General features: G+C 49.4%; 2 protein-coding genes and 1 long non-coding RNA gene across 6 annotated transcripts in view; all 3 read left to right on the top strand.

The window, feature by feature from the left end:
* Positions 1 to 7,675, top strand: part of SUMO3 (small ubiquitin like modifier 3) — a 13,673-nt gene extending 5,998 nt beyond the window's left edge. Inside the window, exons 3-5 of one of the 3 annotated variants that reach the window (XR_010154392.1) lie at positions 2,493 to 2,808; positions 4,182 to 4,253; positions 6,260 to 7,675. Coding sequence is in view for 2 of the 3 variants with exons in the window: in XM_024352427.3 (XP_024208195.1) it covers positions 4,182 to 4,253; positions 6,260 to 6,349 (162 nt within the window). In the remaining variant the exon portion in view is untranslated. The remainder of the gene's footprint in view (positions 1 to 2,492; positions 2,809 to 4,181; positions 4,254 to 6,259) is intronic. The other 2 variants (XM_024352427.3, XM_054675158.2) reach the window with 2 other exon arrangements.
* A 3,115-nt stretch (positions 7,676 to 10,790) lies between these two features.
* UBE2G2 (ubiquitin conjugating enzyme E2 G2) lies at positions 10,791 to 43,987 on the top strand. Of its 2 annotated transcripts, XM_003319116.6 has the most exons (7): positions 11,454 to 11,593; positions 11,901 to 12,015; positions 24,915 to 24,950; positions 25,045 to 25,090; positions 35,605 to 35,723; positions 39,340 to 39,480; positions 41,540 to 43,987. In XM_003319116.6, the coding sequence occupies exons 4-7, from the start codon at positions 25,050 to 25,052 to the stop codon at positions 41,650 to 41,652; spliced, it is 414 nt and encodes a 137-aa protein (XP_003319164.1). In that variant the 5' UTR covers positions 11,454 to 11,593; positions 11,901 to 12,015; positions 24,915 to 24,950; positions 25,045 to 25,049; the 3' UTR covers positions 41,653 to 43,987. The 2 variants fall into 2 exon arrangements, with proteins under 2 accessions (XP_531493.1, XP_003319164.1); XM_531493.8 differs by lacking the exon at positions 11,901 to 12,015 and having other exon boundaries at positions 10,791 to 11,593.
* A 7-nt stretch (positions 43,988 to 43,994) lies between these two features.
* Positions 43,995 to 44,453, top strand: LOC134809221 (uncharacterized). The gene is made up of 2 exons (XR_010154393.1): positions 43,995 to 44,106; positions 44,238 to 44,453. It is a non-coding gene; the product is annotated as an uncharacterized LOC134809221 (long non-coding RNA).
* The last annotated feature ends 25,373 nt before the right edge of the window (positions 44,454 to 69,826 follow it).

The following is a 69,826-nucleotide window of genomic DNA, read 5'->3' as shown; positions in this document are numbered from 1 at the left end:
AAAAGTTCACCAGGCATGGTGGCTTATGCCTGTAATCCCAGCACTTTGGGAGGCTGATGTGGGAGGATCACTTGAGGTCAGGAATTCAAGACTTGAGGTCAGGAGTTCAGTGCCAAGCCTGGGCAACACAGGGAGACCCTGTCTCTACGAAACATTAAAAAAATTAGCCAGGTGTGGTGATGCAAGCCTATAGTCCCAGCTACTCAGGAGGCTGAGGTGGGAGGATTGTTTGAGCCCAGGAGGTGGAGGCTGCAGGGAGCTGAGGTCATATCACTGCTCCAGCCTGGGTGACAGAGCAAGACCCTGACTCAAAAAAAAAAAAAAAAAAAAAAAAAAGGTGAGAAGTTCAGTGGATTCTGATTCTCTGTGCTTTGTTTGTAACTTGGTTTTTCCCTGGAAGTATCTGGGACCATATTCTGGCATTCCAGTGTTTCCTTATGTGCCTCAGAGGTGGGTGATTTTCTCACTCATGCTGCTGGGCACTTTATGGGTCTGGACGTTTATTTTTATTCAGGAAATATGCCTTATGTTAGTTTTCTGATAATTTGTATCCTTCTGCAGACTCTGTTCCCTCTTTTTGGAGTTCCTGTTCCTCCTGCTGCTCATTGTCCTGGATATTTTAAATTTGATAATTTTTCTCCCATTTTGCTTTGGGCTTTATTGTTGCATTTGGGCTTCTTTCCGGGAGGTCATTTCAACTTTATCTTTCCACTTCCTGTGGACATTCTCATCTCTGTCATGATTTTTAATTTCCAAAAGTTCTTTTTTCTTTCTGTTCTTTGAGTGTTCTTTTTTTCTCAGTAGCAACTTATTTTTTTTTGAGACAGGGTCTCACTCTGTCCCCCAAGCTGGAGCGCAGTGGTGTGATCATGGTTCACTGCAGCCTTGAGCCCTGGGGCTCAAGTGATCCTCCCACCTCAGCCTCCCGAGTAGGTGGGACTCCAGGTACACGCCACCACGCCTGGCTCATTTTTTTATTTTGTGGAGATGGGGTCTCCTTATGTGGTCCAGGCTGGTCTTGAATTCCTGGGCTCAAGCGATCCTTCTGCCTCGGTCTCCCAAAGTGCTGGGATTACAGGTGTGAGCCACCGCACCCATCCTCAGTAGCAATTGATTGTTTTCTGAAGGTAGTATTTTTTACTTCCCATAGAATTTGAATCGTGAGTGTAGGTGTGTGTGGTGTGTATGTCCGTGTCTTTGTGCATGTGTGTGTATGTGTGGGTGTGTGCATGTGTATGTGTGGGTGTGTGCCTGTGTGTATGTGTGGGTGTGTGCATGTGTGTGTATGTGTGGGTGTGTGCATGTGTGCATTCGTGTGTGTGCATGTGTGTGTGCGTGTGTATGTGTGGGTGTGTGCGTGTGTGGGTGTGTGCATATGTGGGTGTGTGCATGTGTGTATGTGTGGGTGTGTGCATGTGTGCATTCCTGTGTGTGCATGTGTGCGTGTGGGTGTGTGCGTGTGTGTATGTGTGGGTGTGTGCGTGTGTGTGGGTGTGTGCATATGTGGGTGTGTGCATGTGTATGTGTGGGTGTGTGCATGGGTGTGCATGTGTGGGTGTGTGTATGTGTGGGTGTGTGTATGTGTGGGTGTGTGCATATGTGGGTGTGTGCATGTGTGTGCATGTGTGGGTGTGTGCATGTGTGTGGGTGTGTGTATGTGTGGGTGTGTGCATGTGTGTGCCTGTGTTGGGAGTGTTCTCCTGCCTCCTTCCTGTCCGTTCTCCTCTGCGCTCCTCCCCTCCTCTCTGGGCTGCTGCACAGTGAGCCTTTCCCTGACTGCTCTCACGCAGGCTGACTTCTGTGCAAGCATGGAGCACCGAGAAGCTGCTGAAAAGCTGTGTACATGGATGGCTGTGCTGCCAGGGCTGTGCATCCACATGGGGTGATCTGTCTGGATTGCAGGTTCTGGAGGCGCCCAGATGCTACAGTTTGAGAGTTGAGTCCTCCAGGCTCCGGCCAGCCTCCTGGAGGCGCATCTGGAGGGGAGAGGGGGCTTGGCGCACAGTGTTGAGGGCACGTGCTTTCATGGGCCCGTTTCCGCCCTGCGCCTGGAGCTCCGCACCCACCTTCTCAGAAAGCACATCTCATGTGTGCTGCCGTGGGAGGCACAGGGTTGTGGGGGTCCTGCCTGAGGGGTCTGCATGTGAACTTCCAGGCAGCTGTTCAGAATCAGCTGCCTGCCACAGCTCTGCCTCACAGGTCGGGGCGTGCCCCGTCTCTCCGCCCTAGGATCCTGGTCCAGTGTCCATCAGACCACCAGTGTCCACGCCTCAGTAGCCTCTGGCTCAGCCCAGCATTGACATATCTGCCCATCCCCACTCCCATTTTCTTTGTCCTTCCTGTTTGTGCCTTTTTCATTTACTTCATTTCAGTGGGGTTTCAGGAGGGAGCAGAGATGCACGTTTTAACCCCGTCTGTCCTGTTTCAGTTAAATCAAAACTGCTCGTTGAGGAAATGTTTCTGCCCCTGACCACATTTCTCCATTCCCTCAGGACGCAGAAAGGCTGCGTGCTCTCCTTCCTGCTGCCCTCCTCAAGGCCAAAGTCATGGTGGTAACTGCTCCCCGGCCTCATGCAGCCTTCTTATCTGTCCCTCATTGGCACACAACCTGTTCCTTGCTGAGAACTTCGTAAAGGGGGGAAGTAGTGGTGCCAGCATTGTAGAAGTTCTACTCGGCTTCTGGAAAGATGGGAGGGATGACCCAGGACAGGTCAGGGCACCAGGACAGAGAAGATTCAGTGTTTGAATTGACCATTCCACACGGCCACTGCACTGAGAAACTTTGATTGAAAAGCTAGCCGCTGGAAGGTTAGTATTCACCTGGCGGCTCATTTCCCCTCCCCTGGCACATCACCAATGCTAGTCCAGCTTTTCTCCTGCTCCTCAGAGACCTCCTGGCTGACAGCTGTCTGAGCTAGCGTCACTGTGACGTGTTACGCTTCCTCACCTGGGTTTCGTATGTAAAGAAAGGGTGGATTTTAGAGGCACATGAGTTTGGATGTTAGTCTAGGACATCTCTTATGTTCTGGTGTTTGAATGTAAGTCGGCTTTCCTTCTGCCATGGACCACTTACCTATCTGCTTTGAAACTGAACTGCCACTGGTTTGGCTTTAAGAAGTTCCCAGTATGCAATGGTGTAACAAAACCCGGGTTGAAAATGAGCCGTTTTAGCTCATCAGAGAGAAGATGGTAGAAGAGTGGGTTCTGAAAGCAGTGGTGTCAGGCATCGCGTGAAAGAGATTGTAGGCCCACTGGTGAGTTTTTAATACTGAGCTGGATCATAAATCTGCATATCAGAATGCTGATACTTGGATTAAAATATTTGGTTTTTGAATTAAGCCGTATCTGGAAATGTTTAATGGCCACTGCTTTTCCTTTCCAGGGCTTGTCAATAAGACTAATGGCCACTGCTTTTCCTCTCCAGGGCTTGTCAGTGAGACTAATGGCCACTGCTTTTCCTCTCCAGGGCTTGTCAGTGAGACTAATGGCCACTGCTTTTCCTCTCCAGGGCTTGTCAGTGAGACTAATGGCCACTGCTTTTCCTCTCCAGGGCTTGTCAGTGAGACTAATGGCCACTGCTTTTCCTCTCCAGGGCTTGTCAGTGAGACTAATGGCCACTGCTTTTCCTTTCCAGGGCTTGTCAGTGAGACTAATGGCCACTGCTTTTCCTTTCCGGGGCTTGTCAGTGAGACTAATGGCCACTGCTTTTCCTGTCCAGGGCTTGTCAGTGAGACTAATGGCCCCTGCTTTTCCTCTCCAGGGCTTGTCAGTGAGACTAATGGCCACTGCTTTTCCTTTCCAGGGCTTGTCAATGAGACTAATGGCCACTGCTTTTCCTTTCCAGGGCTTGTCAGTGAGACTAATGGCCACTGCTTTTCCTTTCCAGGGCTTGTCAATGAGACTAATGGCCACTGCTTTTCCTGTCCAGGGCTTGTCAGTGAGACTAATGGCCCCTGCTTTTCCTCTCCAGGGCTTGTCAGTGAGACTAATGGCCACTGCTTTTTCCTCTCCAGGGCTTGTCAGTGAGACTAATGGCCACTGCTTTTCCTCTCCAGGGCTTGTCAGTGAGACTAATGGCCACTGCTTTTCCTCTCCAGGGCTTGTCAGTGAGACTAATGGCCACTGCTTTTCCTTTCCAGGGCTTGTCAATGATACTAATGGCCACTGCTTTTCCTTTCCAGGGCTTGTCAATGAGGCAGATCAGATTCAGGTTCGACGGGCAGCCAATCAATGAAACTGACACTCCAGCACAGGTATGGAGCTGGCTTCACGTGGTTCCAGGGCGACTTCCGATTTGTGCGGGGTAACTGCCATTTGGGATACGCTTATTTGAGAATCGTAGGTGGGAGCTCATACAGAATGCCTTAATGATATTGATTATTAGATTATTTATTTTTCAAATTTTAAATTTAAATTTTCAAATGAGAAAACTGCTTTGCAGACATCATTCTTGCTGTTTGGAGATGGAGCCAAGTGCTGGGCCCGTCCTCACTGTAAGGGAAGCGGGGGTGCAAGACCACTCAGCGGCCCCTTCCCACTCATTGTCTGGACGCTTGCTGTTGTAGCCCGTGTGCAGCTTAGGGGCCAGCTGGATTCTTGTGCCCTTTAAGCATCTTGCACAAGTGACATGGGTGGGCAGAATGTGCCATAACCCCTGATTATCAGTCTGCACAGCTCGTTTCTCTCAGGCACATGCAGACATGAATGAGATTTCATCTATCACGTTGCAGGGCATCATACTGTCATGGAAAGAGCTTTGGACTTGGAAACAGACTTTTTTTTTTTGAGACGGAGTCTCGCTTTGTTGCCCAGGCTAGAATGCAGTGGCGCAGTCTCAGCTCACTGTGCAAGCTCTGCCTCCTGAGTTCACGCCATTCTCCTGCCTCAGCCTCCCAAGTAGCTGGGACTATAGGTGCCCACCACCACTCCCGGCTAAATTTTTTGTATTTTTAGTAGAGACGGGGTTTCACCGTGTTAGCCAGGATGGTCTCGATCTCCTGACCTTGTGATCTGCCCACCTCAGCCTCCCAAAGTGCTGGGATTAAAGGCATGAGCCAACGCGCCCGGCCGAAACAGACTTTTTTTTAAAACTTGGTTCAAGTTGCAGCTCTTGTCATTTGTCAGCTGATGGCCCCGTGACCAAGCATCACTTCATCTTGTGGAGTCTCAGTTTTGTCTGTCCATAAATGGAACCAATACCTGCGTTTTCTCCCTTTCAATGTTGTGAGAATCCACTGGAATGTTTTATGTGGAAATATTTTTGCAAAACATTTAAGATTTTAAATATTTAATATTCAGTATTTAATAAATATTGAAAACATTTTTGCAACAAGTATCCATTTCTACCTACTTTAGGAAATCTACACACCGCTGAGACAGTGGCAGCTCTGGGAGTGTTCACCAGGGAGAAGCTGCTGAGAGCAGCTGAGCAGGGAGGGCCTCGTGGAGTCTCTGGGGCTTGACTGGGGGTCAGGGGGCAGGCTGTGGACAGGTGGACCGAGAGGCAGAGGGAGCCCTGCCTGGGGGCTCTCCCTCCAGCCCATAGTGTCGGTGGCAGGGTGAGGGTGGCCGACAGCCCTGATGGGACTCCTTTCCATCTGGGAGCATGACTGCTTCCAGCCTTGCTGAGTCTGTGTAGGAACTGGCAGAAGCTTCCTCTTGCTTAGAGGATGGAAGAAGATCAGGGTGGGTGTTTTGCGCCCACTGTGTCAGGAGGAGAGAAGTGAGCGGGGGTGTTTCACTACCTTGCCTGGGCTTTAAATGGGGAGGGGCAGGGAGAAGCTGGCAATGGACCCTCACTTGACAGGCCCTTCTGTGAGCTGGGGGCTTTGGCTTTCATGGCATGGTCCCCCACACTTGGTATAAAGCGCAAGGCTCCTGTGGGTCCTAGGACTCAGTGCTGCTAATCAGATGTTCTTAATTAGAATCTGATTTTGTGTAATTTTCAGTAAGAATTTTAGACATTTCAGTTTATCTTCTAGACTCAGTTTTTCTCTCAGTTAACATTTTAGCTTTGAATCTGCTTTTGTGAGTTTTGTTAGGGGAAGCTTGCTGAACCGTAAGGGCTGTAGTGAGCATACAGCAATGCCTCTTCCATGCGTGCTGAGCTGCAGTGAGGGGACGGACAAGAGCCAAGGTGTGACAAGGTGATGTCGCTAGTGTCAGGGAACACTCATGCCAGTGAGGATCTTCCCACTCTCTGATGAAAACTAACAGGCTCCCCTCTCTCTCGCTGTGCCTGTTGTGACAACCATGACAGCTGGAGATGGAGGACGAGGACACCATCGACGTGTTCCAGCAGCAGACGGGAGGTGTGCCGGAGAGCAGCCTGGCAGGGCACAGTTTCTAGAGGGCCCGTCCCCAGCCCGGGCCGTCCATCCTTGCATTGCTGTTGAATGGTGAGCACGTGACCATGCCGACCACAAAGGCGTCTGCGGAAACTCGAGGACATTCACCACGATGATTTTCCTCTCTTTGATGTACTTCAAGTGCAACTCAAAACTATATCTGCAGGGATGAATCTGTAACTTAAATTGGGCCAATCAGAATTGTTATCTTTGTTCAGGTAAAATGAGTTGCAAGATATTTTGGGTACTTTTGTGTGCTCATTTGTGTTTTTCCCCCCCTCCTACAACATTTTTTTAACCCCAAAATTATAGCCTGAATGTTCGCTTTTAGTCTGGCCAGGGATCTGACTCCTGAGTTGGTTGCCTCTCCCCTGCTCACTCCAGTCACATAGAGAATTGGTGTTTCCCGCAGTGGGGATGTAGCTGTTGGACAGGTATTGGGGGCAAGGTTGGTAGGGAGGACAGAGTCACTTGCTGTTACAGGCACAGATGATTAAAATGCTAAATATTGCAAATTTAAGCTTTGTCAGTATATGGAAAAGTTGAAGGGAAAATACTGGAATGCTTCTTCAGAGGTTAAAAAATAACCGAGTCTTTTGGTAATTTGACCCCACATGCTCTCTGGCCCTCAAGCATGTAACCTCGGGGTCTGAGGCCCAGGACCCACCCCCCTGCCACCCCTCCCACCCCACTCCCTGCTCAGTACCTGGCATTGGTACACAGGCAAGGATTGGCACAACCAAAATTGGCCTTTTTCTCCCTCTTAATATTGAAGAAATTCCCACATTTCTCATTTGGTAATGGTGTTGTGGCCTCAGATTTCTTCTAGTATTTGCTTCTGGTGAATGATTATGGTCTATACATAAAAAAGTAAGACTAAGTATTGCTGAATTTGCAGTTACGTTGTCGTGTATAAGAGCTACTTCCAAGTGTGGTTACAAATGAACCCATGGAATGATGACTTCATGTTCTTCTCGTGGGTTTGTGCCGTGCTGCTTTCCAAATAGGTATTGAATTTATGCATTAGTCTGGTGATTTCAGTTCTGTGAAATATTTTGGGATCTATACCAATTAAACATTTTCATAGTTCTGCCTATTGTCCTTCCCTGAGGCTCCATTGCTGCTTGGTGGCCATTCTCCGCCTTTTTATAGTCACCTGAACGATGACCCATCGTCTCTTGCTTGCTTGAAATCTTGCTGAAATGTTCTCATTTCCTGTTTGCTGTATGGGCTCGGGTGGGATGTTTGTTGGCTCTGTTGTGTTTATTCACCAATTTGTACATTATTTGTTGTCCTTTACTACTGTAAACAGTAAATATAGTTTGGTATTCTGTCTCTTGGCTTCTACTAAACACTGCGTTTGAAGGTTGGGGCATACTGGTACAATTCAGTGTTTGAATTGACCATTCCAGGCGGCCACTGCACTGAGAAACTTTGATTGAAAAGCTAGCCGCTGGAAGGTTAGTATTCGCCTGGCAGCTCATTTCCCCTCCCCTGGCACATCACCAATGCTAGTCCAGCCTTCTTCCTGCTGAGGGATGCATCCTCTCCTCAGAGACCCCCTGGCTGACAGCTGTCTGAGCTGGCATCACTGTGACATGTTACCCTCCCTCTCCTGGGTTTCGTATGTAAAGAAAGGGTGGATTTTAGAGGCAGGTGAGCTTGGGTGTTAGTCTAGGACATCTCTCGTTTTCTGGTGTTTGAATGTAAGTCGGCTTTCCTTCTGCCATGGACAACTTACCTATCTGCTTTGAAACTGAACTGACGTTGATTTGGCTTTAAGAATTTCCCAGTATGCAATGGTGTAACAAAACCCAGGTTGAAAATGAGCTGTTTTAGCCCATCAGTTGAATGAACCCAAGGTGAAGAAAGATGGGCAGCTGTGGAGATGGAACACGTGATTCACTTGCACCAGGAAGAGTGCACGGATTAAGGCACAATACAGGATGGGGACATCTGCCAGATTCCCTAGGCAGCCTGGGGCGAAGCGGCTGCCAAAATCAATGAGGAAAGGGATGTGTCCCAGGCACCGTAGGTTAGATAAGAATAATGGCCAGGAGCATATGTGGATGTATTAGGGCAGCGCTGCTTGAACTTCCACCCACAACACCTCACAGCAGAACCAGCAGGATGTCCTGTCTTTCTAAAAAAGATTTGTAGAGATGGAGGTCTCACTATATTGCTGTATTAGTGCATCCTCACATTACTATAAAGAACTACCTGAGACTGGGTAATTTATAAAGAAAAGAGGTTTAATTGACTCATAGTTCTGTAGGCTGTACAGGAAGCACGGCTAGGGAGGCCTCAGGAAACTTATAATCATGGCAGAAGAGGAAGGGCATGGACACAAATCCAAACCATAAATCAGTTGCCCAAGCTGATCTCAGACTCCTGGCCTCAAGTGATCCTCGTGCCTCAGCCTCCCAAGTAGTTGGGATTACAGGCATGAGCCACGGTGCCCAGCAAAGGTATGTTCTTGAAGTTGTCTTTTTTCTGAGATTTATGCAAATGGTGCATTTGGAAAAATAGATCTGTTGGGATTACTATTTTCAACAAGATTACTTATGTGAAACTGACTCCAAGAATCTTTGGGTTAAATTGATGCTCCTGGAGGAGAGAGGCCCTATTTATCCTAGTATCTATGCCTGGGGTCCCAACTGGAACTTCTCCAGTTTTTGCACCGAAAGGTTCACATCCCAGGAACCCCCACTCCCAGGAAACTTGAGTTGTCATCTTAGCCATGCTGCAGGAGTGCCCAGCTGGAAACGCGTGATGTTCATGGGAAAACCCCACCGTATAACATGGGTTAAGCTGTGAGGTCCTTTTTATATTTCAGAACTTTAGTTGCTAAAGATAGAAAGCATTAATTTTATTCTGTACAGTTGGCCTCCCCAGGGTGTGCTGCCATGCAGTATTACACACTGGCTGCTCAGAATCCCTGGGACTCCACTGCCACTTGATCCAAGTTGAGAGTTCCACGAGTTAGCCAATTAAAATATAGGATGCCCAGCTAAACTGGAATTTCACATAAGGTACTGAACGATGTCCCTGAAATGTTGCAGAGAGCCTGGTTCTCTGAAGATAAGGTGTTGTAACAGTCCTGTTGAGGGGAGAGACTGCCATCTTGTTTCAGCAACTCATATTTCAAGTGACTTTTGTCACTTGAAGCTGAAGCTAATCCTGATAGAAGCTGTAAACCACATTTCTGAAAAATAATAATTGGAAAACATACAGTGTTCTGCAGTAAGATGTCTGAAAAAGATTGATAAAATTATGAAAACATCAAGCATATGTTACAGTGAACATCACAGCATTGACAGTAATGCTTTATTGCCCACATCTCCCATAACTGGAAAAGGGGAGCTGCTCTCCTTTAGGAGCACTGGACAGACTGCCTTGGGGTGTGGGGTGCTGTCTGATTAGAGAGAGAGCAGCTCTTGAATGGGGGAGGAAGCACCTCCACTGTGACTTTTTGCACATTGCATTTGCACAAATTACTCTCTGAAACAGTCTCAAAGGACCATGTCATTTTTATAAAGCACTGTGGTCATTTGAAAAGATGGAGGTAGACTGAAATTTTGAATTTTGGGGAATTTTCCTACACTATGCATACTTGTGAAGTTTGTATTGTTAAATTTCATTTGATTTGACAAATCCGTGTTAAGAGTATACGGTGTCCAGGTACAGAGGCTGCCCCAGAAACAAGACAGAAGTAGGCAGGGACCCATGGCTCTCATGGAACACGCTTTTGGTTAGAGGCAACAGATAAGGGTAATACATTTATAGCATGCTAGTAAGTTCTATAGTACGGTGTGTTGAGTAGGTGTTGCAGAGAAAAAGGTATGCGGTGAAGGCCGGGTGGTGATGGCCTAGGCCACACTGAAGAGGCAACATTTGAGCAAAGACTGAAAGAGGGTGGGAAGAGTCGGGGACAAGAGCCGCCAGAAAGTGTTTCCGGGGAGGGAAGAGTCAGGGACTCTGAACCAGGCCAGGGCAGCTGGAGTGGAGTGAGAGGGAGGGAGGGTCAGGGAGTATGGCGGGGTGACCGGAGGCAGAGCAAAGCACTGCAGGACTTCAGCTTTACTGAGTGAAATGGGCGGAGCAGCGTGTGAATGTGATCAGACTTCTTTTAAAGGGATCATCTGCAATGCTGGGAAGGAAAAGACAAATGATAGATTATTGCAACAAACAGCCAGGCAAGAGATGCAAACTTTTTTTTGCAAAGGTGTGTGTGTATATACATCCTTGCACCGGACAGCCACGAAGCACTTACTGTGCTGTGAAGTCAGTAAGCATGTGGGTTAAAATCGCTCACCTCACAGCGGGTCAATCGGGAAAGCACACCCACTCACTACAGCCATTATGGGAAAAAGGGCTCGCTCCTTACAGGATCCTCAACTGTGGAGAGGCCGGGAGCCCACGCGGGGCGCTGGGGAGTCTCTCAGCACCCCAGGGGTTCGGGCAGGGACCTGAGCCGCGCCCTCCCTCCCGGGGGTGCCCTGGGGTCGAGGCTGCTCGGCAGAGCCGGCGGTCAGTTCGAGCCGCGGGCCCGAACAGGGCTCTCCCCGCGGCTCTCTCCCTCGGAGTAGAAGGTGCTGGACCCGAACTCCAGCGGAGCCGCACAACACGTGGAGGAAAAGCGCCAGGACAGCTAACCTTCCCACCTTTTCAAACCTGAAACCCGGCCGGCTGGGGACGGTTGGAATGTTCAGTGCGTACCCGCACCTCAGGCCCCTTGTCTCCAGCCCCAGACCGCCCCGCGACCATCCTCCCCACCCCCCGACCTCTTATCTCGTCCCCGCCCTGTCTCCCCAACCTCCATCCTCCCCTCCACAACCCCCGTCCTCCCGCCCTTCGGCCACGCGCGGCTGGCACAGAACAGGCAGTTAGCGCACACACACTAGAACAGGCGCCACCGTTCAGGAAGTCTCTACAAGACCAGGACCCTGAGGCCTCTGGAAGTGCCGGGACCGAACCAACCCCGCAGAGCGACTAAGGCGAGGGCAGGAGCCAAGAGAACCGTAGCCGCGGTCGCGGGTTGAGCTCCCACCACCCGGACAGCGCGCCTCGGCGATCGCGCACGCGCCACGCCCCGGAAGAGTTCCTGGGCCCGCGACGGTGGCCCGGAAGCAGTCCCCGGTGTCGGGGCAGGAGGAACGCGCGCGGCTGAGGCGAGGTCGCTCGGCGCAGCTGTTGCGGGGCCATGGCGGGGACGGCGCTCAAGAGGCTGATGGCCGAGTACAAACGTGAGTCTGGGGACCCGGGCCGTCAGCAGCGTCCCGCGTTCCTGCTCCCGGGCCCGCGTCGTCCGGCGGGGCTGGGGCAGGGAGCCTGGCGGGGGAGCCGGGCCCGGGGCCTCCACCGCGAGCCCCGCTGTGGGTCCCGCGGAGTGCCGCGCTCTGCGCCCGCTGCCCACTCTCACGCGTGAAGTCGTGAAGAGAAGCCTTCCCAGCATCGGTAAAGGCAGCGCCGGCGCCGTGTTAGTTGAGAGCACACACAGTTGAGTCTTTGCGGGCTTGTTTTTTTCTCTTCTATTTTTTCTTTTCTTGGCAGCCTTGAGAACGTGCAGTGAGAGCTTGAGGAAGAAGGCCTGACTTGCTGCTGCGGAATTAGGAGGGAAAAGTGTATGCGTTAAAAGGGGAAAGGCTCGTTGGTGGAGCTTTGAAAGGTCAGATTTTGGCTTTCCCTCTAATGAAGGAAAAGGGTTTTTGAACAGTGCCACCTGTCACTCCTCCTGGGTAGTGTTGAGAAAACCTCTTGAGTGCTTTCCTACCCGGTAAATTAGATATTTCTAATGTCTGAGGAGAGCGAAGGGAGGAATGAGAACCTAGGAACACTCGGCATTCCATCGTTTTACACCGAATGCCCGCTTGGAAGAACTGCTGCGAGAAGTCTTGGAATGCCATTGTGTTGAAAGCGCCAGGAACCTGAGTCGCCGATGGAGACAAGATAGTAGCCGGCTAAGAGCAGGGCCTGAGTTCAGACCCGGCCTCTCTGCTTGTTAGCTCCTTGACCTTGTTCCTCTCTCTGTCTCTGCAGTTTCCTTGTCTTAAAAGGTTAAACTTGATACTGCAGGTGAAGTGCTTAGCAAAATACCTGATGTGTAACTCTTAATAAAGTTAGCCGCTGCTTTTGTAATTAGATTGAGGATAATTTTGGAAGAAAGTTAAGCTAAAAGAATGAATGTGAGAAAAAAATAAGTGGTGAATATACATGTAGCTTGATTTCGTAAAACTATTGGTGACACCGCCCAGTGAGAGTTGATATTTGGCTTAAGCAGACCAAAACGTTGCAAATACAGGCTCACTCACGTATGGTCATTCTTCCCTTGGTATCTGGAGGGGATTGGTTCCAGGCCCCGCTGCAGATACCAGAATCCTCGGATGCTCAAGTCCCTACTATAAGGTGGCGTGGTATTTGCATTTAATGTATGCATAGCCTCTCATAACTTTTAAATCATCTCAAGGTTACTTATAGTACCTAATGCAATGTAAATGCTGCGCAAATAGTTACACTGATTTTTTTTTACTTGTATTTTTAAATCGTCATTTTTTATTGTTATTTTTTTCAAATATTTTGTATTCCTGGTTGGTCGAATCCATGGATATGCAGCCGCAGATACACAGGGCCTCCTGTAAACGTTCAAATAACGCTCGCCACCTAGTGTCTGCTAAAGCAGAACATAAAGGCACACCTCACTTTCCCGCGCGCTTTGCTTTATTGAGCTTCACTTCGCAGATCTTGCATTTTTTACAAGTTTACAAGTTTTTTACAAGCAACCCTGCATGGAAGCAAGTCTGTTGGCACCATTTTTGCTCGCTTCGTGTCTCTCTGTTACATTTTAATCTATTACTGTGATCTATGATCAGTAATCTTTGATGTTACTATTGTAATTATTTTGGGGCATCACAAACTATGCCCATAAAAGATGGTAGTCCTAATAAATGTTGTGTGTGCTTCACTGACTGGCTGTTTCCCCATCTCTCTCCCGGCCTCTCTCTTCCCTGAGACAAAACAACATTGAAATTAGGCCAATAGTAACTGTACAGTGGGCTCAAGTGTTGAAGTGAAGAGTTGCACTCTACCCACTTCAAATCAAAAGCTAGAAATGATTAAGTTTAGTGAGGAAGGAATGTTGAAAGTCAAGATGGGCTGAAAGCTGGGTCTCTTGTTAGCCAAGTTGTGAATGCAAAGGAAAAGTTCTTAGAGGAAATTAGAAGTGCTGCTCCGTTGAACACAATGAATGATAAAGTGAAAAAGCCTTATTTCTGATATGGAGAAAGTTTTAGTGGTTTGGATAGAAGATCAAACCAGCCATAACATTCCTTTAAGCCAAAGCCTAATCCAGAGCAAGGTCCTAACTCTTCAGTTTTATGAAGGCTGAGAGCAGTGAGGAAGCTGCAGAAGAAAAATTGGGAGCTAACAGAGGTTGGTTCATGAGATTGAAGTAAATAACCTGTCTCCATAACATAAAAGCATAAGGTGGAGCAGCAAGGTCTCCAGAAGATCTAGCTAAGATCAAGATGAAAGTGGCTCCTAAATTAAGCAATAGATTTACAAGGTACGTAAAATAGCCTTCTACAGTATTGGGAGGAGATGCCATATACAACGTAAACAGCTAGAGAGAAGTCAATGACTGGCTTCAAAGGACAGGGCGACTCTTGTTAGGGGCTAATGTCGGTCACTTTAAGTTGACTGAGTTGAAGCCAGTGCTCATTTATCATTCAGAAAATCTTAGGGCCCTTAAAAATTATGCTAAATCTACTCTGAGCTCTAGAGATGGAAAAACAACCTGGATGACAGCACATCTGTGTACAGCATGGTTTACTGAATATAAGCCCACTGTTGAGACCTACTGCTCAGAAAAAAAGATTATTTTCAAAATATTATTCCTGACAGTGCACCTGGTCACTCAAGAGCTCTGATGGAGAGGTGTAAGGAGATAAATGTTTTTGTGCCTGCTAACACAACACCAATTCTGCAGCCCATGGATGCTCCCGGATGGGAGCACTTTTGACTTATTTAAGAAATACATTTCATAAGGCCATAGCTGCCATGAAAAGTGATTTCTTTGATGGATCTGGGCAAAGAAAATCAAAAGTCTTCTGGAAAGGATTTATCATTCTAGATGGCATTAAGAACATCTGTGATTCGTGGGAGGTCACCATATCAACAACAGGCGTTTGAAAAAGTTGATTTCAACGCTCATGGATGACTTTAAGGGGAGGAAGCAACTGCAGGTGTGGTAGAAATGGCAAGGGAACTGGAATTAGAGGTGGAGCCTGAAGATGTCACTCAGTTGCTACAATCTCATGATCAAACTTGAACAGATGGGGAGTTGAGTCTTACAGATGAGCAAAGAAGTGATTCTTGAGATGGAATCTACTCCTGGTGAAAATGCTGTGAACATTGTTGAAATGACAAAAGATTGAGACTATTCCATAAATTTAGTTGATAAAGCAGCCGCAGGGTTTGAGGGTATTGACTCCAGTTTTGACTGAAGTTCCACTGTGGGTAAAATGCTGTCAAACAACATCACAGACTACAGAGCAATCTTTTGTGAAAGTAAGAGTCAGTCCCTGTGGCAAACTTAATTGTTGTCTTATTTTCAGAAACTACCACAGCCACTCCTGCCTTCAGCAACTACCACCCTGATCAGTCAGCAGTCATCAATATCCGGGCAAGACTGCACCGGCAAAAAGATTATGACCTGCTGAAGGCTCATATGATTGTTAGCATGTTTTAGCAATAAAAATTAAGCATATTTTGGCAAATAATATTTATTTATTTATTTATTTATTTTTTGAGACAGGGTCTTGCTCTGTCACCCAGGTTGGAGTGCAGTGGCACAACCACAGCTCATTGCAAGCCTTGACCTGGGCTCAAGCTATCCTTTCACTTAATCCTCCTGAGTAGCTGAGACTACAGGCATGTGCCCCTACACCTGGCTGATTTTTCTGTCTTCATCTTGACCACCCTCTGTGTTGTCAGGGTTTGGCAAAAGTGACTCCATTTTGATTCTGACAACGTTCATACTCGAACAGAGGGTTGGATGTGGGGGACTATTACTTCTGTGTCCTCATGGGAAACCTGGCTGGTGGGTCAGATGTGTGAACACCTACCATTTCTTGGTATCCTGGTTTGTGTTTGTGTCTCTGTTTTAGTTTTATTTTAGCCCTATTTCTAGGGTTAGGCTAGACTGTGAGCAGGTATTTTCTCATTTTTATTGAGAAGAAAATCATTAAACCCCTGCATAGGAAATTAAGTTCAGGCCGCTGCTTCAGGCCAGTCTTTGCATTGTTGAACTTGCATTTTCTAAGGATATTTGCATTAGCAAAGATATGTTCTCCCTTTTACTGTCCTGACAGAAGCTTCATCTGTTATTTCAATTATATTGTCAATTAGTTTGCAGTAATAAGACCTAAATAATGGTTGATTTCCGAAGGTTTGTCACGGAAGTGTGTTGTGTGTTTTTACATGTTAACATGAAATTTTGGACTACGTGTAGAAGGTAGAACTCTAAACATACCTCACTAAGATTCCCATGCCCTTGTTATTCAAGCGCTTTCTAGTACTTCGGTGGAGGGACTTTGGAGATGCAAGTCAGGTTAGTAATCAGCAGACCTAAAGAGTGGGAGATTATTCTGGATTACCGTGAAGGATCCAATAATAACATAAGGCTCAAAAGCAGTCAGTGAAGGCAGGATGGGGGCGGTCAGAGAGATTCAACATATGACAAGATCTCTACCTTCTGTGGCTGGCTGTGAAGATGGAAGAAGGAGCCATGACCTAAGGAAGGCGGGCAGCCTCAAGAAGCTGAGAATGATCCCAGACCAACAGCCCCGTGGAAGTGAATTCTGTCAGCAACCTCAATGAACTTGGAGTGGCAGCCCTGGTGAGACTCTGAGCAGCGAACTAGCTGGCCCATGCTGTGTCCAGACTTCTGACACTTGGAAACTCTGAGATCATCAATGAGTATTGTTTTAAATCACTAAATGTGTGGTAATTTGTTACAGCAGTGACAGAAGATGAATACAGTGTGTTATTGAGGGGACTTTGTTTTTCCTGTATCTTAATAATGTGATAAAATTTAGTGGGTTTTTTTTTGTGTGTATCATTTACTGGTTTTTTTTGTGTGTGTATCTTAACATCTAGTTTGTCCTCATAACGTATTTTAAGGTAGCACATTCCAGTGTAAAGGTGGACTTGACAGAATCAATCTCTACATAGAAGGGGTTTAGATAAATTTGGATAGATGTTCATGCACACTTTATTGTATTTGGGAGTAGTCATATAACTGCAGAAATTCAGAGGTGGTGGGACCTTGGCTATGATTCTGTTCAAGTCCCCTAATTTTACAGATTCTATGGAATTGAGCAACAGACAAGATGATTTTGCCTAGGTTCATAAACAGGAAAAAAGGAGAGCCAGGAAAGAACTCAATTGTTGTAAACTGCTGTCTTGTCTTGATGTTCTGTCTTCATTCATCATCCAGCCTTTCCTAGGAGTGTCAGAGATAGACCCAGGTAGAAGTGGGCTGCCCATGGGGGGCTTAGCACAACAGAAATTTATTCTTTTACTGTTCTGGAGGCCAGACATCTAAAATAAAGGTGTTGATGGGGTCATTCTTCCTCTTGAGGTCTCGAGGGGAGAACCCTTACTTGCCTCTTCCAGCTAATGGTGATTGTTGGTCATCCTTGGCGTTTATTGTCATTCTCGTGCTTGAGGTAGTGTAATTCTAATCTCTGCCTCCATCTTCACATGGCCATCTTCCCCCTGTGTGCATGTCCTAAATGTACATGTCTTTCTGTGGATATATGCTTTTATTTCTCCTGTGTAAATAACCAGGGTTATAATGGGAAGTGTATGTTTAATTTTTAAAGAAACGGCCAAACAGTTTTCCTCTAGTTCACATTTCCCTAGCAGTGTATTAAGTGTTCCCGTTGCCCCACCTCCTTGCTGACACTTGGCGTGGCCAGTTGTTTTTTGTTTTCTTTTTTCTTTCTTTCTTTTTTTTTTTTTTTGAGACAGGTTCTCACTCTGTCACTCGGGCTAGAGTGCAGTGGTGTAGTCATGGCTCACGGCAGCCTCTGCCTCCTAGGCTCAAGCAATCCTGCCGGCTCAAGCAATCCTGCCACCTCAGCCTCCCAAGAAGCTGGGATTACAGTCGCATGCCACCTCGCTTAGCTAATTTTTGTATTTTTGGTAGAGATAGGGTTTCGCCATGTTGCCCAGGCTTGTCTCGAACTCGTGGGCCCAAGCAATCTGCCCATCTTGGCCTTCCAAAGTGTTGGAATTACAACTGTGAGCCACTGCGCCCTTCCAGTTTTAAAAATTTTAGCCATTCTATTGGGTGTATAGCAGTCTTACTGAGGTTTTGTTTTATTTATTTATTTATTTTTTATTTTTTATTTTTGAGGTGCTCTCTGTCATCCAGGCTGGAGTGCAGTGGCATGATCTCAGCTCACTGCAACATCTGCCTCCTGGCTTCAAGTAGTTCTCCTGCCTCAGCTTCCCAAGTAGCTGGGGCTATAGGCGCGTGCCACCACACCTGGCTAATTTTTGTATTTTTAGTAGAAACGGGGTTTCACTATGTTGGCTAGGCTGGTCTCTAACTCCTGACCTCAGGAGTTTGCCTTGCCTCCCAAAGTGCTGGGATTTACGGGCATGAGCCACAGCCCCCGGCCCTTACTGAGGTTTTCATTTGCATTTCCATGACTCGTGATGTTGAGCATCATTTCACGTGTTTATTTGCCATCCATATGTCTTTTTTGATGAAGTGACTTGAGTCTTTGCTTCTTTCAAAATTGTGTTGATTTTCTTAAGTTTTAGTTCTTTGGCTGGGCGCAGTGGCTCACGCCTGTAATCCCAGCACTTTGTGGGCTTAGGTGGGCGGATCACGAGGTCAGGAGATCGAGACCATCCTGGCTAACACGGTGAAACCCCCTCTCTACTAAAAATACAAAAAATTAGCTGGGCATGGTGGCGGACGCCTGTAGTCCCAGCTACTCAGGAGGCTGAGGCAGGAGAGTGGTGTGAACCCAGGAAGTGGAGCTTGCAGTGAGCCGAGATCACACCACTGCACTCCAGCCTGGGTGACAGAGCGAGACTCCGTCTCAAAAAAAAAAACAAAAAAAGAAGGGTTTTTATTATTTTGATGAAATTCAATTATTGACTTTTAAAATATTTCTTGCTATTGTGTTATATTTAAGAAATAACTGTCAAACATCAGGTGGCAGTAGGATTTTCTCCTATGATTTCTTCTAGATGTTTTATACTTTCAGCTCTTGTATTTAGGTTTGGGATCCATATCAAAGTTTTCCATATGGTGTGAGATAAAGGCCAAGGTTTATTTGTAAATTATTTGTAAATGGCAGTGCAGTTGTTTCAGCACTGTGTTTGCTAGGGCTGCTCTACCACACAGGCTGGGCACGGCTTAAACAACAGAAATCTATTTCCTCATAGTCCTGGAGGCTGGAAGTCCAAGATCAAGGATAGGGCAGGGCTGGTTTCTTCTGAGGCCCTGTCCTCTGTGCCTGTGTCCTCATCTCTTCTTAAAAGGATATTAGTCAGATTGGATTAAGGTCCACCCTAATGACCACATTAATTTTAATTACCTTATTAAAGGCCCTAGTCACACACTTTTCTCCACCTTGTTTTTTTTCATGTAATATGTCCTGAAGTTTGTTCTGTACTAGCATGTAGAGGTATTTATAGCTGCAAAGTACCCCACTGATATATGTATCATAATTTGACTGGTCCTCTATTGATAGACACTCGAGTCCTTTTTAATTTCTTTTTGTTTTTACAAATAGTCCTGAAATGAATAGCCTGTGTATACATCTTTTATCTTCACCAATGTTATCTGTGGGATGGATTCCTAGAAATGGAATTGCTGGGTCAAAGGTTATATTTCACTTTGTGTGGTAGCTATTTGTTAAGCCACTATTTTAAGTGGCAAGGAGTAGCCTCTGAAAATTTCCCTGATACCAAGATTCGTCTCTTTTTTTGAACTTGTTTCTTATCAGTAAACACGAAACTGTATATTATTTTGTGTACGCGCGTATATGCTTTGGAAGCAAAAAACAAAATGGAAAAAATCAAGTGTCCTGAACCATTCCCTCCAGCCTCTGAACTCATTTGCTGCAATTCTTTATTGACCAGTAGAGGCCACTGTTGAATAACAAAGCTGGCGGGAAGGCCAGCGCACACCCGGGCAGGTCTCTGTGCAGAGCCTGCATTGCCAGGAGCAGGTCTGGAGCTGCAGTTTTTAGACCACCCTTTCCCCTCCCTAAGGGAGGGTGTCACACAGGGGAGTGCCAAAGGGGAACTCCAGATGAAGAATAAAGCCAGCTCTCTTTGGTACAAGCTCTTCTTCATGGTCCCACGAAGGTGATTTGTAAAACTTTTGTGTGTTCTGCTGCCAGGCCTCTACTTAGTTGCCCACTGACATTGTGTTTCTCCCGCACCCCACCTGCTTAGCAGTTTACAGTCTATCTGCCTTAATCTGTTATTTTTTTCTTATAATTAGGCGGTTTGGCTTGAGACACAAGAATGGGACTAGATTTTAGATGACTGGGTGTAGGAAGCCTAGCAAATTAGGTTCTGTGGTTATTTCTCCTGATCTACTCCACATGAAGAGACACAAAGGGAGAACATCAGGGTGTGTCTTGTGAAATACAAGGTCTTAGTCGGCTTGGTACTTGACCTCATTCACATTCAGTTCCCACCCACCTCTGAAATGTTTAATGCACTTGGCCCTTGGGGCCAGCACTTGCCTTTGGCCTGCCTTGCTGGCCCCTCCTTGCCACTCTGCCTCCTCTCACTGCTGGGTGTCAGCACACCCTCGTGACAGCACTTAGGTCTCTTCAGGACCTCTGTTTCCTCGATCAGGGCTTCTCAGCAGGTGTTAGTGGTATTTTGAGTGAAATAATTTTTCCTTGGGTAGGCCTTGTTCTACTCAAGGTTGTGGGTTCATTAAACGGTTAATCGATACATTAGTCCGTTCTTATACTGCCATAAAGATACTACCTGAGACTCGGTAATTATAAAGGAAAGAGGTTTAGTTGACTCACAGTTCTGCATAACTGGTGAGGCCTCAGGAAACTTATAGTCATGGCAGAAGGGGAAACAGACCTCTTCTCAAGGCGGTAGGAGAGAGAAGAGCAAGCCAAGGAAGAACTTGCCACACACTTATAGAACCATCAGATCTCCTGAGAACTCGCTATCACAAGAACAGCATGAGGGAAACTGCCCCCATGATCCAATCACCTCCTACCAGGTTCCTCGCTCAACACTTTGGGGATTACAAGTCAAGGTGAGATTCGGGTAGGGACACAAAGCCAAACCATGTCATTTCTCCCCCTACCCCTCCCAAATCTCATGTTCCTTTCAAAACCATTCCATTTCAAAACAAATCATGCCTTCCCAGCAAGGCCCCCAAAGTCTTAACTCATTTCGTCATTAACTCAAAAGTCCAAGTCCAAAGTCTCATCTGTGACAAGGTAAGTCCCCTCTGCCTAGCAGCCTGTAAAATCAAAAGCAAGTTAGTTACTTTCAAGATACAATGGAAATACAGGCATTGGATAAATACTCCCATTACCAATGGAAGAAATTGGCCAAAACAAAGGGCTACAGGCCCCCATGCAAGTCCGAAATCCGGCTGGGCAGTCATTAAATCTTAAAGCTCAAAATGGTCTCCTTTGTGACCCCGTGTCTCACATCCAGGGCACACTGATACAGGGAGTGGCTTTCATGGTCTTGGGCAGCTCTGCCCCTGTGGCTTTGTAGGGTACAGCCCTCCCACACCCACCCCCTTCAGCTACTTTCATGGTGGGCATTGAGTGTCTTCGGCTTTTCTAGGTGCACAGTGCAAAGCTCTTGGTGGATCTACCGTTCTGGGGTCTGGAGGATGGTTGTCCTCTTCTCACAGCTCCACTAGGCAGTGTCCCAGTGGGGACTCTGGGAGCTCCAACCCCACATTTCCCTTCTGCAATGCCCTAGCAGATGTTCTCCATGAGGGCCCTGCCCTTGCAGCAGATTTCTGTCTGGACATCCAGGCGTTTCCATACATCCTCTGAAATGTAGGTGAAGGTTCCCAAACGTCAGTTATTGAATTCTTTGCACCCACAGGCCCAACACCACGTGGAAGCTGCCAAGGCTTGGGGTTTGTACTCTCTGAAGCAACAGCCTGAGCTGTACCTTGGCCCTTTTTAGCCATGGCTGGAGCTGGAACAGCTGGGACACAGGGCACCAAGTACCAAGGCTGCACAGAGTAGCAGCGGGGCTGGGCCTGGCCCACAAAACCATTTTTCCCTCCTAGGCCTCCCTGCTTGTGATGGGAGGGGCTGCTGCCAAGATCTCTGACATGCTCTGGAGACATTTACCCCATTGTCTTGGCGATTAATATTTGGCTCCTTGTTACTTATTTGAATTTCTCTCCAGAAAATGGATTTTTCTTTTTTATTGCACCGTCATGCTGCGAAGTTTTCAAACTTTTATTCCCTGCTTTCCTTTTAAACACAAGTTCCAATTTCAGATCATCTTTCTCAAGTTCAAAGTTCCACAGATCTCTAGGGCAGGGGCAAAATCTCACCATTCTCTTTGTTGAAACATAGCAAGAGTGACCTTTGCTCCAGTTCCCAAGAAGTTCCTCATCTCTTTTTCAGACCACCTCAGCCTGGGCTTCATTGTCCATGTCACTATCAGCATTTTGGTCAAAAGCATTCAGCAAGTCTCTAGGAAGTTCCAGACTTTCCCACATCTTCCTTCTTCTAAGCCCTCCAAACTGTTCCAACCTCTGCCTGCTACCCAGTTCCGAAGTTGCTTCCACATTTTCAGGTTATCTTTATAGCAGTACCCCTGGTACCAATTTACTGTATTCATCTGTTTTCACACTCCTATAAGAACTTCCCTGAGACTGGATAATTTATAAAGGAAAGAGGTTTAATTGACTCACAGTTCCACATGGCTAGGGAGGCCTCAGGAAACTTATCATGACAGAAGCCGAAGGGGAAGCAAGCACCTTCTTCACAAGGTGGCAAGAAAGACAGAAGAGTGAAGGAGGAACTTTTGAACACTTATAAAACCACCAGATCTCATGAGAACTCACTGTCATGAGAACAGCAGGGAGGAAATTGCCCCCATGATCCAGTCACCTCCCACTAGGTTCCTCCCTCAACACCTGGAGATTACAATTCAAGATGAAATTTGGGTGGGGACACAAAGCCAAACCATATCAATGGACATTTGGGTTGTTTCCAGTTTGGGGCTATTACGAATTTAGCTACTATGAACATTCACACAAAAGTCTATGGCAACATAAGACCCAGTAGAATTGCTGGGTCTTAGAGTCAATATATATTTAATTTTAGTAGAAATGGTCAAACTTCTTTCCCAAAGGGTAACCAAACCATTTTGCATTCCCATCAGTGGTGCATGAGAGATCTACTTGCTAAACTTGCCAGCAGTTTAAGTCTTTAATTTTGGCCATTCTTTTGTGACTAAAGATATTGATAATGCTGAAGCTATTGAGCTGTATCTTATTGTGGTTTTAATTTGCATTACCCTTATGATTCACAATGTTGAGCATTTTCTCATGTGCTTATTTGCCATCTGTTTTAGTCAGTTCAGGCTGCTGTAAAAAAATACCAAAGACCAGGGAGCTTAAACAACAAACATTTATTGCTCCCAATTCTGGAGGCTGGGAAGTCCGGTGAGGGCTGTCTTCCTGGTTTGCAGATGACTGTCTTCTCCTTGTGCCCTTACATGGCCAGAGGCAAATCTCTCGTTTTTTCTTATAAAGGCACTAACTCCATTCATGAGAGTTCTGCCCTCCTGACCTAATCTCCTCCCAAAGGTCCCACCTCCCAATACCACATACATTAGGATTCAACATAGGAATTTTGGGGGGACGCAAGCGTTTGGACCACAGCATCATCCGTGTTGACTCTGACAGTGGCTCTTTTCAACTCTGCCTCCATTTTTCTTCTTACCTATTTTGATTTTTATATGTGGTGTGAGGTGGAGAAAGTTTGATTTTTTTTTTGTCTTAGAGATGAGCATCATTCATGGAAAAGACTGCCCTTTGCCTCTGGGCCATAGCTCTGTGTTCCCTCGAGTCAGGGTCTGTGTTGGCACAGGTATGCTTCTGGGCTCTCTCTTCTGCCCCATTGCTCAATTTAACTTTGAGCCAGTGCTACGTTGCCTTAATTTCCATAGCTCTGTAAGGAAGGCTTGGTAACTCATAGATGAAGCTTTCTGTTTATTCTTTTTTTTTTATTTTTTGAGACAGAGTCTTGCTCTGTCACCCAGGCTGGAGTGCAGTGGCATGATCTCGGCTCACTGCAACCTCCACCTCCCGGGTTCAAGTGATTCTCCTGCCTCAGCCTCCCAAGTAGCTGGGACTACAGGTGCATGCCACCATGCCCGGCTAATTTTTCTGTTTTTAGTAGAGATGGGATTTCGCCATGTTGGCCAGGCTGGTCTCGAACTCCTGACCTGAGGTGATCCACCCGCCTCGGCCTCCCAAAGCGCTGGGATTACAGGCGTGAGCCACCGCGCCTGGCCCTCTGTTTATTCTTTTTAAAGATAGTGTCTTGGCTATTCTTGATTGTTTGCATTTTTATATATCTTTTAGAAAGATATATATATGCCTGATATTCGGCAACTGTGCCAAACTCACTTTTACTAATTATCTTTAGATTCTTTTGGGCTTTCCTGTGTATATGGACATAGCATCTGTGAATAATGAGTTTCATTTCTTTTTCAGTCCTTATACCTTATATTTATTTGGCAAGGATTAATTTTCTGTCTCTTCAAAGAACCACCTTTTGGTTTCATTGATTTTTTTTTTTTTCTGTATGTTTGCTTACTGTTGTATTAATTTCCCCAGTCTCACTCTGGTTGCCCACTGGACTCCAGCCTGGGCAACCAGAGTGAGACCCTGTCTCAAAACTAAGCAACAAAGTAACCAGCAGGAACAGTTTGGAAAGACAGTTTACCCCTTATGTTTGCTTTTGCATTTGTAAAAAGAAAAAGAAAAAGAAAAGTCTATGTTTTGTTGGTATAAAGAACTATTTGGGCCGGCGCGGTGGCTCATGCCTGTAATCCCAGCACTTTGGGAGGCTGAGGCTGGCGGATCACGAAGTCAGGAGATCTAGACCATCCTGGCTAATATGGTGAAACCCCGTCTCTACTAAAAATACAAAAAATTAGCTGGGCGTGGTGGTGGGCGCCTGTAGTCCCAGCTACTTGGGAGGCTGAGGCAGGAGAATGGCATGAACCTGGGAGGCGGAGCTTGCAGTGAGCTGAGATCACACCACTGCACTTCAGCCTGGGTGATAGAGTGAGATTCCGTCTCAAAAAAAAAACAAAAAAAAAAACTTTGTGTAGTTGTTATCAGAACCGTTATTGTACTAGGTATTCACTTTGGGCAAACAGAATTTTCACTTGTTAATATGCATATTCTATGGTTTATAGGCTTATATATTTTGTAAAGGTGTTTTGTTAAAATGACAATGTAACATTTATTCTGTTTGGTAATGGTTTTACTTATTAATTTTATAGAATTAACACTGAATCCTCCGGAAGGAATTGTAGCAGGTAAGGTACCAAAGTTAACTTCCTTATAATTTACTTTTAATTGCCAAAGTTCCTTCAAAGTTAAAATGTTGTGAAATTTTTTCTCACCCTACAGGCCCCATGAATGAAGAGAACTTTTTTGAATGGGAGGCATTGATCATGTAAGTTAATCTTAGGTGTACTAGTTTTTAGGGCTTTGCTGGAAGTCAGATGTAAGAATCACATCAGCAGTGTGACTGTGTCCAAAAGCATCAGCTGGAAAAAAGACTAAGTTCTCCAGTAATGCCCAGCTCTCGTCTAGGCTGCTGGTCTGAAAGCAGAGAACCTGAGCATTGATCCAAAAGAAATGAGTGTTTCCTTAGAGCCAATCAAAGGTTTAGTTATAATTATGTAATATATGTATTATATATTTGAGAGTTTTAAGGTGGTAATTTTGGAATGTTGTATGATCGTGGTTAAAATAACTTCAAATGGTGTAGGTGGCTTTGGCTTCCAGAAGTAGTCCCTTCAGGTCTGAAATTTTGACGAGAAAAGGGTCCTCAAAGATGTGTCTGACCACACCAGGCATGTTCGCGCAGCCTTGCCTGCCCTGCCTTTGGGCCAGGGCTTCTTTTTCTTCTCCTTTCCTCCCAGTTCGTATCTTCGTGTGCTGCATCTCCTTTTTCTGTTGCCTTGTCTGGACTTGTTGGCCTTGTGTTCTTTCTGACCCAAGACATGGCTTAGTAAGTGAGCAGTGTGGTTCTGGGATTCATGGCATTTAACTTAGGGTGACGTTGCTTGGAAAGAGAAACACATGGACCCCTGATTTTAGAGTGTTCTATGGCCTTGACTCACTTTGCTTTTTCTTCTTTCTACCTTATATGTGCAATTTTTGGCCATTCTTAGTGTATTTTCAGCAAAGTGAGGTTAAATAAAATTTAGGAAGTTGAAATTTGTAATCAGTCTCTGTTTTCTTTCTTTTCTTTTTCTTTCTTTCTTTCTTTTCTTTTTTGAGATGGAGTTTCGCCCTTGTTGCCCAGGCTGGAGTGCGGTGGCACAACCTTGGCTCACTGCAACTCCTGCCCCCTGGGTTCAAGCGATTCTCCTGCCTCAGCCTCCCTAGTAGCTGGGATTACAGGTACCCACCACCATGCCTGGCTAATTTTTGTATTTTTAGTAGAGACAGGGTTTCCCCATGTTGGCCAGGCTGGTCTCGAACTCCTGACCTCAGGTGTTCCGCCTGCCTTGGCCTCCCAGAGTGCTGGGATAACAGGTGTGAGCCACCACGCCAAGCCCAGTCTTTGTTTTCTCATTAGTGAGGTCTTTTAATTTAAAGCAAGGTCTCGGGTTGGATTTTGTTGCATTGAGAAGTGCTCTAGAGGTCAAGGACCGGAAAAGTGAGGGCTGTGAAACAAGTGTGGGCTCTGGCTTGAAGTGATCTTAAGCTTCATGATGCTTTTGGAATTCGCCAGTTGCTTGGATCACATTAATTCTTAATGCTCTATGGGTTGGTCTGAGAAACAGATTGCAGCTAAGTGTTGTCTGTGGAGGTTAAATTGATATGAAAATTAGTATTTTGGATAAACAAAATGTTTTTAAAAAATCATCAAACGCTATTCAGATGGTACAGCACGCCTGCCATTTCCTGATCATTTGTAATATCCTAATTGCTTGGGCCTATGGCACACGTTTTTTCGGTGTCTGAAGGTTTCTGGAATCTGTGTTTGTGTGTAATGTGGCCCCCAAGGCAGTTATGAGATGGATGGCAAGTCCCACAGTCTGGGCTGTCCTCATTAGTGGACTGTGCGGCTGTATACTTGTATCGGGGCAGCTGTTTTTATTTCTGTAGAAGCAGGAGATCATATACATGAACTGATGTGTAACCTGCTTGTTTCATGTGTTAATGCAGGCGCACCTGCACTCATGCCAGCGGGGCAGCACGCCTGCTGCAGGGGCCCAGAGTGGCGGGAGGCCTGTCTATGCATAGAGGTTGAAGGCGCCTCTCGTGTCTGCAGTATTTGGGGGGTGCTGGCTCCTCAGTAGGCCTATTTGGAAGCTCGTTAAAGGAACAGTTGAGCCGTCCAGTGTGGTTTTAAAAAAATGTTCATTGTTAAAAATCGATTAGGGTAACTATTACCAATTTTAAATAAACAGTGTAAAATTAAACCAATATTTTGAAAACCTGTCTTAAAAAGTAATTAGAACTGTTTTTAGGTAGAGCACTTCTGTGTTTGAACAAGGCTTTTTGCATTAGTTTGGAATTCCCCTGCTTGAAGATCCTAGTGAGTTTGTGGGTTTTGGTCCTGTTCCAGACCCTTCACAAACAAGAGGCCGTTTACAAGTGCACTTAAAACGCCTATTAGGGAATTAACTGTCCTCCCATCGATTTGTCTCACCCTGCTATTTTGGCAGACATCTGGCCAAGTCTTTGCTCCTTGGTGATAAGTTTCTTCTTTTTCTCTTTATTCTTTGATGGCTTCCAGGGCCGCCTCTCTACCCTAGTATTTCTAAAACCCGGGCTTGCCTCACGGAAGTCGAACGGCTGTTGGTTTTTGCTGTTGTGCCTGCCTTAAGGGCCAGTGAAGAAAATGTCGTTTTAGATATCTAAGCAACAAACACTAAGTGCCTTTGATATGTTAGGGCCCTTGTCTGAGGATACAGACATGTCAAAGATGCACTGAAATCTTTACCTTGGAAGACCAGGGTTGAGGGATTAGGATGGAGAATAGAACAGATTAGTGAATGAGAGGACTAAATAATGAGAGTCCGCAGGCTGCGTCTTTAAACACCAGGAATAACTCTGCTGACCCGCCAAGCTCATGGTGGAGTCTGAGCCTGCGATCAAATCGAGCATGGCTGGGATGGCGGCACACCAGGGGATGTGGCCACCGTGGCTGTGGGTGCTAACATGGCCTGCTGCTCTTGGCCCAGTCACTTTGCCTCTCTTTGACTTATTTGGATCAAAACAGAGAGGTTTATCAGCATCTTCTAGACAGATGGTTACATGTCTTGCCCAGCTCTAGGGTCCATGGCCTGTGACCCCATTGCCACTAAGCCACGGTGACGGGGGTGTAGCTGCAGAGAGGGTGGGTGCCTTCTTTCATTGATGCACTTATGTGGGACAGAAGGAGTCCTAGACAGCCGTTCATCCCCAGTGGCCGGACAAGGCGTGGAGTCCCTTGGCCCTTGCTGTCCTCTGTGTCCTGCCCCAGCATTCCCAAATCAGCTGGCTTGGTGACCTTCTTGTCTGGTTCATGCCTGACTGCTGTCACCTCCCCAGACCAGTGGTTCTAGAGGCTGTGGTGAAATAAGAAGGACCTTCCTTTACTGAATGGTGTGTTTGGGGCCCAGTTGGTGGATGGATGCTCCCAGGTTCTCCAGCTGTCTCATGGCAGCCAGCTTGAGGGCTCCCAGGCTGCCGCGGCTTCTACCAGGAGCCCTTCTCACACTGGGGGCAAGTGTCCGGGGCACAGCAGCCTCCCTTTATGTCCAGGTTTCTTGTTGACTGAAGACTGTCACAGGGCATCTCTTGGCAGTATTATGCCGTGCTGAAATAAACCCGAGATAATAAAATAGGTGTTTATAATTTGTATTGTATGTAATCTCACCATAGCATTTTCTTCAACAAAAGTGTCAAAAAGATCCCTATATGAAGAAGTTATTGCCACATTCATTGCAGTAATAATAATAAAAAAGGAAACATCACTGTTCCACATAATTTATGGAGCATCTATATAGAGTAATGCCATGTAGCTGTAAAACAGTTCAGGTGGAATTTTCATCCTGGCATGGAAAGAGGTACACAATATAAATGGAAAAGGCGGATTCTAGAATAATAGGTCTGGAACCGTCTGTCTGTCCTTCCTTCCTCTCCTCTCCTCCCTCCTCTCTCTCTTCCTTTCTCCCCTCCTTTCTTCCCTCCTTTCTTCTCTCCCCTCCCGTCCCCTCCCTTTCTTATGGAGACATGGTCTAGCTCTGTCACCCAGGCTGAAGTTCAGTAGCCTGGTCACAGCTCACTGCAGCCTCAAACTCCCAGGCTCAAACAATCCTCCCACCTCAGCCCCACAAGTAGCTGGGGCCACAGGTGCACACCACCACGCCCAGCTAGTTTTAAAAATGCTTTGTAGAGATGGGGTCTTGCTCTGTTTCCCAGGCTGGTCTTGAACTCCTGGCCTCAAGCAATCCTTCTGCCTCAGCCTCCCAAAGTGCTGGGATTACAGGCAGGAGCCAAGGCACCCAGCCTAAACAGCTTTATTGAGATAATTTACGTACTGTAAGTTTTACCTGCATTAAGTATAAAAGTTAGTGGTTTTAGTAAATTTCTAGAGTTTTGTAGTCATCACCACAGTCCAGTTTTAGAACATTTCCAAAAAGATTCTTATGTCTATTTGCAGACAGTTCCCATTCCAACCCACAGGCAATCCCTGCTCTTTCTTCTGACTATAGATTTGCCTTTTCTGACTTTTCCTATGTATGGAATCATACACTGTCTAATCATCTGTGCCTGGCTTCTTGTACTTGGCAGAATGTATTTGCAATTCATCCATGTTATACCATGTATCAGCAGCTCCTTCCTTTTCCATTCCCCAGTTGATGGACATTTGGGCTTCCTACTTTTTGGCTCTTTTGAGCAATGCTGCTGTAAACACTTGTCATGTCACACTGTCTGTGTGGACATGGAGTTCATTTCTCTAGACCAGATATAGAGGTGTGGAATTGCTGGGGTGTGGAGTAAATTTGCATTTAATGTTTTAAGAAACTATCAGACTGTCTTCCTAGAGTAGCTCACCATTTTGCATTCCCAGCAGCAGTGTATAAGCATTCCAGTTTCTCCACTTCCACACCAACACTGCTGTTGTCTGATAACAGCTGTTCTTGTGGGTGTAAAGTGGGGTCTCCTTACAGATTTGACTTGGATTTCCTTGACGACTAATGATGTTGAGCATCTCTTAATGGGCTTATTGGCCGTTCATGTATCTTCTTTGGTGAACTTCAGAACTTTTCCCCATTTTTATATTCGGTTGTTTTCTTGTTGGTGGAACATAAGAGTTTTTTAAATATATTTTGTTACAAGTCCTTCATTAGACATAGGATTTTTAAATATTTTCTTCCAATCTGCAACTCTCCATTTTGTTTTCTTAATAGAGTCTTTTGAAACTAAAAAGTTGTTAATTTTGATGAAGTGTGATTTTGCATTTTTTTTCTTATATAGAGCATGCTTTTGGTGTTGTATATAACCCAGGGTTGCAAAGATTTTCTCTTATGTTTTCTTGTAGAAGTTTTGTGTTTTTTCACTTTTACATTTAGGCCTTTGATCTATTTTGATTGAGTTAGTGTCATGTATGGAGTTAGGTGGGAGTCTGTTTCATTCTTTTGTATGTGGTTATCCAGTTGTCTCAGCACCATTTGTTGAAAAGACAGTTCTTTCCCCATTGCATAATTTTGGCACCTTTGTCAAAAATCAGTTGACTATAAATGCAAGGATTTATTTTTGGACTCTGAATTGCATTCCATTGATCTATGCCTATCCTTAGGCCATTACTACACTGTCTTGATTACTGGAGCTTCATGGTAAGTTTTAAAATTGGGAAATTTAAGTCTGCCAACTTTGTTCTTTTTCAAGATTGTTTACTAGGCCATTGCATTTCCATTACATTTTAGGGTCAGCTTGTCAATTTCTACAACATGCCTGGTGGGATTTTGATTGAGACTACATTGAATCTTTAGATAAGTTTCAGGGATATTGCCATCATATCAGTACTGAGTGCTCTAATCCATGAACATGGACTGTCTCTCCATTTATTTAGGTGTTTTAAAATTCTCAGCAATGCCATGATACATTTGAATTTTTAGAAATCCAGTTTTGTAGATTAGAGTATGTGAGTTTATACACACATAGAGAAAAGCTGGAACAATAACCAAACTTAACTCTGGTTACCTCAAGGAGGTGATTTTGGGAGGGGGAGTGAGGGAGGTATTTGCTTTTTATTTTATATACTTCTGTATCTGAATATTTTCCAAAATTCTTATATTTTCCTAGTTAAATAAGGTCAAAGTTTATGTTGTAAAAGTGATTGTCTATGTTAGAATATACTATAAAGATCTTATAATTGATGAACTTATTTAGTACACTTTATAGTTCAAATATATTGGATTTAAAAATTTTAAGAAACATCTATATTGCAAAAAATAATTAGGGTATGGCTGTAGATGCCTTTTGGACAGGTTTAACTATGAAAATAATTATATGGAGCAAAAGCTATATTTGCCCCTACTATGATTTCATAAAATGGAAATGTTCCCCCTTTTCTTCCCAGCAGTTCTTAGCATTGGTTATCTACCTGAGCATCGCCTGGGGTGCTTAGAACACCACAAAACAGAAAGGAAACACAGGGGATCTCTGGGTTTAAACCAGAGCCAGGGCCCTGCTCTGGGGGTGAGGGTCAAATATGTCATCCTGGTGGAGACCAAGTGCTGGAGGAAAGTGCAGGAAGGCACTTCCCCAAATCACGGCTTCTTACAGCCTCCTCCTCTTGCTACGAGGGTATTGGGATCAGTTTCTATTTAACTCCTCACTGCTTGGTACAGCAACAAGCACAACCTGGCATAGCAGAGCCGGTGTCCTAGGGCTTTTAAAGTGCCCAGTGTGGGGGCTGTGTGTGCAGCCCACCTTGGTCCTGCTGTCCTGGGCATTCGTGGGGTGGGAACATTGGCAAGAAGCTTTCGCTGAGCTGCAGAGCACGGACTGAAGCAAGGAGACGCACCCAAGCTCTGATGCCAGGCGCCCTCATGTCCTTCCTGCTGGGTGCCCTCTGTCAATTCTGTAGTGTAAGGGAGGTGCTTATCCTTCCCCCAGAGTGGAGGGTGCCCGTGAAGCAGTTTGCCCTTCCCGTCTGCAGCTCAGCTGCAGCTTTTGGAGGGCCATCGTCCCTTAGTCATCCACTTCAGGTTTTAAATACTGATGGATAAGTTTGCATTCTCTGCGATTTTAATTCTTTATCACATGTGCATTGGAGACTTCTTGTCTATGTGCTGTGACAAACTTGATAAAGAGAACAGCAGCAAAAGCAGTCGGCTTTCCCAACACCTGCGTGCAGCTGAAGTGGCGAGCGCACCAGTTCCTGGAACACCACTTGCCGGCGAAGCTCAGGGCACCCACTTGCTCTGGGTGCTCCATAAGGCACTCTGACCTGCCTGCTGCTTCTCTTATCTGGAAAGTAAAAAGTGTTAGAAAGGCAATGCAAAGAAGAACAATCTCTCCCTTGAGTTGAGTGTGGAAAGACAGAAGAGGCTGATCTTCGCTTTTCACTGGCATATAAGTGACCCACACTGTTGCTGAGGAATGGTCACAGCTCTTGCTGAGGACAGTGACAAGGCAGTTGTCCTTTGTGAGGAGGGAGAATTGCTAGTCAGGAGTAGGCCATGGGTGTTTTCAATATTTGCTTTTGTATCTAATTCACCCACAAGACAGCAAAACAGTCTGAGCTGTTGCAAGCATGCCTCCTGTGTAGAGTGCAGGGTCGTTATGATGCTTAATCTAATGCTTGTCCTTAGCTCAGCTCCGAAAGAGTTTAGGTCATGATTTCAATCAATAAGGCAGCATAATTTGCAGGCTTTGAAAAATTTACATTTGCTTTGGATATATTTGTGTCCTCCTTGTTCTTGTTGTTTCTTTTGAAGATTCCCAGGTGAGGCCATCTTCGGTGAAAGAGAAGTGAGGTTGTCTGGGAGTATGGCAATAAAACTTGTCCAAAAACAGCACTGTGGCGTCTCCCACTCCTGGCTCGGGAGTTGCCTGGAAGGCATGTTCCATGGGGTCAGGCATGCTGCTGCACACCACTGCCCACCTGCCCTCCTGTCTGGGTGCCAGGCGTTCTAGAAAAGAGAAAGAAACCCCAGTTTCAAACCAGTAGTAAACCGGAGCATTTGCAAATAACTTTGACATTTAAGATGTGGGCGCACTTCAGGAAATGTTTGGTCATGCTTCTGAGGCTAGGAACGACCTGGTGGATTAAAAAAATTTTGTTTTAAAGAAAGCCCTATTATGAGAAACAAAGAACTGTTATCAAAGTGTTGAGCAAATACCATTTGGCTCATTCCAAAAACACTACCCAGACATTTTTTCTTATTCTGGACTCAGAGGTGCCAGAAATATTGAGTGCTGGCAAGCATTCCTGACATATGAACAGTGTTACTTTTAAAGATAGTATCTTTATGTGCCTGACTTCTGATTCCGCAGTTTGAACTGTGTTCTCTTAACTCTAATACTAAATTGATCTAGGACCTTGACTAAGTCATTTCATCCTTGGATTTTCCAGCCTTGCTTGACAGTAAAATGAAAACCACAATCCTTGGTGCCCTTTCATCAGAGGGCATGTGGAGAATGAATGGGTAGTGGTTATCCTTTGCTCTGAGCTCTTGTACTGGACAGGAGGCTCGGGGTGGCCACGCCTCACTCTGATACATGGTGTGTGCCCACCCTGTGTTGAGAAGGCGGGGCTTCAGGAATGTGTTTGTTCAGGCCATTGCAGGGGGAGCAGAGTAACCCAGGCTTGAGGCGTCCCCAGGCTGCCGGGCGCTGGGTGCCAGTGTGGGCCGGGGGGGTACTCATCCGGGCACTGTCCTCTCCAGAGCGGCTGTTGTACCAGTAGCAAGAGCTCATGCTCGTGCCTCCCTCGGTGGCGTTCCCTGTGCTGGTCATGCTGAGGCTCTGGGGACTGTCACACAGTACCCCCCCACCCCCACCCCAGCTCCCCAAAACAAAGTGGCCATATTCACTATCTTCTTCTGAAAAGGTAGCAAAGACAGTTTTCAGAATCAAAATTTGTCTTTTAGATTGAAAAATCTTGTCTCCATGAAGCAATCACTGCTTTGTTCTCTTCTGACTGTTGCCCGCAGATCAGCCCTGCCAGGGCCATGAGCCGTGCTGGCATCTGCTGTTGCTGCCGACAGCCCTGAGTGCCGCCTCCAGGTGAAAGCTAAAGCTCTTCGTTCAGTTTCTTTTTGATTTTTGTCTTTTTCCTTTAATTATAGAGATAAATATTTCCAAATCTCTTGTTATTAATTTCACTGAACCAAGATAATTTTAAGATTTTTAAAACAAATTTTTACTTTTAAGAAATCTATTTTTTAACTGAAGATTTAAAATGTATATTTTTTTAAATTATTTTTTCCTGTGCCATATCCTGGATTCTTTCTGAAGGCAGTAGGTCTGGTGTGGACTGTCCTCTGCTCATCCAGGCCTTGGCCCCCGCACGACTGTTTTTTCTGCCTTAGCCTTTATTGTTAGAGGAGCAGAGCTGTTTATGAAGGGACTTGTTCTTTCAGTTCATAGAAGTAGAACGGGTTTACTGACTTATTTATTGATCTGATGAGTCACACCCAATGCAACTTCCACTGTTTCAGTGTCTGTCGCTGTCATTCAGCAGTCCTGCTTTCTTATCAAAGAAAGATGGTGCAAGATCTTTTAGAACCCCTCGAATGTGTGTTTTATTAATGTGATTTGTAGGAGAAGAGGAGTTTGTCCCTGGTATGAAGGTACAGGCATGGTGGCTGACACTCTTCCTCTCCTGTGGCCATCATGCCTAGAACTGTTGGTCAAGATAGTGTTAATTTATACTTGTTGGGTTTTAAACCTTAAGCAGGATTTCTGAAATGGTTTCATCTATTTCTTCCATTTACATGTGAGGAAAGTATAGGTCCAGGGAGACTCACGTGCCTGTGTCTGTGCCCATGACGGGGAGTTGCTCCAATGTTGCATCAGTGGGATGAGGCACAGCACGTGGGCCTGCAGGTGCAGCCTGGAGTGGTGGTGCCTGTGTGCCTAGCCTTTCACCGAGCATGCAGCAGGGATCACATGTGCTCTTCATCTGCTTCTTGAAGGTTGCAAAGATGCCTTCTTGGGCATGTTTAAAAATTAAAAATCACCTTTGAAATACAACTCTTAGCCCCACATCTGTTGAAATACAATGGAATCTTGCTATACCCTGTGCCATAATTCATACCCTTATCCTAAAATGTGATTGTACCACATCTGCAGAAAAAACTCCCAGATCTTAGAGCATTGACATTAGTTCTTTTCTCTGATCCCTTCTTATCAAGAGGTTCTGCTGCTTGACTCTTAACCTTTATAAATGTGAAAACTGCCTGGAATTCAGTCTTTGTACTTGTACCTAAGATTTAGACCAGATTGAAACAGGAGAATGGGACATTGCTTTCCACTGAGAAGAAAGTACCAATTCATTGTTACTTAGATAATCTTTTCGTGTGCGTTTTTATTATTTATTTTTATTTTTGTTTATTTTTTGAGACGGAGTCACGCTCTGTTGCCCAGGCTTGAGTGCGGTGGCGAGATCTTGGCTCACTGCAACATCCACCTCCCAGGCTCAGACGATTCTCCTGCCTCAGCCTCCCAAGTAGCTGGGATTACAGGCATGCACCACCACACCCAGCCAATTTTTGTATTTTTAGTAGAGACAGGGTTTCACCATGTTGCCCAGGCTGGTCTCGAACTCCTGACCTCAGATGATCTGCCTGTCTCGGCCTTCCAAAGTGCTGGGATTACAGGCGTGAGCCACCGCACCCGGCCTCACGTGCATTTTTAAAGTGGTAAAAATGTTCTTAACCCATTTGTCAATTGTGGTCGACGTTGAAAAATGTAGTTTGAAGTTCAGTCTACGTATTTTATATCTTCTAGGGGCCCAGAAGACACCTGCTTTGAGTTTGGTGTTTTTCCTGCCATCCTGAGTTTCCCACTTGATTACCCGTTAAGTCCCCCAAAGATGAGATTTACCTGTGAGATGTTTCATCCCAACAGTAAGTGCTTTTGGAAGTAGTTTTTGTGGTACCAGGATAGGTACGGAGATAATATTATCAGCCACCTGAAATGTGGTATATTCTATATGTCTATGATGTAGGATCTTTAGAAAACACTTCTTATGTTTTGAAATTCAGCCAAGTAAGCATGGTGGTATTAAGCACATGATTTCAATTTTGAAGGTCAGTTTAATATAGATAAAAGACAATAGGCACCTGAAACCAGATGCCATTTGACCCAGCCACCCTACTTCACTGGGGAGGAAGTTTTACACATGGGTGTGTGCTCAGAAGGGGTTATGCTAATCTTTGTCATAGTGTTATTTGTAATGGTGAAAATTTTGACTAAACCTGGGTTTTTAACACAAGAATAAATTAAGTTATATATTGTATTAGTCTGTTGTCACGCTGCTAATAAAGACATATTCAAGTCTGGGTAATTTATAAAGGAAAGAGATTTAATGGACTCACAGTTCCACATGGCTGGGGAGACCTCACAATCATGGCAGAAGGCAAAGGAGAAGCAAAGGCACATCTTAGTGGTGGCAGGCAAGAGAGTGTGTGCAGGGGAACTGCCCTTTACAGAACCATCAGATCTCGTGAGACTTATACACTATCACGAGAACAGCACGGGAAAGATGTGCCTCCATGATTCAGTACTTCCCACTGGGTCGCTCCCATGACATGTGGGAATTATGGGAGCTATAATTCAAGATGAGATTTGGGTGGGGACACAGCCAAACTATATCATATATGTTAGAATGTGATGTAGATTTTTTAAATGATCTAAAAGAAGAATCAATGATACAAAGTAGTATTTGTGTTATATTGACTGGGAAAAGCAGTAGCACTGTTATAATTTCCTCTTGAAAAATAAATTCACATGTAAATGTATATATAACTGGAAAAGTAAGCACAAAAATGTTAAAAGTGATTCTTTTTTCGGATTGAAATTTTTTTCCTTTTTGTAAATCTTTTTTTGCCCTAAAATTAATATATATTAATTTTAAAAGGAGGAAAAAAATAAGGTCATTTAAGTGAATTGTACTGTAGCTTATTTGAAAATGTGTCCAGTAGTAGGAATTGGAATTCCTGAACAGCTGTAGTTTTAATTTTTTCCTTTTACATTCCTTTTACATCTTTGCCATAGGGGTTTTCAGGACTACCCCCCCACCCCCGGCCACTTCACTGGTGGAAATGCCGTCTGCCATTAGACTTGCTGTCCTAACCCTCGTTTAGGACTTCTCATTTACTGCAGATATTGGTACACACAGGTAGTGGGCGGCTGCCTGAGAGAGACCATTCGGTACTTCTTTTCTTATCTCAAAGCTGCTTCAGTCTTGTGTGCACAGGGGATGCTCAGAAGCGTGCCTTCTTTCAGGGAGATTGGCCATGCGCCTGAGTTAGATGATAACATGGAGGTTCATCATACGCTGTCTACTTAAGTGTGTTTTTGGAATTCTCCATAATAAAAAGTTAAAAAATACAATTGATAGGTAAGAGTAATTGAAGGAATTTCAAATTGGTTAGCTATAAAATGCAACTATGAAGAGGATTGTAGGTAATTAAAATACTAAGATTGTATTGAGGAGAAATATATTATTCAGAACAATACCTGTGACATGGCATTAGTGACAAATATGACCAATAAACTGATTACCTTATGTGACTATGTACTACAGGTGGTCTGATTATTATTTTTAATGTTCTGGTAATTATTTTTAATGCTCAGATAATATAGTTTTAAATTTTTGCCTTACTGTAATTGGATTATTTTGATCTTTTAAAAATTATCTTTGAGAACTATAGGTCTACCAATATCATAAAAACTAGTCAAAAAATACTTTAAAAACAATTCAACACATGTACTGAAAGTTGCTGGTATACAGTGGTGAGCAAATAATAGCAGACCTTCAGGAGCTTATGTTCCAAGGACAGGGATGGACATTGATAGGAGAATCACACAAACAAAACGCAAAGTCACATCAGGAAGTTCTGGACAGCACCTTGCAGAGGTGGTGGTTGGATGGACCATCTGTAGGGAGTGAAGCAGGAGTTACCTGAGTGATTCGGGGAGGAGGGGCCCTTCACATGTGCAAAGGCCCAGCGTAGGAAGTGACGGGAGAGGAAGGCCGGGGCCAAACTACCTCAGGCCTTTTGGTCAATACTGAAGGTTTTGATGTTTTCTCCTGGGAGTGGCGGAACTCCATTGAAAGACTCCAAGGGAGTGGCATGACCAGAATGATCTCTGACGGCTCGCTCTGGGTACAGTGCAAAGGACAGGTGGGAGGAAGCCAGGCAGGCCCTCGGCTGTAGTGGTCTAGGGTGGAGACACCGGCAACTTGGGAACTAAATGTGGGCACTAAAGATAAAGATACGTGTGTGGATCCACGAGAGGTTTAGGACACGGCACTGCTCTGGGACTTGGTGAAGGAGGGGCTGTGGCAGGGACACAGGTGCTTTTGATGCTTCTGTGGATGCAGTGTCACCCTATGGGGCCAACTCCTGGAGAAGGCAACACAGAAGTGGGAAACTTCCTGATTTTGTGGATGTGGATCTTAGGTGGACAGCCTGATGTCCAGGGCAAGTATGCATCTAGTTTCTTCCACTCTCCTTGAATGAGAAGTTGTGGTTCAGTTCCTGGATAGTAGAGCGTTCACCACTGAACGTTCACCACTGAAACAATGGATGAGTGGAAACACATAGGACCAGGTATGAAAGACAAGACTGTTTGAAGGTAAGTGATCGCCATTAACATTTGTAAATTTTCATGAAATTCAGAGCTTATTAATTCAGGTGAGTTAAATAAATGTATTTTAAAATTGCTATTTCTATTATTATAACTTTAATGGCTTTATAATTTTACAGTTGAGTCTATCTAGATGGATTACTGCATATCTGAGTATATATGGAGCCATCTGAGAATTCCTCCCAATTATATGTAAAAGAGGACTGATTAAATGCTGTGAATTGAAAATTTATTTCTCTTTATCAGACCTTTTGTATCTTTTTAATGATGATATTTGGTGGAAAGGGATTTGATTTAGACACATTGACCTACATTCCAGGTTGTACTGATGATAATTTACTTATTATTAGAGTAAGCTACCAAGAGAAATCCTGGTGCCTTTCTTTTTGTAGATATTTACATAATTCCAGTTGCCTTTATCATAGCCACGTGAACATATATTTTACACGGACTGGTTCAGGGATTTAATGATAGAATTAGAAATAGCTAAGGAACTAGCTCTGAAAAGTATTGTAAATAATCCTAATCACATTAGATATTTTGATAAAATATTTGCCAGATAACCTTTCATTTACTCTTTTTGTATATATTGCTTGAAAAAAATTCATATGAAAGTGGATTAGACTACTACGGCTGATTAGAACTGGCTGGGTCAGCCTGGAGCCTGTCAGTGAGTGAGCAGGCCCCACCGGGATTCCTGCAGACATGAAGCGTGACACTCAGGGCCCCAGGCTATGCCCCAGCTGTGCAAACAGCTTGGTTGCTGTGTCTGCAGTCTTTGTTCTCATTATCTGTGGAGCCTGCCCAAGCGCGGCGATGCCTCGGGCACCATTCCTGGGCTCACTTGGCTGCCTCTGACCCTTGCAGTCTACCCTGATGGGAGAGTCTGCATTTCCATCCTCCACGCGCCAGGCGACGACCCCATGGGCTACGAGAGCAGCGCGGAGCGGTGGAGTCCTGTGCAGAGCGTGGAGAAGATCCTGCTGTCGGTGGTGAGCATGCTGGCAGGTAAGGCCCGAGCCTCCTGGCAGGAGCTGCCATGGACACCCAGGCTGCAGGTGTTCTCCAGCCTTGCGTCATCCTGTCTTTAGAATGTCCTTTTCCTCATTTGCAGTTAGTTTATACGTGCTATTGCCATTTAATGTTATCTGCCTACACTTTTCCAATTGTAAGCATACCTTCTAGCACAGCCTGGGGTTGTATATTGTATTGTCGGCCATAATTAACTGGTCTCTGGTCCTTGATCGTCTTTTTCCCTCAGTAGGTGTTTATTGAGGACCCACTACATGCCACACACTGGACTGGGGGTGTAAAGCTTCGTGTGACAAAGACCCCAACTCTGTGTTCCTACGTTCTAGGGAACTGTCCAAGCCTACCAGCAGTTAGAGGCCAGTGGGATGCACCCTGAGATCAGACACATGCAGGGACTCTCGGGCCACTTCCTGGTGGGGCTGTCTGGGGTGTGTTTAGGACATGTAGGTGTTGATGAGGTAGGAGGGAGGGAATGGCGTTTTGGGGCAAAGGAAGCAGCCTGGGCTGAGGCCCAGAGGCAGGAGGTGGCTGACTTGATGGGGGCACTGCCAGCTCATTTTGGCCGGAGCCAAGGCTGCAGGGAGAGGAGCCCCAGCAGACCCTGGGGATTGGAGTTGGGGGTGTGATGTCCTGTGAACTGTGCCTTCGAAGGGCCATCCTTGCAGCAGTAACCAGTAGTGTGATGGAAGACAAACAGAGACTTCGTGGTGTTGCAGCAGCCTGGAGAGAAAAGAGAAGGGCTGAGTGGTCCCAGGGCTAAGAGGAAGGGGTGGGTTTGGGAGACCTTGAAGGTACAGGCTCTGGGACTCCTGGTTCTTTGTCTACCAGAGGTGCTGCTCTGGGTTCAGGAGACAGCAGGATTTGGGGAATAGTTTGAGGTGTGTGGGACAAGGGGCCTCCATCCACAAAAAGGGGTCAGACATGGGAGTGAAGATGTGGGGTCATTTCTGGATGAGGCAGTAGGTGATGGAGTAAGACAGAGGGTGACAGCATAGCAGGGAGGCGTCTTCCAGGGCAGGCAGGAGGAAGGGTGTGGGAAAGGAAGGCGGCAAGTCCAAAAGGAAAGAGCAGACCCAGCAGAGGGCCAGGGGTCGATGCCAGAGTGAGGCCACTCAGCTGTTCTCTGCAGAGCCTTTGGGTGCCATGGAGTGGGGTCTAGAGGGATGTGAGGTCAGGGCCTGTGACGCGAGTGTGTATCCTGAGAGGGCTGAGGCGTGAACCCTCTTCATGTGCTGAGTGGAGGGAGCCAGGCCAGGGGATTGGAGATTGGGAGGGAGGCAGTGGCTCAGGCTGTCCTCAGATGTCAGCTGTGGGTTTTATCCTCATCAACTCTGCTCTGAACCGGTCCCCATGTGCATTCTGAGCAGCGCCGCCGCCGCACTGCACAGCTGCTGCTTCAGCACATGTCATCCAGTTCTGGTGGTCTCTCTCCTTTCTGCCTTCCGGCAGGCCCTGGCTACTCCCTCCGTGCCTCCTAACTGCAGTTCTGCAGTGACTGCCAGTGCCGCTGGCCAGGGGGTGGGTCAAGTATCCTGGGGTCAGGTGTCTACCTTAGGCTGCACATTTGCTTGGGATTGTCTTGGTAGGAGCTGTGAGGGGCAGTTTTGCTGAGAGGGCGCTCTGTGAGAGAGAAGCCACACTGCAGAGTGTCTTGAGAAAGGTGAAATAAGCAGCAGGTGGTCCCCGTGTAGCTTGTCCGGGTGCCAGAAGTGCAGTGGCCCAGGAGGCTGCTGTGGGAGGCCGTGTGGGCCTGTGCTTAGGTGGTTGTCGCATGTTCACAGCAAGACAGATGACAACTTGTCCTGGTGTCTTCAGACACTCAGAACGCAGGAGTCATGAGAGTGGCTTTCGTTGAGACCTGCGTGGCCAGCACTCTAGAGGTGGGGCCGACCCCATGCAGTTCTCGGGTTCTTGTTTGTTTCTGGGACACAGCTCTTGAAAGCCCCCTCCAGTGTTTTAAATAAATGGGAGACCTTGCCAGGCTGCTTACGTACAAGACTCCCTTTTACATGGAGGGTGTTCCCTTTTCTTTCAGAGCCCAATGACGAAAGTGGAGCTAACGTGGATGCGTCCAAAATGTGGCGCGATGACCGGGAGCAGTTCTATAAGATTGCCAAGCAGATCGTCCAGAAGTCTCTGGGACTGTGAGACCTGGCCTCGCACAGGCGCATACACACCGCCAAGCAGCTCAGCATTCTCCCCCGGCACACTTAGTGACAGTGATGCTCTGTGCTGGTACCAAACAAGGCAGACTTGCAAGAACCACGGCATCTTTTTTTTTTTTCAAACCTTTCCTACTTCAAACAGGCTTCTCTTCTGAAATGATGACTTAATGTCGAATATTGACAGCTTACTGCAGTTTTACAGTATTCCTCACAAAGGGCTTCAGGTAGATTATCAGAGCTGTCAGCACTACCTCTCCCCGCTGAAACCAGCAGTTCATGGCTTCCTGTGGATTCCCTCCCTCCCTGGAGTGTTGAGGGGGTTGTACCTGCCAGACTTCCAGGGGACGATGGAATACCCAGAACGCTCCTTCTGAAGAAATGGGGCCCTGTAGCTGCAGCACAGGGGAAGGGCCCAGCACCCTTTCTGGGTCCCTCCTGGTTCCCTGTGGGCCCCATGAGGAGTCCATTACTTCCTTTCTTCCTTCATATTTTACAGGCAGATGCTTTTCTTATAATCTAATTACATCTTTTCATTTGTTATATATTACAAACCATCACACTTAGAAATACTTCCAGGAAATGCTTTTTTGAAGTGTGAATTAATAAGAAATGGGGTAAATAGAAAAGAAATTTATTGCTGATTGGCCAGGTGCAGTGGTTCTTGCCTGTAATCCCAGCTCTTTGGGAGGCCAAGGCAGGTAGATCACAAGGTCAGGAAATTGAGACCATCCTGGCTAATACAGTGAAACCCCATGTCTGCTAAAATTACAAAAAATTAGCTGGGCATGGTGATGCACGCCTGTAGTCTCAGCTACTCAGGAGGCTGAGGCAGGAGAATCGCTTGAACCCGGGAGGCAGAGGTAGCAGTGAGCTGAGGTCCCGCCACTGCACTCCAGCCTGAGCAACAGAGCGAGACTCAGTCTCAAAAAGAAAAAAAGAAATTTATTGCTGATCACAAGGACAGACAGTTTTTTCCCGACCATACTCATCAAAGATTTACATTTGTATATTAGTAACTAGTGCATTACTAGAGCAGGTGCAGGTGAGGTCTTTAAAGTTTCAATGAAAGTTTCTTCTGGATCTACAGAAAAAAATTTTTTTTTTCGATCTAAAAACTGGAAATTCTAGGGTTTTTGTACATTTTGGATGCACTGGGAATTTATTAGCACAAAATCATTCTTTGCAACTCAAAAGTCAGAAGGGACTCTACCATATCTTAGCTCAGAGCACAGAGGAGTGCCTTATCCCCACACTTGACTGGGCTGTGGAGGTGGGCATGTGGGCCCCTGGGCCCAGGCTGGGGACAGAGCCCTTGTTTTGTGACTTAGGATTTTGATGTGGTTCCCATGTTCTCTAACAGGGCCAGCTGAGCAGCACAGGCCAGGAGGCCACAGTGTAAGCAATAACAGATCTGCCACATGCAGAAGCAAATATCAGGCCTGTTGCACACAGGCGGCATTTAAATAGGAATTTCTATTTTTGAAATAAGGGATGGTCTATGAGGCATACAGTAGATTTGATGTGATCCTTTTCTTCCTCCCTTCCATAATGGATGGTGGTCTGTGTGACTGAACCCACACAGAGTGTCATGGGTGACAGTTTCTGGTTGAAGTAGCTCCACGCTGGGCTTCTGTGGACAGCAGATTCTTTTCCTTCTCACAGGGGGCTCATTTAAAATTTGGAGGCTGGGTGCGGTGGCTCACGCCTGCAATCCCAGCACTTTGGGAGACTGAGGCGGGCGGATCATGAGGTCAGGAGATCGCGACCATCCTGGCTAACAGTGAAACCCTGTCTCCACTAAAAATACAAAAAATTAGCCGGGCATGGTGGCGGGCGCCTGTAGTCCCAGCTACTCCGAAGACTGAGGCAGGAGAATGGCGTGGACCCAGGAGGCGGGGCTTGCAGTGAGCTGAGATCGCGCCACTGCACTCCAGCCTGGGCAACAGAGTGAGACTCTGTCTCAAAAAAAAAAAAAAAAAAAAATGGAACGTAGGGCAAGAACTCGTATTTGGAAGGAGATGGGGGAAAGGAGCGGTATTATACCTAAGCTGTATTTGCAGGCAAATGAGATGGAGCCCTCTCTGTAAAGAAGAGTCATTTGTGCAAGTAGACGGGGTCTGTGGGTGCAGGCCCTGGAGGGGCACACAATTGCCTGGAGGCTTCTGTGAGATCGGGAGAGGGAGGAGAGGCAGTCTCTTGACAAAATAAAGTATTTTTATTCATTTGTATTTATTAAATGAAAAAACAATCCCATGGTGTCCCTGTTGTGTGGTGGAACCTAATCACTCTGTTGAAATAAAGTTCTGTGTTTTCCCTGCCCTGCAGTGTGTGTCCCTTTGTCGTATTGTCAGAGGAGCCTGTGGCCACTGCCCCCAGGGAGCACACCAGATCATCCCAGCTGGGATTCCTCACGGCGGGGGCTTTTCTGCAGACTTGGGTTAGCTCTGGCACGTTTTCTTCTGTTTCTGATCTCCCTTCCGTCATTCTGTGGTCTTCCTCTGGAATTCTCAGGTTAGTTGGGGTCTGTGAGACGGATGTGTTCACTAACCTATAAATGACATTTTGCAGCTTTTTCAGCAGATGCCATCGTGTGAGTGGCACAGTTGACCACTAGAAGCCAGCAGGCTGTTCCGGCCGTGCTTCCCTCCTGCAGTTGCGTAGAAGCACAGCTCCCTGTCATCACTCTTCTGTGGTCCTCTGTGGTCACGGTTGGTTGCAATGAGACCTGCCTCTGCGTCTTGTTACTTAGCATGTCAATAAAGAGGCAGATTCCTGTGTCAGTGATTTGCTGTTTCTGTTTTGGTAGTTGGCGGTCAGCTTTCCTTTGTAATCCTGTGAGGCAGGGTCCCCAGGCTTCCCCAGGTGCTGGCGCCTCGTTCCCTGGGTTGGTTCCCAGGCTGCTCCTGGTGGGGTGCACTGGGCGAGTGCCTCAGCACAGGCCCCCAGGCATGTCTGTTCTGCCCTTTGCCCAGTGTTCTCACTAAGCATTCTTTTTAATGAGTAAGAACTCTAATGTGATACTGAGTTGGGGTCCCCAAGACCACCCAGGGCGGCGATTCTCCAGGAGGACAGAGGCCACTCAGGTCACGGTAGCCACGGCTGTGATTTCCCACAGGGAGGACACTGAGCAAAATCGGCCAAGGGAAGGTTCCTGGGGCCGAGTCCAGGGGCACCAGGCTCAGCTTTGGAGGCCTCTCCTGGGGTGGGGGTCACGCAGGACGTGCCTCACTCCCCTGCAAGCAGCTGGGACGCTGCATGTGCGATGTTGGGGATGCCCTGCCTGGTGATGTACCCGGGGGCTGGTCACGTGAGCAGCTTCTGCCTGGGCTGCGCTACAATCCAGACTCTCAGCAGGGATGTGAGTGTTCTGCCTAAACCACCTTGTACAAATAGCACAGGCCCAGTGAGGCGGGGCTCAGGGAGCCCCTCGGAAATCCCAGTTCCTAGACGCCAGCCAAGGGCCAGCCCGGCCAGCGGGCCTCAGGACGGCTGTCCCCACCCACTGTATGGACCCTTTCTGCACAGATAACCTTGGGGGTTGACAGTGATTTTTACCATTTCATTTGCTCTGTGTTTCTGGGTTTTGTCTGCTGGCACTGGTTTGCCACAGTTGTTTGCCTGTCTGGCTGAGTGCCATCCTTGATTTTCCCATGCACCTGTCTGCTTCCTGGGATGGGGAGGGCTGCTGGGGTGGCCAGGGAAGCTCTAGGGTCTCATCTTCTGGGTGTTGGGGCTTTTCACCCTTCCTGGGGGTTAGCGGCCCCCAGTTCACTGCTTGGGCCACAGCAAGGGTGGCGTCCACAGCTCTGACTCTCACTTCCGGGATTGCTGCACCTGCTGGGGCTTCTCCAGTCCAGTCTCTGTGTAGACGAGGTTGCTAATTTTTCAGAGGAGTGCTGTTCTGTACCAGTTTCTTCATAGGATATAGAACTGCTCCAGCTGCACAGAAAGGCACCCCAGGGCAGCCCCAGCTTCCCTCCCCTGGGTGCGCCTTGCACCGTGGCCCCCTGAGCTGACAAGGTTTCTGCAGGCTGGAATTTGTGCTGGAGGCGAGGGCCCTGGGGATGCTACCTGGACACAAGGAGGGGACAGGAAACAGGTACAAAGATTCGGGGCTGCCAAGGGGCAGTGAACACACTAAGGACAGGTGGATTCTGGAAACCCTGCCCTGGAGGGGACCGTGGGGCCGCTTGGGGTGGGGGCAGGGGTTGGAGAGGGGCTGTGAACAAAGCCAGCCCCTCTGGGTGTTGGCCTGGGGCCTGGACCCTGGGCTGTGGGGGGCACCCTGGGAGGAGGTCTCGTCGTGCTGATGTGGCGTGGTGGCCCCATCTGGGAGGGAATGCTGTTGGGCCCAGGTCCTGGCTGAGCCCTGTGGAAGCTGGAGGTGTTCAGCTCCTCGGATCTGTCCAGGTTGTGTCCCGTTGTCACGAGAGCTTGGCTTTGTTGAGGGGACAAAGCAAGGTGAACCTCCCTGCAGAGGCAGGAAACACCAGCTTCCTCCCCCAAACCCTGGCACCACTCAGCCAGCCATAGCCTGTACCCCCTCCCCATCCCGGATACACCTTCCAGGCCTCAACACCCACCGAACCCACCCACTGGGCAGTGCCAACTGGTACCCCGAGGCAGGTCTGGTGCCCCCGAGGCAGCTGGCCCATGCCCTTCGTCATCCCCTGGCGAACATCTGTAACCCCTGCCCTTGGCCTCACCCCGTTGAATGTCCCAGCCCTGCCCTCTGCTGGGTGGGCGTACTGGTTCGGGGATCCCGTAGGAGCGTCAGGGAGATGGGGCTCTCCACCTTTGTGCCCCTCCTGTGGCCCCGTTCCCATGCCTGGACTGTGAGCGCTGCTGGCTGTGTGGAACCTGACCTGCAGGGCCCGAGCTCTGACACCAGAAGTGGGCAAGTCCTCACACATCCGGGCATCTTCCCCTCTGAAGGCTTCCCTGTGAACCCAGCCATGAGATGTCCGAGGACGTGCTCTGAGGAGTTGAGGTGGGGGAGGTGAGGTCATTTGCCAAAGCCCCAGCCAAGAAATGGTCCTCGCCGTGCCCCGGTGCATCGCTGAATCTGCAGGGCCCCCCACCCTCCAGGACTGTGGCCCCTCTGCCTCCAGGGGGTGCGGTTGGTGGCATGAGGCCCACTGCACCCTCCTATGCAGTGTCCACCTAGACCCAGGGGCCTGCTGGGCAGCCTCCACTGCTCCACCTTCCCCCGCTTCAGGTGCTGGCCTTTGCGACACAGCCACCTCACGCCTCTTCTCGCACCCTGGTCTGGTCCTCTCAGTCCCCCCACCATCAGGCTCATTAGCCCGCCTGCTGCACTTGGCAAAGCCTCACCTTCCACTCTGGGCCAGGAGACACCAGGGCCCGGCTCTCAGCACCCTCCCTTACATGCCTGGAAGTTCCTCTGTCCACCAGCTCAGTGGGGAAGTGCTCTGGACACCCCAGCCACTTTCCTTCTGCTCCAGACTCCAGATTTTCCTCCCCCTGCAGTGGCCATGCATGTTGTCTGCCTCCCACAAGTGTGGCCCTGCAGCCCTGCCCCCAGCTGGGTGGTGCACTGGTCAGGTGACTCACTCCCCTACATCCTTACCAGAACCCCCCGGGGGCTGGGGTGAAGATCGGCCAGCCTGGTAGCTGGCAGTGCTGTTTCTCTAAGTTGCTTGTCATAGGGATAACAAGAACGCATACTGTAGCTTTCTTTTTTGAGTAGAATTTCATGAGAGGCTAGGATGGCAAAGTGAAAGCAACTGGTTTTTCAGGTGTGTAAGCACAGAGCATTCAGCCCCATCTCTGTGGTCGGGAGATGACGCAGGGCCCTACCCCCGGTTTAGGCTTTGCAGTGTCACCCTGTCGTGTGACTGTGGGTGGGGCTGGGTGCCGTCGTGTGGGGACCACAGACCTGAAAGCTGCTCATGGCATTGCCAGGAGTGTTGTCTGGGGCTTGCCAAATAGGCATGGGCAGAGTTGGCATGGGGTGGTGGTGGGGGGGTCGGAGGGAGGGCAGGGTATGTTCTGTGGTCCTGCCCTGTGGGCAGAGGCTGACATGGGGCAGCCCCACTGCTGCCTGGTCAGTGGCTGTGGGTGAGCTGTGGGCCTGGCAGTTGAAGGTGGCTCTGGCCAGCCTGCTGGGGCTTGGCCTTCCTCAGACCCCAGCAGCTGTATGACCTGGGCTAGCTAGGGAAGCTGTCTAGGTCTTTGTTTTCTGGTCTGGGAATGGGTTTGATGGCAGTCACACCCCAGCCCTGAGTGGTGGTGAGGATTAAAGACCATGTGTGCAAAGCAGAGAGAACATGGAGTAGCTCGGGAGACAGCAGCCCTCCCTGTGGTGGGCGTGTCCAGGAGGCCACCCCCACCCGCCTCTCGGGGAAGGATCTCCTGTCTTGGTCCCTCCCAGCCCAGCGCATGTCTGAGCTGTGGTCAGGACATCTTGTCCTCAGCTGTGCCCCTTGCCCGGTCAGCTCTTCAGGTGGCAGTGGGCACATGTGTGCCAGGAGGGAAGGGGGCATCGTCCTCACAAGGGTGACATGGGGCCACCTCCAGGGCACAGCCACGGGGCCACCTGAGACTTGGCAGCAGTCACCAACATGGTTCCTGGATGCCTTCCCACCCAGGCCTGTCCGAAGGAGAGCTCCTCCAACGTGGGGTGGATGGAGCCGCACCCTGGGTGGCATCCCTCCAGGAGGTCACCCACTGAGAGTCCTGGGCCTAGCTGCTCACCCTCCCACCGCAGGGCCAGGTCCCTACCAGGTGGCCACCATCTCGGATCCTCAACATTCCAGTCTGAGTCTGAAGAGAACTTTCAGATCAGAGCACGAGTTCCATGGGCCAGGGGCGGCATGTGCTGGATGTGTGGGTGCCCTGGGTGTGACAGGTGTCCCGGGTACCCCAATTGTGCCGGTTGTGCTGGATGCCTGGGTATGCTGGGTGCCCTGGGTGTGTAGGTGCCCCAGGTGTGCAGGGTGTCCTGGGTGTGCTGGGTGCCCCGGGTGTGTAGGTGCCCCGGCTGTGCCAGGTGTCCCGGGTGTGCTGGATGCCCGGGTGTGCTGGGTGTCCGGGTGTGCTGGATGCCTAGGTGTGCAGGGTGTCCTGGGTGTGTAGATGCCCCAGGTGTGCTGGATGCCCGGGTGTGCTGGGTGCCCCGGGTGTGTAGGTGCCCCGGGTGTGCCAGGTGTCCTGGGTGTGCTGGATGCCCGAGTGTGCTGGGTGCCTGGATGTGCTGGGTGCCCCGGGTGTGTAGGTGCCCCGGGTGTGATGGGTGCCCGGGTGTGCTGGGTGCCTGGGTGTGTAGGTGCCCCGGGTGTGCTGGGTGTCCTGGGTGTGCAGGGTGCCTGAGTGTGCTGGGTGTCCTGGGTGTGCAGGGTGCCCGGGTGTGCTGGGTGTCCCGGGTGTGCTGGGTGTCCCGGGTGTGCTGGGTGCCCGGGTGTGCAGGGTGCCACGGGTGTGTAGGTGCCCCGGGTGTGCTGGGTGTCCTGGGTGTGCTGGGTGCCCGGGTGTGCTGGGTGTCCGGGTGTGCTGGGTGCCTGGGTGTGCTAGGTGTCCCGGGTGTGCTGGGTGCCCGGGTGTGCTGGGTGTCCTGGGTGTGCTGGGTGCCCGGGTGTGCTGGGTGCTTGGGTGTGTAGGTGCCCTGGATGTGTAGGTGCCCCAGGTGTGCTGGGTGCCTGGGTGTGCTGGGTGCTTGGGTGTGTAGGTGCCCCGGGTGTGTAGGTGCCCCAGGTGTGCTGGGTGTCCCGGGTGTGCTGGGTGCCTGGGTGTGCTGGGTGCTTGGGTGTGTAGGTGCCCTGGATGTGTAGGTGCCCCAGGTGTGCTGGGTGCCTGGGTGTGCAGGGTGCCTGGGTGTCCTGGGTGTGCTGGGTGCCCGGGTGTGCTGGGTGCCTGGGTGTGCTAGGTGTCCCGGGTGTGCTGGGTGCCTGGGTGTGCTGGGTGCTTGGGTGTGTAGGTGCCCCGGGTGTGTAGGTGACCCGGGTGTGCTGGGTGTCCCGGGTGTGCTGGGTGCCTGGGTGTGCTGAGTGCTTGGGTGTGTAGGTGCCCTGGATGTGTAGGTGCCCCGGGTGTGCTGGGTGCCTGGGTGTGCAGGGTGCCTGGGTGTCCTGGGTGTGCTGGGTGCCCGGGTGTGCTGGGTACCCCGGGTGTGCTGGGTGCCCCAGGTGTGCTGGGTGCCTATCCCTTGGACGTCCCATGACAGGCACATCCCTGCTGGGCAGGGAGCACGTTGGACACCTGCCATGGCCCCAGCCTCTGTGCGGGGCACTCCTGTTTGCTCAGGGCTGGTGGAGGAGCAGCGGGAAACCAGAAGAGTTCTCAGGTTGTGTGCGTGTGTGGGGCTTTCTGGCAGAGGACTGTCTCGTTGGAACCAATTCAGATGGAAACAAACGTGGAAGATTGTCCTTTGCTAATGGATCTTTGAAATCCTGGATAATATACTAAATGAGTTGGAACCACATGAAACATTTGCAGCTTAAGGGCAGAAGAGACTTTGGGATTCTCACGGGTTTCTCCTGCTGGACTGGTTCCCACCTGAAGGAGCTCCTAAAGCAGAGGACGGGGCTGCAGCACAATCCCAAATGTCCGGGGGGGAGCTGATCCCACCCAGACCTCGGGTTCCACATCACCGAGCATGTGTGTTTGTACACATCTGTGTGCAGATATGTGCACACATGTAGGAGAGTGTGTGTGCCTGTGGGGGCATCTTTGGAGCAGTTCCAGCAAAGCATTTGGCCTGCTCTTTTGTGAAGTTCTCTATCTCTCTGTCTCTGTCTCTCCATCTGTCTCTGTCTGTTCCCTCGCGCCTGGGCTGCTCCGCAGGTGTCCTGTCGTGTCAGCCCTGACCTGCTATGGAGGGTGGAGCCCGGGGCAGTGAGGCCAGTGGCTCGTGGGCTCCAGGGGTGTACATGGTAGAGATAGGGCCAGAGCAGCCCAGAGTGGGCACCTGGGAAGGCTACTCATCCCAGCCCCAGAGCAGCCCTGCTGGCAGCCAGCATTGGAGCACACCCCTCTCTCCTCCCACAGGGGCTGCTGAGAGGTGGATGTGGCAAGAACCTGATCCCTGGAACTGATGGGGACGTGGGCAAGACAAACACGTGCCCTTAGCTGGCCACTCCTGGGCCTGCCTACAAAGACCCCAGGGCTGGGTGGAGCTGGGTCGCCATCTGGGCCTGGGAGCTGCATCCCTGGATGGAAGACAGGTTGGCTCGTCATCCTGCCCCCACCAGCCACATAACCCTCCTTGATGCCGTGGGGTCATGAGAGTCTGTATCTGGTGGCTCTGACGAGACTGAATTAGCTACCTAGCAAGGGTACGTAGCGAGCCCGGCTGCGGCAGCCCTTCCTGGTTGAAGTTGGCAGTTGCGGCATGGCCAAGGTCGACTCTGAGCACACTGGGAGCTGGACAGAGAGCTGCAGGCCCCGGGCTTCCTGGCCAGAGGTCCTGGAATCGGCTTGCCAATGCCTGTCCATTCCGGTTGCTTCTAGCAAGAAATGTGAAAACGTAACCTCCAGTTGAGTGTGATCTCCAACCCAGTCCCCTTCTGTGTTTGTCACAGGGGTTCCTAACGAGGGGCTGCCTGGCCTCTTGGGCACACTGGGCGGCATCTGCAGACCTTTCTGGTTGTCACAGTGAGGAGCTGTCGGCCTCCAGCGGGCAGAGACTGGGGTGCTGGCCAATGGGCCCGCAAACAGGGACCCAACCCCGGAACTCAGTTGGACCGAGTCAGCCTAACCTTCCATTGGGCTGCTTCTGTTTGAGAACCCAGGGCCGGGGTTTGCCATGGACAACGATGTGGGTGGTGACAGGGAAGGAGAGGAGGGCAGAGCCCGTGACATGCCGAACACCAGGTGCTGGAGGGCAGCGGGGTGGGGAATGGACCAGGGAGCTACCCGGCCACGCCCCTGCACCACCCTCGCGTGCCAGACCCCCACACCTGCGCACCCACACAGTGCCACGCCCACACACGCCCAGGCACACAGCCACTCACACGTGCTCACACACACACACACCCTTTGCTCTCTGTTCTTCAGAATGTGCCGTTTCTATTCACCCATCTTCAAGGCCACTGACTCTTCCACCATCTCCATTCTGCTATGCGCCCATGGGGTAAAATTTGTATTTCGTATGTTGTATTTTTTAGTTCTACAGTCTTTGTGTAGGTTTGTTTCCTGCTCTCCGTTTCTCTGTTGGGAACGCCTGTCTTCTCACGCAGCCCAGGTGTGCTCACCTTTGCCTCCAGAGGACGCTGCCGGAACTGCCTTAGAGCCTCGTCTGATGGTTCCAGCCTAGGCTGCGTCTTGGGGTTGGCATCTGTTGATTGTCTTTTCCTCGAGAACTGTAATTTTTAAATTCACTATATGTTGAGTAATTTTATGTGAGTATTTTGAATGTTACGTTTCCAGACTCTGGTGGTGGCGGCAGAGCTCTCGGGAGCTTTTCTGTGCGGCGTGGACCTTTTCTCTGTGTGTGCAGCTTTGGGGAGCCAAGAACTTTCGTTGGTCCATGCCTGAGTGAGAGGCCTTGCCCAGCCCTCTTCCCAGGAGCTCCAGGGCCCCTTCCCCACCATCTCTGGCTGGAATCTGGAATGCTCTGAGAATGTCTCCCCTGCTCCGTGCAGCTCAGCACAGCTGGAGCTGCTTCAGAACAAGGCAGTGATGAGCTTGGAGAGAAAAGCAATGTAACTGTTCGTGGAAGATGCCCTGGACTCTCCCCTTCTCCAGAAGAGAACTGTTGCTATTGGTCCCCTTGGCGCTTGAGAACTGGTGGGTTCACCTGAATTGGTCCGAGTTTGGTTTTACCATTTGTTGGGTGGGGTCTGAGAAATGTCACAAGGGCCTCCCAAGTCTCTGTACCTGAGTGGGACTCCGTGTCCACCCTCCGTCTCTCCTGTGGCTCCTGCCAGGGCTTGCCTTTAGGCATGGCCAGCGTCTCTAGGGTAGACCTACTTGAGCGTGTCTTCCTCACTTCTCAGTTGTGGCCTTTCTAGTTTCTCGGCTGGATGCCCAGGGGATCTCAGAGGGATTCGGGGGCTCTTTCCATGCTGGCCTGGCCAGAGCTCTGTGTCCCCAGCACCCTCCACTTCTTGTTTCCTCCCCCCTCAGCCCAAGGCAGCTTCTCTGTAGGTTGCCACGTGCTCCCTCCGGGCAAATGCAGCAGCACCCAGCTGAGGCCTTGGGGCCCCATGAATTTTAGGCCCCGCCTCTGTGCACTCCTGCTTCCGTCTCCAGCTCCTAGGCTCAGGGGCCCTGCCAGGCTCTGCCTGGAGTCAAGCCTCTGTGCCTGGGTAGAAATTGCCCTGGGAAGGGAGCTGTGGCATCTGCAGTGTGTCCTTCCCCCTGGATCACAGCCTTCACCCACCCGCGCCTGTGGACAGGTGCCTGTGCGTTCCGTCCAGTGTTTGACTGTTTAGGGCAGGCGTGCTAGTCCAGGACTAGGCCCCCATTCTAGCCAGCAGCAGAACCTTGAGGGAATTCACACCTTTATTTTGTATTGATTCCCTTGTTAGAGCCAATATGTGTCACTTTTTAATTTGAAAATCGTGAAATAGCGATGGGAACGTTGGTAATCTGTGGCCTGCCTTTTGCAGGTACAACTCTGCCAGACTGCTCAGACCGACCGCTCTTGCTCAGCACTCTGAGGGGCAGGAGTGGGTGCAGCCAAATCTTCTGCGTTTTCTCCTGAAGTCTGCTGCAGGGAGAGAGTGAGGGCCGCGCACCTCCAGGGAGGGGACGCAAGCAAACATAAGTTCAGTTTTGACACCTGTTCGTCACCCTTTAAAGAGCGCATTCAGAGCTTATGTGATGCTCATTTTGGCTTTAGTCATTGGGCGTCTGAGCCCACACTCGGCGTTTGGAGGCCTGGTTTGGAGATTCCGACAGACCTTGGCTAAGGCCCATCCAAAGAAGCAGGAAAGGCCAGAAGCCCCATCTCAGAGAGGCCGCTGCCCATCAGTGTCGGTGCCCTGAGCTGGCCGTGGGGGGTTGTCACTGGGCTCTGTGCAAGGACACCAACCACTGCCATGAGGGCAAGACCCCCTGGGCAGGGATGGTCATCTGGCAACACCACTGGCCTGATGTCCACGGGGAGAAGAGGGGCCATGGGGCAGCAGGGGCCGCTCAGCTCCAGGCTCTTTCTGGGTTGTGGCTCACAGGGGGCTGGCAGGAGGGCATGCTGGCCTGGTGGCCGGGCCCTCCCACTGTGGTGGGGTTTGCTGTGTGCCCAACCAGAGCCCTCTGTAGGGGTGGAGCAGTCCCTCGCTTCCATGGCTGGGGGAGCTGGAGAAGCCTACCAGCCACTGTCAGCCAAAGTGGCCGGCTGATTGGAGAGCGTGGCCCCGAGGTGGGGCTTCGGCCTCAGCCAAAGTGGCCGGCTGATTGGAGAGCGTGGCCCCGAGGTGGGACTTCGGCCTCAGCGGGCTCAGGGAGGGCTGGAGCCTCAGCAGAAGGAGCCAGGTCAGGGTGGGGAGGGCTCAGGGCAGCAGCTCGTTCTGGAATGAGGGTGGAGCTTTGGAGTTTAGGGAGAGGCAGGGGCTCCTGAGCTGGCCTGGTAGGGCTGTGCCTGGGGGTGGGGGATGTGAGGGAGGCGTGGCACGGCTCTGGGGGGCCCTGTAGCCGGGGATCCAGACTGACCTTCGGGAATGTTCACTTGTCCTGTTGTATGGGAAAGGATGGAGTCCAGGAAGGAGGAGACTGTGGCGGGAGCCCAGGGGCCAGCTGGCGACAGTGAGGAGGGGCTGCCCCAGGTATCACAAGGGGCCCCACATTTACGAGGGACCACAAAGACACAGCTCCAGGGTAGGATGAGGGGCTGCAGGACCTGGGGGCAAACAGGCTCCGCATACACACAGGTGTGCACCACGAACTGCCCAGGGCACCAGTGTGCAAGCCCTGGACAGGTGACGCCTGATGTTCCTCCACCTGGGCTCGTCCCACTCCTGGGGCGCCTGCCGCGGGGCAGATACCTCCAGCCTGCAGGGCCCCGGGCAGCTGGCAGCAGCCCCATGAGACAGCGCTCACTTGCCCACACTCAGTGTGTGTGGACCGCCTCTGGTGTTACCATGTGCCCTCCAGACAATGATTACAAAGTAATTAACCTAAATTTAGCCTGTTTGTCATAAATAAATTAGCCACCTGAATCATCTGATTTGCCAGCCTACACGGGCTTGGTTACCAGGTGAGTGTCTCTGCAGGGGGAGCTGGGGTCCTTGCAGCCCCCAGGCTGCTGCTGGCATGTCCACCTGCATGCAGGTGGTAGAGGAGGTCACCCATGGGTGCCGGCTCACACCCCAGCTGGGCCTTGGTGGCTGAGGGTGTCGCTCATTGTACCTGGAGCTCCACACTGGCAGAGAGTGCAGCCTGAGGGGTTTGCCTCGGACGCTGGCTGGCCCCTTCCACCAATCCCTGAGGGCTGAGTGGGTGGCATTGGGGGAAGACCCCGCAGGCCAGGGAGGTGGCACCCTCTGGCTGCAGGACTATGCTGGGCCTCAGGAACTGGCCCTGGGGGTTTGTGGACCACACCGGGCTGCCTGTGGCCACTCATGTGGCAAATACCTGTGGCCTGCGTATGGTTTTGTGGGGGTCCCGGCTGGGGACGTGTTTCTGTCAGTCAGAGTGGGCCTGGCTTATGCTGCAGAAGCAAATGATTCCCAAATCTTAGGGCTTGAGGTAAGTTTGCTTCTCGCATTCATTACCAACCAGTCCAGTGAGATCTTCAGAGGGGCTCTGTTCCACAGAGTCACTCAGGGACCCAGGCTGGTGGGGCTTCTGCCACTGCCTCGTGGCACTTCTAGGAAGGGAGTCCAGCCCCCCAGACACTGGGGCCTTCCCTCTGTGTGCCCAGTCCATTCTGAGCCAGGCATGCCTTGGAGGTGTGTTTCCCCCGAGACCATTTGCTTTTGCTTCTGCTGGGGGCTTAAGGGAACTGTCAGCCAAGCTCCTCTTTAAACTACCTCCACTGATGCTTTCGTATTTCACCCAGCCTTGTGCTGGTTTTCAGCGTTCAGGGACTTTGGGGTTCCGTCTCCACACCTCTTGTGACCGCCCCCCCACCCCCCAGCTCTCTACTGTGCGGTCTCCTCTTTGGCAGCCCCTCCTCAGCTGCCTCTTCCACCTGGGCTCTCTGGGATTCCAACTGGGCATCTGCTTTCCAGCACTTGCCTCCCTCCACAGTCTCCTCATGGTTTTCTTGAAACGTCAGTGCACGCCCTCCCTACCCTCCCTGTCCCAAACCGTCTGAGTGGTCCAGTCATTGTGGCTGGAGCTCCAGTCACCACCCCCAGCTGCCCCATCAGGTCCCAGGGTCCCCGTGTCTTCCCCATCAGGCCCTGCCTGAACACATGGCCCCATGTCCTGGTGATTCTCAAACTACCCCACCTGCATTCTAGGTTGTTCTCTCTCAGCTGGACCGTGGCAGTGGCCTCTCCTTAAATAGACAAAACACTGAAAAAAGCCTTTTAATTTTCAATGAAAAATCAATTTATGATCATTTTGGAGAAATTAGAAAAGAAAGGTTAGCAAAAAGCTGGAGCTAAAATATATCCATGGTCTGGATCAGCACTGCTGATAATTGCTTCTTGGTGCCCTGATCTTGTGCCCTGTCTTTGGACACATGTTATATTTTAATACCCGGCACAGTGCTCTGTACCAGGATGCTGGGGATGGCAGAGGTGGTGAGGGTGGGCCTGGTCAGAAGCAAGTGGGAGCCTTTGTATGCTGCCTGCCTGCTGGTGTCTCCGGCGCCGAGATGGGGCCCTGATGGACTATAGTGACCGACTCCAGGGCACAGACGGCGTTCAGCCCTGCACGTCTCCTGATCCCAGACTCACAGCCTTTCTCAGCCTTTCTCAGCCCCTACGCACATTCCCTCCAGTTGGCATTCAGGCGTCTGAGTGGCCCCCCACTTCAGAGCCACCTCAGAGGCCCTATCAGGCTTCCCTGTGGCAGTCAGGTCTTTTCTACCATGAAAACCATTGCAAACACTATCTTTGTTCATATTCTTGACTGTGTCCTTAAGACGGCTGGACAGCTGTTGAGGGGAGCAGGGAAGCAGAGGCCCCATCACATGCTAAGACTAGACAAGTGTTGCAGGCCGAAAGAGTGAGGGTCGTGATCCACTCAGTATACCACTGGAGGCTGTATGAGTAGACAGCAAACTGTTCTCATAAATGCAGAATGTTGGCAAACTGACAAACTGCGTCTGCTGCCCCGAAGAAATGCTGAGGGCAGTTACGCCTCAAGTGCAGTGTTTCTTGTGATGAGGCACATCTGAAGCCTGTGAGCAATAATGTGAACCTGTGATCAATCAAGCAGCCCTCCGATCGTTACCTCCTCCTCCCTGCTCTTTCTACCTAATAAATATGAAGGGCTGTAGAAGCTCGCGGCGGTGGCCCTTGCTCACTAGAAGCAGGGAGCCCTCTTCTTCTTCCCCAAACCCCTTCTTTACAACAGTTTAAGTTTTCATTTCTGCATTTGTCCTCCTTCGTTCAGTCCTGTGGTAACCATAGTAACCGTGGCAAACTGCAGCAGACAAGTCTCAAGAGAAACGTTTGTCCACAGGGTTCGATGTGGGGTCTGGTGGCCCTGCAAAGCAGATCTGGGGCCCTTTGGGTCATGCCTGGTGTCCAGACCTCCCTGCTCCTCCAGCATGCTTTGGTGCTGTAGCCATTGGCCTTCTAGAACCTTCCCACATTCCTGAACTTCAGTATTAGTGCCCTCCTCCCTCTTGGTCTCCATCACTCCAGTTCTGTTCATTCTTAAATTTTTTTGTGTGTGTGAGACAGGGTCTCACTCTGTTGTCCAGGCTGGAGTGTGGTGGCATAATCACGGCTCGCCTCAGCCTCAACCTCCCAGGCTGAGGCAGTCCTCCCTTCTCAGCCTCCCAAATAGCTGGGACTACAGGCATGCACCACCACACCTGACTAATTTTTGTATTTTTTGTAGAGATGGGGTCTTGCTATGTTGCCTAGGCTGGTCTCAAGCTCTTGGGCTGAAGCGATCCTCCTGTGTCAGCCTCCCAAAGTGCCGGGATGACAGGCGTGAGCCACTGTGCCCAGCCCTTAAATAAACTTTGCAAATTAAAAAGTAATTTGAATTTTTACAAGGGGTGGGTGGTCTCAAAGAGTCTCAAATAAATTATTACAAAGAGGGTCAAGATGGTATTCTTTTTTTTTTTTTTTTTTTTTTTGAGACAGGGCCTTGCTCTGTCACCCAGAAGACATTTGACCCGTTATACAGAACAATCCCCTATAAATGTTTGGGGAATGAGTGGTGCCCCCAGGTGGCAGGATATTGAAGTTTCTATTTTACCAACCCAGCTGCTGTACAAAGAATGGAGGTTGCATCCAGGGGCATTTGCGTGGTGGGGGATCGTAGATTGGGAGTGGACCGGAAATGCCTCCCCACTGTCTCTTGGCTTCCATGAACACTGTGTGGCTTCCTGTGGCTCCTCTGAAGGAAGTCTGCAGTTTTCTTTGGCTGCTGTAATGCTTTGACTTTAGTTTTCTGTAGTTTCACTATGATGAGTCTACTCTGTGTTTCTTTTTATCTATCCAGCTTGGATTTCTCTTGGTCTCTCAAATCTGCAGAATGATGCATTTTATCAGTTTTGGAAAATTGCCAGCTTGTATCTGTTCAAATGTTCCTTTCTCCCCATTTTCTCTCCCCTTTCCTTCCGGGATTGGAGTTAAAAATATGTTGGAATAGTCCAGGGAGACTCATTTTGATCTTCCGACCTCCAGAACTGTGTGAGAATAAATTATGTTATTTTAAGCCTCTAAGTTTGTGGCAATTTGTTTGTAGTGTTTCAAACATGCAGATTCCACTTTTCATAATTTCTAGTTTCCTGCCAAAATTTCCAAGCTTGCCCAGATGTTTACATCTATGTCTAATCTGGAGTCTTTGAGGGTCTATTTTCTGTTGTTTTGGCCAGTTTTTGTTCATGTGGTTGTGTATCCTTGTATGCTTGGTCATCTTTATATTCTGGGCATTTTATTTGAAAACTTATTCATAAAAAATAATTTGAGGCCTGGTATAGTGTTATTTTCTTCCAGATAGGATTTTACAAATTGCTTCTGCTAGGTGCCTGCTGGCATCAGTATTTGGAGATTGCCTTAACATAATTTCTGGGTTTGATGTTTTCCTGGCCTGAATGCCTAGAAGCCAGGCTGCAGGCTGTGCAAGGGCTAATTTGTATTCTGCTCACCCTGGTCCTAGAATGCAACCCTTCTGGGTCCTGGCATGAGGCAGAGGTGCTTCCCAGGTTACCCACCATTTTTTTTTTTTTTTTTTTTTTTTTGAGACAGAGTCTCACTCTGTCGCCCAGGCTGGAGTGTAGTGGTGCCATCTCTGCTCACTGCAAGCTCCACCTCCCAGGTTCACGCCATTCTCCTGCCTCAGCCTCCCAAATAGCTGGGACTACAGGCACCCTCCACCACGCCCGGCTAATTTTTTGTATTTTTAGTAGAGACGGGGTTTCACCGTGTTAGCCAGGATGGTCTCGATCTCCTGACCTCGTGATCCGCCCGCCTCGGCCTCCCAAAGTGCTGGGATTACAGGCATAAGCCACCGCGCCCAGCCTGGGGCACCCACCTTTGTTGGGCAGACCCCAGTTCCTGTTCTCCAGGTCATGGGCGACTCAGCTCAGTTACTTAGCTGCCTCCTGCAGGTTGTCAAATACCTCCAGAGCAAAGCGGTTCCAAACCCTGGGCCCATCTCTTGACTTTCTATCCTCTCTCGGGTCTTGACACAGGAGTGCTCACTGGCTTGTTACCTCTTTGATGGTATTCACGAGGTTTTAGACATGTTTTTCGAGCTCTGGAAAGGTCTTCAGCATGAGGAGGGCACAGATGGCCTGGGCTGCTGCTGCACACACTCAGGTGGGTCTCTTCACTTCACCTCTCTGGCTTATGGACTGCTACACTGTTTTAAGTCCAGAGCTTAGTTTTTCATATCAGAGCCATATGTAGACACTTTTTCCATGGTTACCTCCTGTGTGGAGGATTCTCCAGGACGCTGTTCTGCTCGTTGTGAACTGACTCCTCTGAGAAGCTGCAACGATGAGAAATCAAGGATTGACTGAAACCGACCCCGAGCCCGTGCATCCTGCAGCCAAAGCCACGGCCCCCTCTTCACTGAGGGCCTCGCACGGTGGCCTGGGGCTGGCAGAGAGCTGGGGCTCTGGCAGCAGACAGTCCTGGAGCTGCCGCACGAGCTCCGTCATGTGGGAGCAGCCACCGTGCTTGTGGACACAGAGCCTGGCGCGTGGCAGGTGCTCTGCAGACAGCCCCGTGTTGTCCTCTTCATCAGCACCATCTCTCTCCCATGCTGCTGGACAGAACTGGGCCTCCCCCAGGAGCCTCTGAGGGTGGGTGCTTTGACACGGGATTCTACTACGAACACACGGCCCAGCCACGGACACGCAGAACAGGTAGCTGGGGCCCTGAGCAGTACGGACGGCGAAGATGTGTGATTTCTCAGGGTGCTGCTGCACTTTCATCTTTTACAGGCACAGACGCACGTCGAGACCAGTTGTGGGCTGCCTCATTAGCAGTGGCACCCGACTGACATCTCCTCGTGTTTTACACTTGAAAACCTGGAGTCACACTCGGAATGAGTCCAGCTTCCTCCCCTTCAGCCACCTGGAGATGCAATCATTTCCTTTATCTGGCTTGATTCTATCTGCCCCATTCAAAGCCACGGGCCTTTCCCCAGTTTTAATTACCTGTGGCAGGAGGTGACTCACGCAGCCTTGGAATCTAATGAGGCTGTTGCTGGTTAGACAGGTACACTCACACACATGCACATACACTCACATGCACATACACGTGCACACACAGCACACATGCACACAAGCATGCGTGCACACGCACTCACACATGCACGTGCACTTACGCTCACACGCATTCATGGACACACATGCACTCTCGCGTGCACACATAGCTTGTCGGCCCCGGGCAGTGAGGCCGTGTGCAGTGGCAGAGGCTCAGCACATGAAGCAGCACTGAGCATTTCCTGGCTCCCGTTGCCAAAAATCACATCTTTATGCAGTAAGTTGTCAACAAATTGTTAAATGTTAGAAGTTTACAAGTTCCCTTTTCCTTCCCCCCTCTTTCCCTTTGTCCCTCCCTCCCTTCCTTCCTCTCTCCCTCCCACTCTCCCTCCTTCCTGTTTCTCCCTCTCTCCCTCTCTTTCTCTCTACACTTGTTTACTACCCATCAGGTGGCCGGCATTGTGCTTGGTGCTGGGATAACAGTGGAGAAAACGCTCGGCAGCTGTGGGCCTCGCGGATTTGGGGAGATGGACGATACACAAGTGAAAATGGATGAAGGGAGCATCCAGTGCTGGAGGCGGTGAGGAGCGGCCCAGGGCGCACCCCGTGAACCCACACAGCCCCGGGCACGGGGGAGGGGGCTTCCCATCTGCAGTAGCTGTAAAGGGTCGTTCTGGGAGCATCGCAGAGGGTGAGCAGAGGGTGAGCAGAGGGTGAGGGGTCCAGGAGCCAGCGGGCCGGGGCCTCCTGCAGAGGCCTCCCGGGCAGAGCTGGTGGGGAGAAGTCTGGTGCCGTGGGCTCCGTCGGGCAGCCTGGGGGTTTGGAGCTTACCCTCCTGCGAGGAGAGACTGGAGGAGGTTGAGGAGCCGCACGCTGGGACTCGGGTCTTCAAGGGGTCCCTCTTGCTGGTGAGTTGGGTTGAGGGAGGAGGAGGCTGGGAGGCCGGAGGCTTAAGTGGGGGCGGGGGCGCCAGGGGGCACCATGGAGAGGGAGACAGCAGGTGCACTCAAGATGGATTCGGAGTGGAGTCCACAGGATGGGCCGATTGATCCGAGATGGATGCAGAGTGGAGTCCACAGGTTGTGCTGATTAATCTGAGATGGATTCGGAGTGGAATCCACAGGATGGGCCAATGGCTCGGAGGGGGCGGAGGGAGAAAGGGAGGATGAGGGCTTGCCAGTGGGACACCGGGCAGGGGGCGGCTGGAGCCATGGGGAGGACCGAGGGGCCGGGAGCAGGTTTGGAGCAATGGATGTGGGGCCTGTGAGATGCTACGGCGACACGTTTGTGTATTTGGCCACAGCGCCCATTCTCCCTGATTTGGGTGGCGCCCCCTCCCCTGTTTCGTTTTGGGAATCACCTCTTTCCATAGCAGTCGCACGGGACATGGGGAGCGTGTGGCCGTTTCCTCAGCCACCGGGGTCCTACCTCCTGGCCTGTGAGCTGAGGGTCCCAGGGACAGAGCACACCCAGAAGCCTGTGCTCCTCCCGGGAGGCCCCGTGGCTGTGAAGAGGCTGTGCCCCCAAGACGCCGTTTTGCAGAGCCCAACCGGATGTTTTAGCGACACTGTGACCCCGGAGCTGGTGGAGAGGCACTTCATCCCCCAAGGGCGGGTTTCATTCTCAGCAGCACAGGGACCCTGGCGCTGGGCCTCTGAAGGTTCACCCTGCGGGGTGCAGGAACAGACACGGGATCTCCAGCAGCTGCAGGGAAGAGGTGCAAGCCTCAGCCAGCAGAGCCTCTGGAAGGGGTTAGGTCGCTGCGGGCGAGGGCCTGGGCATAAATGCGGCATTCTCGGTTTCGATGCTCCCCTGTAACTGGCATCTGAAGTTTCCGGTGAATTCCAAGGGAGGCCTCCTGCCAGGCTTTGCTCCCTTGGGGAATGTTCTCTGTAAGAGCCGAGGCCATCACGGTCTCTGCCTGCCTCTGACAATTGTCACACTCACTGACCTGTGCCTTGTGAGCTTGGTTCAATTATCTAACACACACCTGGTATTTAATTCTACCTTTTACAAAACACCCAGCCACGGTGGATCAAGGAATCAAATTTGCTTTTAAAAAATACCAGTATTATTGGAACAAGAAACCAGCTAGAGATGTGTGTGTGGCCGTATAATCAACAGTGTCTGAGCGACTCTTATCGCCTGGGTGGATGGAGTGCAGCCTTTGGAGGAAGCGTGACTTTAGGGCACAGCACATTCACAGGGAGGAAGCGGGAATGGAGAGGCAGGGGGCCAGCGTGGAGGGGTCCGGTGGTGTTGACCTCTGCCAACACACAGGGGTGCGGGGACACAGCCAGGCTGCTGCAGGGCCTCATGGGGTTGCAGGGAGCCCCACATCCATAGCAAGCAGGCCGTCCGCCCCGGCATGCACATGGCACGCACACGGCACACACGGCAGGGACATTTGTTGGTTGGTTGGCTCAGCATGCACGGGCATCGCTCAGCCTGCCGGAGCAGGGAGTAGCCGGGATTTGGCCAAGGGTTTCCGAGCCCTAGGCAGAGGCTGGGCTGTGTACCCCATCCCTAGACACCACCACTGAGGACACAGTGCCCGGCCTGAGGATGGTTTCATTCCTGGGGCAGGAGGACTCTGGGTGACTGGCACGGCAGGGTGCTGGCACCGGTGCAGGGAGGCCAGCCTCGTGGGGTGGGTGACTGGTGTTGTGGGGTGCCAGCCCGGTGCGGGGAGGCCAGCCGCGTGGGGTGGGTGACTGGCGTTGTGGGATGCCGGCCCGGTGCGGGGATGCCAGCTGCGTGGGGTGGGTGACTGGCGTTGCAGGGTGCCAGCCCGGTACGGGGAGACCAGCCGCGTGGGGTGGGTGACTGGCGCTGTGGGGTGCCGGCCCGGTGCGGGGAGGCCAGCCATGTGGGGTGCTGCTTGGGTGGCAGTGTTTCTCCTGGAAGCTCCTCACCAGTGGCGGGTGGGCACAGTGCGTGCTGCTGGAGGGGCCACAGGCCCTGTCCCAAGCTGGGGTCTCCTGGACCAGCCCAGAAGGAGTGAAATTTGAGTAACTGCAAGGAAAGGCCAAAAATTCCGCAGTCAGCTCACAGCCTTGGACGTGGCCCACAGGCAGGGACGGGGAGACCTCGCCGGCTTCAGAGGGTGTCAGGGACCTGGACCCTGGAAGCAAAGGTTAGGAGCAAGGAAGCAGCGCCACCCCTCACACCCCACCTGGAGGCCTCGGTGGGCCCAGGGCACCGACGTGGAGCTGGTGAACAGACATCCTCGCTGGGGCCCCTTCATCAAAGCCTGTGTCCCTTGTCTGGAGATCCCCAGTGACTCTCTGCCCAGCCAAGGAATCCAGGGCCACCCCCGTGAGGGGATCCGGCCTTCTCCTTGGGCTCCCTTGCCCCAATCCTGGCCTCTCTCTGAACCTGGGGCTCACAGCCAGGTGAGGGCACAGAAATACTGCGAGGTCTGGAAAGAAGCCGAACCCGGGTCTCCCCCGACCTGCCTGGGCAGCCGCAGTGCTTGCAGCGGGAGCTCCCCCGAGGATGTCTGTTCACCAGCTCTGTGCCGGCGCCCAGGCCTGACCGAGGCCTCCAGGTGGCGTGTGAGGGGTCGCGCTGCTTCCTTGCTCCCAACCTTTGCTTCCAGGGTCCTGGTCCCTGACACCCTCTGAAGCCTGCGAAGTCTCCCCCTCCCTGCCTGTGAGCCACGTCCAAGGCCGTGAGCTGACTGTGGGATTCTTGGCCTTTCCTTGCAGTTACTCAAATTTCACTCTTTCTCGTCAACCTGGGCTTCATTCCCCTGCCTGCCACTGCCCCTCCTCATCCACTGCCCCCACTTCCCAAATGGCTTACAGTGCTAGTCTCAGTGTGGCTGAATTTCTCCCTGAAGCTGCAGCACTGGTTCCCAGTCCATAGAGAGAATCGGAGCCACTCCGAGGCCTGTTAAGACAGGGCTGGCCCCAGCCCTGCCTGCTGACTCCGAAGGGCTGGGTGGGGCCTGAGAATTTGCATTTCTAATGCGTTCCCAGGTGATAGCCCTGGGGCTGGTCTGGGAGAGCATTTGAGAGGCTCTGCCCTAGAGCCGTGCTTCCCGACCTTGGTGCCTGGTGAACGCAGCTGGTGGCCTCCGAGAGGCTGACTCAGGCCTGGGCTGGGGCCCCCTGAGAGCTGCTGATGCCCTGCGGGGTCTAACATAGGTGGCGGCACAGGGCTCAGTGGACTCAGACCCCGCTAAGCCAGCCTTCTGCAAGGGCCAGGGAGAGTAAAAGGACCGAAGGCCCGGAGAATACCATGGAACGTGATCTCGTTTTCCAAAGACACAGAGGATCTGCTTCCTCACGGTTGTAAAAGACGTGTTTCTATTCCAGAAAGTCTTCTGTTGCCCATCACACTCATTTGCAACAAAAAATAGATATATTAATTGAAATTAAAGTTCAAAAAATTCTAGGAACATAAGGATCTAAGTGCTAAATATATGTTTTTATTTTTTTCTCTGGATTTTCCCTTAAATATTAATACAAAAATGTATAAAACTGCACTGTTAACTAAAAATAAAATTGGAAGCCCCCCAACAATTGAATGGACCTCCCCTTGGCCAAGGGGACCCAAGAAAAACCTGAAAAACATACTTCTTTCCTGGCACAAAAAGCCCTTGAGCCCAGGAGTTCCAGGATGCAGTGAGCCATGATCGCGCCACTGCACTGCAGCCTGGGTGACAGAGCAAGACCCTGTCTCAAAACAGTGCCCCAAAACTGACGAAGTATAAACAGGACCTAAGCTCGTGCCAGACAAGGGTTAAGTCACACACCCCGTAGGTCACACTGACCCAGTGTATTGGTTCGAAGACTTCCTGATGTTAAACATTCTTTTCTGCCTGCTCCAAATTTTTATACAAAGCTTTATTCCTTTAACCAATTGCAAATGAAATAATCTCTGAATCTACCTACAACCTCTAAGCCCCCCATTCACAGTATTCTGCCTGTGACCCCAAATATCTGAGGCAGGTCTCAGCCATTTTAGAAATTTTATTTTGCCAGGGTTAAGGACACCTGCCCGTAACACAACCTCAAGGGGTCCTGACATGTGCCCAAGGTAGTTGGAGCAAGCTTGATTTTAAACATCTTAGGGAGACATGAGACATCCAACAATATGTCTAAGATGAACATTGATTTGGTCCAGAGAGGCAGGACAACTTGAAGCAAAGGTGGGACACCTCAAAGTGGGGAGGGGGCAGCTTACAGGTTATAGGTAGATAAGAGACAAATGGTTGCGTTCTTTTGAGTTTCTGATTAGCCTTTCCAAAGGAAGCAATCAGATACACACTTACCTCAGTGAGCAGAGGGATGACTTTGAATAGTATTGGGAATAGGCCCCCAAAATCTGGCCATAAACTTGCCCTAAAACTGGCCATAAACAAAATCTCTGCAGCACTGTGACATGTTCATGATGGCCAGGATGCCCACGCTGGAAGGTTGTGGGTTTACCGGAATGAGGGTGAGGAACACCTGGCCCACCCAGGGCGGAAAACCGCTTAAAGGCATTATTAAACCACAAACAATAGCATGAGCGATCTGTGCCTTAAGGACATGCTCCTGCTGCAGATAACTAGCCAGAGCCCATCCCTTTATTTCGGCCCATCCCTTTGTTTCCTGTAAGGAATACTTTTAGTTAATCTGTAATCTATAGGAACTGCCTATCACTGGCTTGCTGTCAATAAATACATGGGTAAATCTCATCTCTGTTCAAGGCTCTTAGCTCTGAAGGCTGTGAGACCCCTGATTTCCCACTCCACACCTCTATATTTCTCTGTGTGTGTCTTTAATTCCTCTAGTGCTGCTGGGTTAGGGTCTCCCTGACCGAGCTGGTCTCGGCAGAATAGAATGGGAGGCAGGTTTAACCTAAGCAGTTCCCAGCTTGAATTTTCCCTTTAGCTTAGCGATTTTGGGGCCCCAAGATTGATTTTCCTTTCACATTCATTTTTGGGCTGAACCAATGTATACCTTCCATGTATTGATTTATGTCTTTGCCTATAACTCTTGTCTCCCTGAAACGTATAAAACCAAACCATGGGCCGGGGATGGTGGCTCAGGCCTGTAATCCCAGCAGTTTGGGGGGCTGAGATGAGCAGATCACCTGAGGTCGGGAGTTTGAGACCAGCCTCACCAACATGGTGAAAGCCCATCTCTACTAAAAATACGAAAATTAGCTGGGCGTGGTGGTGCATGCCTGTAATCCCAGCTACTCAGGAGGCTGAGGCAGGAGAATCGCTTGAACCCGGGAGGTGGAGGTTGCAGTGAGCTGAGATCGTGCGACTGCACTCCAGCCTGGGCAACAGAGAGAAACTCCGTCTCAAAACAACAACAACAACAACAACAACACCACCACCACCATAACCCAACACGTCAGGCACACTTTCTCAGGCCTCATGAGACTGTGTTTCCATGGGTCGTCATCAGCCATGTTGGCTCAGAATATCTCTTTAAAATTTAATTTTACAGAGTTTGATTTTTCTGCTAACAGCACAAACATAATATTTAATAAAATACTGAAAAGTGAAGTAGGTAATTGTTTGAAAATTGCATCTCCTGGTTAGGTGGGATTTTTCCATAGTTCACATGTCCACACTCCATGTAGTATTCACGCAGTCCATGTGTCATCGATACACGACTTCTCCTTAGCTCAGCGAAAACCTGGGTTCTTGTCCCACAACCAGGAAGAAGTTAGGCACGTGAACATGCTGAAAGGTGAGGAAAGCAGAATTTACTAACAAAAAGCTCTCAGCAAAAGAAGAGGTCCTGCCGACAGGCTTTCACCACACAGATTGAATTCCAGGCCACCACACATGAGCCAGAGACAAGGCTCCCCCTGCATAAGGCCCAAACTTCCCATGGCTCCACCGCATCCTCCCAGTATGCAGGTGGGTCCCCAGTCCGTTGTGGGCATGTGCAGACAAAGCCCTGGGCAGCTTCCCTCATCTGTCTCCTGCAGCTGTCATTCCCCCTCTAAAGAAGTACATCTAATTGGTGTTAGAATAAGGATAAGAATAAGGACGAAGTCTTAATTGCTTCCTGCTGACAGGGGCACTGTTTTGGGGAAACAGCAGTCAGAGCTCCCTCAGAGGCCTATTTAAGGGTTCCCAGCAGAAGGCTACCGTCCAAGGCTCCCCTTGCAAGACCGATTGGAGTTTGATGGCCTGAAGGCGAGAGGAGACAAACTAGGTTATTAGAAAACATGTATTGAAATGAAATAATTGGGGGTTAAGGACAACTCAAAAATCCTGAGGCCTTTTCCCAGACTGTAGAAGGAGAGGGAGGCCAAAAACCCAACTGGTTAAAAAAATAAAAAGTAATAATAAAAAATAAAACCTTGACCCTTTTGCAGGCATGTTGCTCTTCTGGGATCCCTTCCCCTGAGTCCAGTCCTAAGCCAACCAGTTTAAGGTTTGGGAAATTAACTTTTCCCAGTTTGGAGGATGCATCTGAGGGGAGTGTCCCATTGTACAGAGACACAATTGCCTATCTATGAAGACAGGACAGAGGAAGAGATAGGAAAAAAAGAAGGGTTTTTTTCTTTTTCAAAGGAGTCCCAGGGGGTCAGGATGCATTTAAAAGGGGTACAGATGAAGATGGATGGCTACCCACTAGAAGGAGGGAATTGAGGCATCCCAGGTTCCCTTCTCTTCCTAGCAAATACCTGGGGTATATGAGGGAGATAAAGTGAGGCAACCTTCTTTCTTCTTCCATCCTCATATCCCTGGGTCCCAGTGACCACAACAGGGTGCTACCTATGGGTGTCAAATCGGCTTTCACCCATGTTACCAGGGGGGCCTAGGGGGTGGGAGTATCTGCTCTCACCCATGTTCGTCCTATTTCCCTTGCTATCAATAGCCTCTGAATTGCCTAGACCTCGCTTATGCCTTGGATACTAGCATGACCTTTATCCATGAAACAGGAGGCTTGGCTTAACCTGCAGGAATCACTCACCTGTGCTGTGCCTTTTAACTTCATTATCATCTGCCTCTGGGTCCTTCAGGTCCAATTTTCTTTTCTAGGGCTTTGACCCAAAGGTTGAAATTGAGTTTGAGACAAAAATGTGTCTCGAGGAGGTTGCATGGACTCCTTATCATAGGCTGAATGGTAAGGTGAAGCTGCGGAATTGAGTCCTCCTCCAACAAGGGAGAGAAAAGGATGTCCTGTGACATGCCCTGATAACTGGTGGATATAGTTATGCTTGCTAAGGTTTGGGTGCATGGGGCTTGGCTTTGGTTAGCTCCCTTGGTCTTACTTTCACAAAAAGGAAACCTCCAGGTGATGGGCACTATATTTATTCCCATCACCCGGCAGGATTTGCAGGATCATTGCTCAGAATTAAATATTGATCCAGATTTTTACATTACCCATCCCCTTTTGTTCCTTCTGAGCTACAGTTGGAGATTGCTGGTTGGTTCACAGGAATAAGCAGGGTTAGTCTAAAATGTAGGCAAAAACGTAAAAACAACGAATGAGTATAGAATTTAATGACAAATGTTTGATAAGTTTTGAAACATAATGTCTCTCTCCAGCCCTCATTTTTAAAAACAAATCATGATAGGACTGAGTTGTTTGCAAAATAGACTTTAGTCTTATACTTGGCCCGATTATTTGCATAAAGAGCAGCAAGCATAATTATTTTAACATGGGCCTTTTAGATTTACATGGGCTTTGATGGAACTCTGTTTCACAAGGAATCTCAGATAGGACTTTCTAAAGCTGAGATTGTACCCTCAAATACTTGTAAGCTGGGTAAACTCCTCTCTTCTTGAGGTCCCAATAGCATGGAGTTCCTGGACCTGTTAGAAAGTGACATGCTTTACTCACCACAGGTTAGGAACCCTGTATGGGGACTGTGTAGACCAGTTATGAGGCCAGTTTTCCCAAGGGTCTTTTATTGGCTCTGCAAATCGAGCTTGACTCCTTAAAGGTGAACATACCCTTCTAGTCAAAGCCTTGGTAAAACAACCAGTTTCTCCAATTGTGTCTTGTTGCAAAAGAAAATGGATTCTTATTGCACTGATGCAAACAACTATATTGTCATAAGTTAAGAATACTTACAACTAGTTTCCAAATCCCAGAGAAGCCAGGCAGAGAGAGAGACAAATATGTTCCAAATTGTGTTCACAGTAGTATACCTTACTTAGTTATTAAAGGCCGTAAATAGCTCAAAATGTTTCCTTGACTCTAAAAACAAAAGGATCATTAATTTTCCAAGCAAAAGTAAAAAATATTACTTCAGTTTTCTATTAGTTCAGTCCTTTCAGTTAACTCTTGTTTTACTTGATATTTGTGAACATTTCAGCTCTTCATGAGTCCGGTACATTTTTCCTTTATTCTAATGTCACAATCTCCAAAATTATTAGAAACCTGCATTTGAGAGCACCTGGTGAAGTTCTGTAGCTGATTATAAACCATCCTTTGAA

The sequence above is a fragment of the Pan troglodytes genome, chromosome 22 (assembly GCF_028858775.2).
Source record: "Pan troglodytes isolate AG18354 chromosome 22, NHGRI_mPanTro3-v2.0_pri, whole genome shotgun sequence".
In the NCBI taxonomy this organism is placed as follows: domain Eukaryota; kingdom Metazoa; phylum Chordata; class Mammalia; order Primates; family Hominidae; genus Pan; species Pan troglodytes.
The sequence above is the reverse complement of the archived record's forward strand: the minus strand, read 5'-3'. Positions and strand labels throughout refer to the sequence as shown.

Bases quoted from the DNA above. Each gene is read 5' to 3' on its own strand.
- UBE2G2 (XM_531493.8), top strand. From the start codon at position 11,551: ATGGCGGGGACGGCGCTCAAGAGGCTGATGGCCGAGTACAAAC. The intron at 11,594-24,914 runs GTGAGTCTGGGG...TTAATTTTATAG, and splicing joins GCTGATGGCCGAGTACAAAC to AATTAACACTGAATCCTCCG. The intron at 24,951-25,044 runs GTAAGGTACCAA...CTCACCCTACAG, and splicing joins TCCGGAAGGAATTGTAGCAG to GCCCCATGAATGAAGAGAAC.